The 70,195-nt window shown below is 38.8% G+C and overlaps 3 protein-coding genes, 1 long non-coding RNA gene and 3 pseudogenes across 7 annotated transcripts in view; 1 reads left to right on the forward strand and 6 right to left on the reverse strand.

Annotated features, from left to right (window-relative positions):
• LOC148723047 (uncharacterized) overlaps positions 1-1,450 on the reverse strand; it is a 15,907-nt pseudogene extending 14,457 nt beyond the window's left edge. Inside the window, exon 1 of the transcript XR_015991366.1 lies at positions 1,321-1,450. The product of XR_015991366.1 is annotated as an uncharacterized LOC148723047 (transcript). The remainder of the gene's footprint in view (positions 1-1,320) is intronic.
• Positions 1,451-9,187: 7,737 nt separating this feature from the next.
• On the forward strand, positions 9,188-11,898 carry LOC148723048 (uncharacterized). Of its 2 annotated transcripts, XR_015991369.1 has the most exons (3): positions 9,188-9,483; positions 10,429-10,488; positions 10,921-11,898. It is a non-coding gene; the product is annotated as an uncharacterized LOC148723048 (long non-coding RNA). The 2 variants fall into 2 exon arrangements; XR_015991368.1 differs by lacking the exon at positions 9,188-9,483 and having other exon boundaries at positions 9,501-10,488.
• A 6,272-nt stretch (positions 11,899-18,170) lies between these two features.
• Positions 18,171-21,052, reverse strand: LOC148723049 (uncharacterized). Its single transcript, XM_088734392.1, has 2 exons — positions 19,718-21,052; positions 18,171-19,553 (listed from the first exon to the last, which is right to left on the reverse strand). The coding sequence occupies exons 1-2, from the start codon at positions 21,050-21,052 to the stop codon at positions 18,171-18,173; spliced, it is 2,718 nt and encodes a 905-aa protein (XP_088590518.1).
• A 3,401-nt stretch (positions 21,053-24,453) lies between these two features.
• On the reverse strand, positions 24,454-31,011 carry LOC148723050 (uncharacterized; annotated as a pseudogene). The gene is made up of 11 exons (XR_015992057.1): positions 30,875-31,011; positions 30,232-30,355; positions 29,525-29,665; positions 28,715-28,826; positions 28,493-28,576; positions 28,017-28,197; positions 27,784-27,873; positions 26,775-26,846; positions 26,406-26,538; positions 25,984-26,169; positions 24,454-25,554 (listed from the first exon to the last, which is right to left on the reverse strand). The product of XR_015992057.1 is annotated as an uncharacterized LOC148723050 (transcript).
• A 2,267-nt stretch (positions 31,012-33,278) lies between these two features.
• LOC148723051 (uncharacterized) lies at positions 33,279-35,455 on the reverse strand. Its single transcript, XM_088732145.1, has 2 exons — positions 35,286-35,455; positions 33,279-35,189 (listed from the first exon to the last, which is right to left on the reverse strand). The coding sequence occupies exons 1-2, from the start codon at positions 35,403-35,405 to the stop codon at positions 34,896-34,898; spliced, it is 414 nt and encodes a 137-aa protein (XP_088588271.1). The 5' UTR covers positions 35,406-35,455; the 3' UTR covers positions 33,279-34,895.
• A 2,644-nt stretch (positions 35,456-38,099) lies between these two features.
• Positions 38,100-40,577, reverse strand: LOC148723052 (uncharacterized; annotated as a pseudogene).
• Positions 40,578-41,516: 939 nt separating this feature from the next.
• Positions 41,517-49,610, reverse strand: LOC111319250 (uncharacterized). Its single transcript, XM_022922058.2, has 7 exons — positions 49,468-49,610; positions 46,767-47,213; positions 45,696-45,734; positions 44,640-44,798; positions 44,144-44,314; positions 42,957-43,450; positions 41,517-42,483 (listed from the first exon to the last, which is right to left on the reverse strand). The coding sequence occupies exons 1-7, from the start codon at positions 49,553-49,555 to the stop codon at positions 42,304-42,306; spliced, it is 1,578 nt and encodes a 525-aa protein (XP_022777793.2). The 5' UTR covers positions 49,556-49,610; the 3' UTR covers positions 41,517-42,303.
• Between the last annotated feature and the right edge of the window lie 20,585 nt (positions 49,611-70,195).

Raw genomic sequence — 70,195 nt, forward strand, 5'->3', positions numbered from 1 at the left:
TACTACACAAAACAAACGAAAAACCGGTTTTAGTTGGCTGTTTCACCATGTAAAACTAACACATTTTTATTTGAAGGGGCCAGGACTGTTTTTTTTTTTTTTTTGTTTTTTTTGTTGGTGTTGGTTGGTTTGTTTCTGCTTATATTTTTATTTTGCCGGAAAATTTCAGGGTAGTGCAAAGGAAATAAACAGGTATAACTTATGGTAATGAAACTTATGCCATAGGTAAAGTTATTCTTCAAATGTCGGATAGGAGGAGTACCTTACTGACGATAAACACTAAAATTTTGCCCCCATGGTGTCTAGCATTTTGAGTTTTCTATCTCAACACTTAAAAACAATGTCAACCTTAGAGAGAAAAGACAGTCAAAATAAAGAAATGCTTGGCAGTTTTATGCATCAATTTATCATTTTGGTAGAGCTGAAATTTTGTTGTTGTTTGGGTGGAGCATTTTCTACAAGCTTTTGTTGCAAACCCATATGAAAGAATTGTTTTTTACAGGAAAGATGGATAGACTATGATACTCAAAGAGTTTCCCATAATAGCCACCCTTCTTTTTTTTTTTTTTTTTTTCGTTTCTTATCCGCTTAAATCAAAGTAATCTTGAAAACACTTGGGCTGTAATAACCAAGAATGAAACCATATACTGATGAAATGTTAATGTCATAGCACAGGCGCTACTCGCTCGTTTATTGGTTCTCTCAGCCAGCTATTCAATTCGCTTTAATTTATATCACTTTATCAAGCAATTTATCTAATCACAGGTGTATAATTCAGGTTTTATACGCGCTACAAACTTCAATTAAAAGAAATCCACTGTTACTTTCATTTGAAGAGAGGCTGGTAACTCGGCTATGGTTCTTTAGTATCATGGGACATTTACATTTTATCATCATAAATATGGAAAATGCCAAATCAATTTTTTTAAGAACTCGATCATATGATTTACCATAAAGTCTCACACTTTTAAATACTTTGAACATTATCGCCTAATTTACTGTATGTTGGTTCTATAAGAGGCGAGAAAGTTAAACGTTTTCCTCTAGGTTTTTACTAGCTGATTTGTAGAGCCATCATCAATCGTTGATTCACACCTTTTTCAAAAATTTTTGCCAATCGATCCATTGACCCTGCTCGCTTTTTCTTGCCAAATGTATACAAACCAAATGTACTTTCAAAGGAAAGCATCGAAACAGTCGGAGCATAATTCCCCCAAGAAAAAATCATGCACACTGTACATATTTTATCATGCCTTCAGCTTCTATTTTACAACGCTGGATTCAAAGTATGATTAAATACTTAGAGAGAAATGTGCTTACCATTGGTGGCTTGGTCTCCAGTGGTAATAGTAACATCAAAAGCAATCAGCAATAAAGTGCAAACAAGGGTCCTCATAATATCCCGTAGATTGAAAATTAAAGCAGATAGGGTCCAAAATGCTTAGTGAGGTTGAAATCGAAATTTTATGAAGTGTTTTAGGAACAGAGCTGACGAAAGTTTTTTCGGTTTGTTTGTTTGCTTGTTTTTATTCCGATGTAATAATACTTACTGGATTTATTTTTAGGAACTATGCGATTCATAGTTTTAAAACGACACTTACAACACAAAAATAAATGAAAAACCATCTTACATAACTGGTTGCTTTACCCTGTCAAACTAAGATAATTTTTTTTTTGAAGGCGCCAGGACTGTTACTATTATTATTATTACTACTATAATTTTTTTCTGTGCACATTTTAGCATGATGCGTAAGAATCAAATAGGTATAAGTTATGGTAATGAACTTTATGCCATAGAAAAATTTCTTCTTTAAAGTTCAGATAGGAGGAGTACCACACTGACCATAAACACTAAAATTTTATCAACGCAGTGCAGTGTCTAGTATTTGTGCTCTCTGTCTTAATACTTAAAAACAGTCTCCAATAGAGAGGGATAAGACGCTTTAAATGAAGAAATAATTGGCACGTTTATGCTTCAATGTACTATTTTGGCGTGGCTGAAATTTTGTTTTTCTTTGGGTAAAGTAATTTGCGCAAGATTTAGTCTGCATACCCATCTAGACGATGGATAGGCTATAACACTCAAAGAACTTCCCTAACGAACTTATTTCTTTTTTTAAGTCCTGTATCCTTTTAAAATCAAATAAAGGTCTTAGATACGTTTAAACTGTAATAACAAGAAATGGGGCTATTTCAAAGGTAAATGAAACAGCACAGGAGTTCCTCGCCCGTTTATTGGTTCCCTCGCTTTGATTGATATTGGTCTTTTGTCTAAAGCACTTTACAGGGGCGATAGATAGGCTATGATACTCAGAGAAGTTCCCGAAGCAGGATTTTTTTAAAGTTTCGTATCCATTTAAATCGATCTGGTCTTGAATACGTTTACGTCGTAATAACCAAGGATGGAGCCATATTAAGCGTAAATGAAACAGCACAAGCTTTGTAATTACTCGCCCGTTTATTGCAATTGGTTCCCTGAGCCACTTATTGAATTTACTTTGATTGATGTAACTATATAGAGCACTTTATCGAATCACGCGTTTAAAGGTGTGTTTATATTCATCAAAGAAAGCTAATACAAGCTTCAGTTACGAGAAATCCACAAATAATTTCGTTTGTAAAGAGGGTGGGTTGCTAGGTATATATTATGGAGCGTCTGCATTTCATGATCATAAATATGGACAAGTAACAAGTTATTTTTTTAGGAACTCGATCATATGATAAACCATGATCTCTCTCGCACTTGAATAATTTTAATATCATCACCTAATTTACTCTGCGCTGGTTTTAAACGTATTAGTAGCGAGAATGAGAGACACTTTTTTCTTGCCAAGTGCATAAAAACCTTTCATAGGAAAGCACTGAGACTGTCGGAGCGGAATCCTGGTGAGAAAGATACCCTTACACTGTACATGTTGTCTGGCCTTCAGTCTATATTTAACAACGATAAATTCAAAGTTTGATAAAGTACTTAGGAAGAGATGTGCCTACCATCAGTGACTCGATTTTCAGTGGTAGTAGTAACACCAAAAGCAAACAGCAAAAAAGTGGAAACAGCGGTCCTCATAATATCCCGTAGATTCCAATTCATTGCACTGAGGTGTGGTCGAAAATGATCAGTGAGGTTGAAATCGAAATGTTATAAGGTGTTTAAGGAACAGAGGTGACCGAAGTTTGTTTATTATTTTTTGGTTGTTTGTCTGTTTTTTTGTTTGTTTATTTGTTTTATCCGATGTTGTAATACCACCTAGATTTACTTTTAGGTATTATGCAATAACACTGTCAACACAAAACAAACGAAAACCCGCCGTCAATCGGTTCCTTCAGTTGTTACCACGTTATACTGGGTTATTCAACTTTTAAGCCGCCACATTGTTTTTCTCTTCTTTTTTTCCATTTAACTTGGTGAAAATTGTAGTTTGAAGCGAAGGAATCAACGGTCATGGTAATTAGAGTATGCTCGTGGAATAGTTTCAAAGTCCGGATAGGAGTACCTCACTGATTATAAACACTGATCTTTGGCCCTCATGGTGTCCAGAAATTTGTGTTTTCTATCATCACTTTGAAAACAAAGGTCTCCAATGGATAAAGATAATAAAGTACAAATACAAATTAAGAATTAATGCAGCAGTGGGGTAATTTGGCTGGAAACATGCTGTTCAGACGATTCCCCTGAAGCTTTGTTTGAATTTCGTGTTCATTTAAACCAACGTGATCTGCTTGAATACGTTTAAAGGCTCTAATAAAGAAGAAAGAAACTCTATATGAAACGTAAATGAAACAGCACAGGCGTTACTCACCCGTTTATTGATTCCCTCAGCCATTTATTTAATTCGCTTTGATTGATGATACTGTTTATAGCACCTTATCTAATCGTGTGTGTGTAAGTAAGGTTAATTCGTTGAGAAACTAGCTATAAACTTAAGTTAAAAGAAATCCACAAGGACTTTAATTTATAAAGAGGCTGAGTAACTTATGTTTATTTAGCACCATAGGACGTTAACAAAACATGATAATTAATATAGAAACTTCCAAATAAAGTTTTTGGAGTAGTCAACCGTGATTTACCACAGTGTCGCACGCTCTTGAATAATTTCAACATTATTGCCTAATCTATTTTGATACGCATTTCTTCAATCATGCAATCAGCTCGATTCCAGACCTGCTTTACCCAAATCAAGAACATTTTCAGCTTGGGAAATATTTCATCAAATCGGTGGCTACGTACGTAACAGTTGTGGTGACTGATTAATGTTCGGAGAAGGCTTTCTATTGGACGATGGCGATGACATTGACACTTGCCAGAACGACAAAACCAGCGGGATGAATCCGGTTTTTCGGTTTTTTTGTTCTCTTTTTTGCTTTTGTTTTTTTGTTTGTTTTTGTTGTGTGTGTGTGTGTGTGTGTGTGTGTGTGTGTGTGTGTGTGTGTGTGTGTGTGTGTGTGTGTGTGTGTGTTGCAGCTTCCTTTTTAGCAAACTGAAGCACGTGGTTCACAAAATTAATTCTAGGAAGTCTTGTCACCAAAACATAGAAACTTCCAGGCGTCAACTCTGTTCCCTAAAAACCTTATAAAATTTCGATTTCAACAACAGCAAACAGTGTGGACCAAACCAGCTTTAAGTTGGAATCTACGCGGTATCATGCATGAGGGCTGCTATTTGCACTATATTTCTTATCCCTTTTGGTGTTATTAAAATAACTGAAGAGCAAGTTACCAGCGGTAAGCACATCGCTCCTGGACTACCTAATCGTACTTTGAAGTTCCAATCTCGAATATGACTAACAACGTCGACGTCAAACCATGTCTTCGTGGTAAAAAAAAAAACAAAACAAAACAAAACAAAACAAAACAAAAAAAAACAACGAAAAAGAAAAAAAAATGTATATAAGCTAAACGCGATCGAACTTGCACTGTCACTAGACATATATCTATCAAGTGGGGATCCACTCCTACTACTTCATGGCTTTCCTTACGTTAGGTTTGCATTAATGGCTTTTCCAACCCGTATTTTGGATCTATTTATGTGGGTGAGCTCTTGGTACGTGAATGCAAGTAATTTCATGTTCTAGATCTACTGTAGAGGCAAGGTCGACTGTAATTTACATTACTGCTTTTATAGGTTGTTCCTCACCTTTACTTGGTACGATTCCAAACAAAGATATCATAGCGTCATCAGCACAGAATCCTGATTCATTTCCTCGTCATGCACGGTTAAGCAAAAGCAAAGCGTGGGCTCCTGATAAATATGACAGAGCTCCATGGATACAAGTGAATTTACAGCATTCAAGAAATATCACTGCGATTGCTACTCAAGGCGTTTCTGGCTCTTTTGTATGGGTATTTATGTGTAAGGTGAGGTGCAATAACTGCTTATAATTTGTGAAAAGTAAGTTTACAGTTCAAAATGCACCCGTGTCGCATTTTCTCATAGGTAACACCCGGTATTTCTCAATTGAGAATGTGGGTAGTACCCTAGTGAAATGATCGTCTGGGCCGTCTGAGCCGTCTGATGCCGCTTATTTGAGCCATTGTCTGGAGCAGCCAATGAAATCGCTTTACGGAATAATCCGCGTTCGCCCGCGAGTAACAAATTCCACAACGTGCCTTCTGGTAAGCTATCATAGAGATAGTGGTTGTTCTTTGCGAGGAAATACAAAGGCGAAACGCACTCGTATCTCAGATAAACAGAGAGGTATTTTAGAGCGGTTTTTCGAAGGAGGGATGGTTGGAACGAAAACCATGTACAAGGAGATGGTTTTAAAAGCGTCAACGGACACTAGTTTGACGAAGGCACAAGTCGAGGTAAGCTTATTAAATCATTTTGTTAACCTCAGCTGTACCTTTATACCAGGTTGTGCCTCATTTTATCTCAATAATTCTACAAATCAAACAAAAATAGCAATTCATATAGATTGTAGATGCATTTATATGTCAATAATAGCCTAACCCTTAAAGTTAATTGGATGTTATTTAGATCGTGATCAGGTACAGCTTCTATAATGGCAGACAGTTAACTCTGCTTTAATTACTCAAGCTAAAGATCATTCACGTTCATCATACATGTGTATTTACATTTCAAGGTAATCCATTGACTTCCGAAACTGAAGGTTTTTATTTGAAAACATTATAAACATAAGATCATATGCAAAGACAACATCCAATAAATTAACTCTGAAGTTTTATTGAGATCTGATAACTACATTGACCGTCACCGAAATTATGCACCAATTAATTAAAATTTAGATAGCTCTGAAACACGATATGACTTTTATTTTCTGTGTTATTCACGTTGCCATTCTTGTATCATAATAATATTTTGTAACTGATACCATAATTTAATTTGGCGACAGCTGGTATTGTTTGTAAAATATTTTTCGTCTTTTCCAATAAACTTGTGTGTCTCTTCCCCTGCCTCGATTAGGCTCTTCTATATGCGGGTGGAAGCTAACATGAGATTATAATTTTTGTAATTAATGAATAAAGTTTTTTGTTTGTTTTGTTTTGTTTGTTTGACTACAACTGTACAAATTGAAGAGAGTTGTATTATTATTATTAGTATTTTTATTGTTGAAACCCACAAGCTCATTTTGTCAGAGCAAGGTTCGGTTAGTCCTAGGTTAGGATGAAGTAGGGGGTGTCTGTTGTAGGTCTAATAATAATAATAATAATAATAATGATAATAATGATACAGGAGTTTCAATAAAAGGCGGTTACCGGCGGTCTACTGCTGCCTGTAGGACCTTTTACTGCCGTCTGTTTGGATTTCATTAGTGAAAATAAAGAGTGATTTTAGTGATCACAACCACCTATTAAACCTTCAGTGGCCACTTATAAGTAATGTTATTGAAACCCCTGGTGCTAACACCTTTATTTAGACACAATAGTGTTTAGAGCTGAACAGCTGCCTGTGGGGTCATGTATAAATCCAAATAAACTGTAAATGAGGTAAATTCAAATGATTATGGTTTCTGAGGAGAGGGGAAAACCGGAGTACCCAGAGAAAAACCTCTCGGAGCAGAGTAGAGAACCAACTAATTCAATCCACTTATGACGCAGTGTCTGGGAATCATAACCAGAACACATTAGTGGAAGGCAAGCGCTCTCACCACTACGCCAACCCTGCTCCCTCTTTCTGTTGTCTAAAGGATATTAAATACCATTTTCAAGCATGTACGAATACTGTAACTAATAGCAAGGCATTATTGCAGTATTTCTCAACAGTTCTGATGGAAACCTCTTCCTCCTCTCCTCTTCCTTTTTCCTCATGATAACACTTTTATGGTCTTTGATCAAAATTGATATAATTAAAAATAGTTTATGCATGTCTATTCAGTTGTCATCAGTGGATAATTATTACTAATTTTAGCATAATGTGTAATATAACAATTACACTAAATGATTTTTGCAGAAGTGGATCGGGAATCAGAAAAGAAAAAGGCCACAAGTATCATCTTCTTTTGCAGATGTCACATTAAAAAGAATCAAAGGTGTCAAAGGACCAAACTCTTACAATTTATTTTGTGCTGAATTATTTAAAACAGGTACTTGTATTAGAAGGAAAATATATTTGATTTACACATACTCAGCCATTCCCGATATTGTCATTATTTTTCATTTCACTCTTTTTTTATCCATACTTACTACATGGTATAGGTGCAGTCAGTTGTGGCTTAATGTATGCTATAAGTAGGAATTAGCATTAAATACAGCTGTAGGTATGGCCGTGGGTTCAAATACTTTTTCAAGCAGGGATATAGACGATATTGTTAACAGACGAGAATTGACAGTTCACAGACAGGTTTATAATAATCCATTATTACAGATTTTTTTAAAACCCTAGAAAGTTTTCCAGCCTGGAAAATCAAGTGCACAGCTGCCTATTTCCCCCTGGCTTCCAGCTATTATCTACATTCCTTGTCAAGCCCGAGTTTTTGGTTTCACGTTTGTTTTTATGTACACTATACTCACATGTAAATTGATAGCAACACTGCAAGGATCACAAATTTCTCAAATGAATTCAAAGTTTATTGTTTCATGTAATGGTTATGAGTTGTTGTAAGTGTACAATGTTTGTGCAGGAGGTCGAGGGTTAGAGCCCCGGCTGGACCAACACTCAGGGTCTTAAAATAGTTGAGAAGAATATGCTACCTTTCTATAACATAAAGAAATGTTTAGATATTCTAGTTTTCTCAGATAGGGACAATGAAATGGAGGTCCTGTCTCCTGCAGGGTTAAGGGCAGGAGACGTTAATTTCCCACGCACGAGATTACTGTGTGGTGGATGTCCTCCCTTGGGGTGGGATGGGTGGTAAACAGTACCTCCGTTGATACCAGTGTTTACAACACAGAAAGGGCTATCCTGTATGTCTACTCTACTCTCTTCCAGATAGGAGGGGGTCTCAGGACAAATACTTGTATACATACATACCAAGTACAAGTTGATCCAGTGCTGCCTGACAAATGACTAAAACCTGTATAATGGGTTGTAAGTAATGTCAGTTGCATACAGCCCATTATGTTGTATAATGCTTAATGTCATGATTAAATATTGTTACTGCTTGACATCATAGCTATTAATAGGATCAATAGTTTTGATTTGTGCTATTGTAGCCTATAAAAATAATTTTACTCACTCAGACATTCTTTTCACAACTGCTCTAGCTTACATGTAAGTTTTGGAAAGGAATCGGGCCTTTCATTCATACCTTGACATTTTTCAAGTGGACAAACTTACGCTTTGTTGCAGATTACAATACAACATAACTATTTTGAATCATAAATATGTTGATAGCATTGTTGGGAAATGACTGATCTTTAATGTAGTAATCAGTAAGTCTTATGTGGCTGTAAGGTGATCTTGACTGACATCACTGCATGTGATTAGTGCACATGGTTATATATGTTCTTTTACTGAGTTGCAGATGAATGTAAAGGTCTTACCTACCAACAGAAGAATAAGAAAGCATCTAAAAAGTGGAGAGAAAGAAGTGACCTGGAGAATAAAAAGTTTGTGGATTCTGCGAAAGTTTATAAAGAATTAAATGTCAAAGTATCAGAACTCACGGAAGAGTAGAAAAGAAAACTAATTGATAGACACAGAAAGAAATTTTTGGAAGAGGTACGATTAATACAGCTGTGTGTGTTCACCCTGATAGAGTTACGTTGTCTACCTCCAAAAAACATTAATAATACTAACAGTAATTATGAATTATTCATATCGAGCATTTCCTTAGGGGATTTAAAAGAAATGTTTTTAGGCTAGACCTATATCTTAATAATTAAGACTGAAAATAATATAACCTTTTTTTGATTGGCTTATTTCATTGAATGTATAGATCCTGGTTCTTGAAGATTTGTGTTTTCAGACATCGACATTATATCTGGATGTCAGTGGTGAAGTGTACAACCTTGGATCTAGGGCTGGAACAGCATTTCTTGCAACTAATCAAGAGATAAGCATAAAACTTCGAGAATATTTTGGTAAGAAAGACAATATTTGCTTTCAAACAGTGAAATTTTATGTGACAGGTTCACCATAATTATTTACTTTAAGTAAGGTTAAGAATATGGAATCGAGTGAACTGTTTTGCATTTTAAACCAAAGATGGCATTTGCAACCAATATCCTATTTGTGGGTTGTGGCCATATAAGAGATGTAAGGTTCTTAATCAACCCTTGATCAACCCTTTTCCTCCCCAGTCCTGCCTGTCTCTTGTTTTATGGTATCATCGTGTATAAGTTTTAGTGTTTGATTGCCCTCGCCTGAGTAACAGGCAATACATTAAGATTTTAATAAAGCGGTTACCCTATATGAGTTATCCTTACAAACAGAGTGCTGCAGATGTTTCATTCACTGATTAAGGTCTGCCATTTTTTGGGAAAACTGGAGCATAAAACATCCTTTTTGTGGTTGTTGGTGGACTTCGTGAAGTGCCCATTAATGGAGCTAAGAACTATGAAAATAAACTGCACAATTTGGCAGTTTATTTCAAGGAAGGGAGCATGTCTTCAAGAGCTGAGTCAAAGATGATGTTAATAAGTAAGATCAAGATGCTGACACTGCTGTGATCTTAGCAAACAGGATAATGTCTTCATTGAGTCGCCTATAACAATTTTGCCATCTACCTTAGAGTCTGATACAAGGTATTTCAGTGAGGGGTTGCATCTCATGGGACTATAGTACAACATCCTATTTGACAGGGACTCGTTTTGATACCAAGAATAATTTATTTTCAAGTACTCCAGAGTTTTTAAACATTACTGTGGTAGGTTTTGTAACTTTTTCAAAATTAAGGTACATGTATGTAAGTTGAACCACATACAGGTGTATGGGCCTTTAATAGAATCCTCATGTGAAACTTACATGTAGCTGCCATTCATATCTTGTTTACATATTAAGTCTTTTGTTTACTTTCTGTTTTATAGGTGCAAATAATCAGCAATTTACTATTGCTCATGTGCAAGACCTTTTCAACAAGAAATCCAGTAAGTGTTTAAAAAACTGCAGAATTTGTCATTAAAAAACTACGTTTTGTATGTAACTAATAGTTTGAGTTACAAATAGAATGTACTAAAGGAATGTAAATTTAAGTTAAATACTTGTATAAGTTATTTCAGAAATATAGTTTTTCTGGTTTAGTTAAGAACAGAATTAATTACAGTTCGATGTGCCTTTCTGTAGCCACCCAACAAACATTTTTGCAAGTTAGCCACCGATCAAGGTATGCGACTTTCATTCACAGATGTGCCTCATGGAACAACTAAATGAAGGCATGCCCGTCAATCAAATTGACACACCCTGATTGGCTAGCTTGTAAAAATGTTTGTTGGTGGCCACAGTAAGGCACGTTGCACTGTAAAACTAGAACTGAACTCTTAGACATTTTATGACCTTCAGCAAGTTATGATTATTTTTAGGTGATGCTTGTGGTAAATCTAGCAAAGTTCCATATTTGAAAAGTGGATTCGAGGTCCATGGTCTCCCAGAAGGCATTCCCTTCAAGAAGCCATACAACTATGGGCGGATTCAGCTCAAATAGATAATGTTGCGTGCAGACAACATTAATTTTACCATTACATCCACTTCAGCATGTACATCTACTTCAGGGTCTACATGTACTTTAGCATCTACATCTACTCCAGCATCTACATCTACCCCAGCACCTACATCCATTTCAGCATAGATCTACATCCACTTCAGCACCTACATTTACTTCAGTATCCATGTCTACATCTACATCTGCCAGTACTTCAACATCTACATCTACTCGATCAATAATCACCGACAGTGCACCTGCAACATGCTCTGTTGATATCGACTATTCCAGTGCAGCTGACATTCAACATGTTTTGACAAAAATATGTGGCATAGAAGCAGCTAAACATGCACTGGGTGGGGGAAGGATTGAAGAAGAGGAAGTGGAGGTAGTAGATTTGTGCCTTTCAGCTCCAGAAAGGCTGACCCTGTATGCTTCCTGTACTCACCTCTTTACAACAGATGCCTGGTTATCTGTTGGTGTGAGGATGAAGCATTCTGATGAGGCAACAAGCTTGGTCTTACCCATCTACACAACAGCTGATCAGCAATTCTGGCTTTTATACACCACCTCAAAGCCAACAAGAATTGTGAAATCAGTCAGTACCACTAAGATAAGAGGTCACTGGCTTGATCTTAGGCGTGATGGCTCTTTTGATGTTTAAAATAATGATCAAGTACTGGGAAAGAATATTATTCGCACTGCCCATGGCCCTCTTTACTCTGAGTGTTGTGTAAATTTGGATTCTGGGGAGCCATTTTGTTTACCAGGGGCCATTCGATCTGTTATTTTAGTTACACTTAGTCAACAAGGATTGTGTACTGTGTAAAAAGGGCTCAATTAAGGACCAAAACAGTAACGGTAATTACTTCTTTGAAGACATAGCTTTTTCTAGGATGTTATGAATAATTTGTTGTTTTTCTGCTGAGGCCAACTCAAAACCAAAATTCACTACTAATTTTTTACTTAGATATGCAAACATTTGTAAGTAGCCAGCAGAATTGTCATGAGTGAAAGTTGTCTAAAGTTCCATCATCTACCTTAGTTGAGCTCTGAAGGAAGTCTTAGACTAATAATTTACTGTAAGTAAATCTACGGTATTTTTTACAGACACAGATTTAATTGAGAAGGTGTAGTCTGATCGTCCGGGTGAGTGTAGTCCTGAGAAGGACTGTTGTCGGTGGCAGTGACTGACGTTTCGACAACCTGTGCGGAAGTCATCATCAGAGTCAAGTGAGTGATTGTTGTCAGTAGAATGTTCTTATTCCAGTTCGAACTCTTATTCCACGAACTGGAATAAGAACATTCTACTGACAACAATCACTCACTTGACTCTGATGATGACTTCCGCACAGGTTGTCGAAACGTCAGTCACTGCCACCGACAACAGTCCTTCTCAGGACTACACTCACCCGGACGATCAGACTACACCTTCTCATGTTACCCCCGGGTTCAAACCATTTACTGCACAGATTTAATTAATTAAAATTAATTAAATTAATTTGCTGAACATTTCACTGATAAATTTACTTTAAAAATCCCCGCTCTGGTTCGAAATCAGGCCAGATTGCTGTATCGAGGTTAGGTGAATTTAGTTCCATAGAAGTATAACCAAAGTCCGACTGTTCATTCAGATCATGCTGCATTAGACCAATCAATGGAAATGAAATCATCGATCAATTTAGCTACATTACAATAAAACGTTAAATGGTATAATCTAAGTGAAGAGAATGACCCAATATTGATTCTAGAACCTAAGTGATAATAATTAGCCTAAGAGAATACAATCTTGATTGAAATGCCAAGACCAAGAGTATTATGCTCGAGCCAGAAAGTACTTTTTTAATGAAAGTCATCTAACCCTTTAAGCATATTTTTTAATGTTACCTCTATAGTTCAATTTCAAGCAATTGCTTTTTCTTTTGCTTTTATTTGCTTTTTCTTTAAATGCCTTAAAGGTTATCTTGATTTTAATGTTTTGTCATGTGTACATTTTAAGACGTCGAAATATAAAATCAGAAATAGTGAAGCTACACTGGGGAAAGGCCTTTTTAGAACTAATGTTTTTAAGTTTTCTTTTTTTAATCATATTGTAGACCTGTGGAATTGTCTTCCACTACACATTAGAATGATTGAATCTTTCTCATCATTTAAGAACAGTATTAATGAATTTGATCAAAACAAATTTAATGGAAGTAAGGATAGATTGAGATCTTGTGAATTTTTTTTTAATAATCGTTAATTTATCTTTAATTTGTATATTGTGTTAAGACCTGTATAATTAAAACTGAGTATATTAAAAAAATAAATTAAATTGTCACTGCGGACTTGTCACGTATAGGATTAAAACAACACATCATTTATCTTTAATGCTCTCCACTGAACAAGTTTCATCTCAGTATATTAAGTGTACTTCACCAGGACCCAACTTATATAGTTTCTATTTTTGTAAAACGTACCCATAGTAAAGTCGCTTTGAATTTGGTGATTCGTTCCAAATTATTTCACAACTATAAAGTATCGTCGGTTAGTTAATACAAATCACCTTTGAGGGAAAATTTCCTCGGTTTCTTCTCATCACTTTTTTTCTGATAGTAAATATTTGCTGTTTTTTAAAAAAAAGTTGAATTGTACTGTGCGTTCGGAGAAAGGAGAAAAAGGCAAATCACTGATGGACACTAATAGCTTTGACCTTTGTTTGAGCTTAACAATCAACTCTGATTTTGCAGTCACGAAGCTAACCACACTTGCTTTTTAGATTATTTTTAGTAGCATTAAATATTTATTTCTTTTTTGGATAGATTGCGAAGATTGTGTGATAACTGTCAATCATACAGTTGTTCATGACTTTTGATGAGGTGTTTTACGTCGCGCCGATTTTTGAGCTTCTCGCTTGTTTTCAAAGATGGAACACTTGGCAGGTCTGAATTGGACATCCTTTTAAAATTCAGCTGTGAGATTTTGGATGCCTCGCTCAGAGATCGTATGGCGACAACCATCATCCAACATGTATCGTTAATAACTGCAATTTATTACACGACTCGGGCAGTCATAGGGCCAATAACTAAAATCAACCAATCAAAATGCTCTATTGCCTGTCCAACATTCTCTCAGTATTGGACCGGGCACTGTCCCGAATGGTCCCGAATGATACCGCACTTGTGTCCGTTTGAACTTCAGTCGTGTAATAAATCTCTCATTAACCAAGCTTGCTCGGGACCGTACTAGAAGAATATCGGCCCTCGGTCTTTTATGTACGGACCTCGCTGCGCTCGGTCTGTACTGTGAAGACCTCGGACCGATATTCTCCCAGTACGGCCCTCGCGCTTGGTTAATAAGATTATGTATTATGTCATCAATACGCCAGTCTGATACTGAGTCTTCGTTGCAAACACAGGACATAACTTTAGAGAGCGTCACTAGTAACTTGGCGATCATGAATAAATAAAATACCTCTATGACAAAGGACGAGAAAGACGTGCTTCTCAGCTTACCAGTCTCGCACCAGTTTTCAATTCTGATTGATTTGTGGCGAGGTTGCATTGCAAAAGAGGTGGGGAAGGTACCTGGGTTTGGCTGTTTCATGTCCAATAGGGTGGGTGAAGAGCAAAGAAAATGACTAATAAAACAGTGTTGAGTGAACCGCCGGCTACCCCCAAATTTCATATATTTAGAAAATAACAACAGAAAAACGGGGGTTGATTTTGCGAGGCTCCAGTAATTAACTGTACACTCCGCACTAAGAGGCCGGTAAATGACCCCAATTTTCAGAAAATTAGAAAATAGCAAAAAACGGGGTCGTTCTCGCGAAGTTTCCAATGATTACCTATACCCCCCACTAACACACTGGTTAATGACCCCAATTTTCAGGTATCTACAAAATAACGAAAAGCAGGGTCGAGTTCAGGAGTTTCCAGTCAGTATCCATACACTCCGCACTAACACAGCGGTTATGGACCCCAACTTCAGATATCTAGAGACTAACAACAAAAAACGGGGTCGATTTCGGGAGTTGCCAGTGCCCATACACCCCGCACTAACACACTGGTTTAGTGACCCCAATAGCCCATTTGCGAATTACCCTTGGCCTCATTTTCAAAACGAGTCCTCGTGCTAATCCTTTCATATGATAATAAGAATGGTTGAGCACGAGGACTCGTTTTGAAAATGAGGCCAAGGGTAATTCGCAAATAGGCTATTTTCAGAAATCTAGAAAATAGCAACAAAAAACGGGGTCCATTTCTGGAGTTGCCGTGATTACCCATGCAGCCCCAACTAACATACTGGCTTAGTGACCCCAACTTTTCAGATATCTAGAAAACAGCAACAAAAAACGGGGTCCATTACAGGAGTTGCCAGTGATTACCCAGACACCACACTGGTTTAGTGACCCCAATTTTTAGATATTTAGAAAATAGCAACTAAAACGGGGCCCATTACAAGAGTTTCCAGTCATTATCCATACACTCCGCACTAACACACCGGTTAAGGACCCCAACTTCGTTATCTAGAAACTAACAACAAAAAACGGGGTCGATCAGTCGGGAGTTACCAGTGATTACCTATACACCCCGCTCTAACACGCTGGTTTAGTGACCCCAACTTTCAGATATCTAGAAAATAGCAACAAAAAACGGGATCGATTTCGCGAGTTTCCTGAGTGATAACCTATACACTCCGCTTTAATGCTCCGGGTCCAATGTTTAGATTTCTCAGTAGAAAATAACAGCAGAAAACAGGGTCGATTTCGGGAGTTTCCAATAATTACCCATACACCTTGCACTATTACACCGGTTAATGACCTCAATTTTCAGATATCTAGAGAATAACAACAAACAACGGGATCGATTTCGGGACTTGCCAGTGATTACACATACACCCTGCACTAATACACTGCTTAATGACCCCAATTTTCAGATATTTAGAAAATAACAACAAAAAACGGGATCGATTTCGTGGCACCTCGCCCTATCACACCGGTTAATGAGTTTCCAATGCTTACCTTTTCATTTCACATGGAGACTTCTGTTACTTACAATTTGTATAGATTTGAAATAACAATAAAGAATGGGGTTCATCTCTCACGTTTCTGGTGACTAGCGATACACCCCACATAACTGACATCGCTTAATAACCCCGAATTTTCAGATATGACTTAAAATTATGACTTCGCTAGTTTTCAGCGCATATCTTAACAGAGGGTCTGAATGGGGGGTCCACTTTTTGGTTAATATTCAGTCGTTTTGTCTGTAGTCGGTAGTATTTTTCGCCCTTTGTCGCTAGTCGGTTAAGCAGCACGACGGGTTGACCGGTCCAGTTTGTAACTTCTCGGATAATGTGGACTAAAATGTGCAAAAAGGGCCAAAAAGTACTCCATTTTCAAATATTTGGAAAATGATTGAAAGTGATAACCTATATACCCCGCACTAGGAGATGGTTTAACGACACCGATTTTTAATTCTTTGGAAAACTATCGTCAGGGACTCGATATTGTTTGTTCAACCACAGAAACTGGGTCATTAGGCCACTTGGGTAGAAAGGGACTACCCGCAGGTCAAAAAGAACGTTATCCTAGCTTCTTGAACCATCTTAGACAGAAGGGTCACTTATCGGTATCTAATCTACTTGGGCTATCCATGTACGTTCGATTTCTCAAAAAAGTTTGAGGGATGTCAGTGTTGATTCTGTAGAGTCCAGGCAGATAGATTGATGTTTGGAATTACAGCTTTATTGTAATTACAGCTAGTAACACGCTAGGGCTGTGAATTTATCAATTAGTATGAAAGCGCAAATGGAGAAAAGAATCTTACACGCATATTTGCAAATGTATATGCACTACTGATAGTAACTGTTTTACTTGAATGTATAAAAATTTTAGAATTACATTGATTTATTGAAATAGTGCAAGGTTGTGATGTCCTTTGCAACACTATTCTCACCAAAAAGTAACAGAAAAAAGTGCATAAGTTTGGAAGCGCGGTGGCCTCATAATTAGTGCGCTCGCCGCTCCGGATTGAGTGGTCCGGGTTCAATCCCTGGCCGGGGACATTGTGTTGTGTTCTTTGGCAAGACACTACTCTCACAGTGCCTCTTTTCACCCAGGTGAATAAATGGGTGACAGCGAGTTTAATGCTGGGGGTAACCCTGCGATGGACTTGCATCCCATCCAAGGGGGAGTAGAAATGCTCTTAGACAATTCTTGCTACAGAAACCGGAGTTGACGCCTGCCTCAATGAGCCACTTGGCTTGAATCAGGCTTTACTTAATGCATAACTTTAAAACGGTCATTATTACTTTAATCATTGGTCAAAGTCCTCATCATTCCACCCCCTTATAGGTGTGCTATGACACTCTATGTAGCAGCCAACACAAGCGAAGCAAAATTTCGACGACAACTATGAGTTTCGCAAATGAAGACACACTATGAAGCGAGGATATATTTTACGGACAAGCCTTGAATCGTTTTATTTAACGTAGTCGTGGTATTCAAGTACTTATCGTAAACTGAAATATGAATTTATAAGGAAGAAGCTAAGCTAAATGCGAATAGACAAACCAACATTCCAAACATTCCGATATAAAGGCAAGATGCAAAGCTAGCTAAAAACTCAAATAAACTCACAAAAAAACTATATATAAGCTCAAGGAAAGGAACATTAGCACTTACATAACAGTCCCGCTTGTAAGAATTGAACCAAAACGAACTTCAATATAAGTTAGGTATTCGGAAGCGAAACGGGAAATCCAAACAGACACTTACTCTAACACAGAAAATTGTAGTCTTACGGCAAACGACAACAACCAAACGATAAACAAAAAAAACTTCAACTACTCTTCTCTAAAAGTCGCACACGTCAACATTGAAAAAGAGTCCGCGTGATTTGCTTACCAGATTACTTCGTAACCTCAAAGCACGCGCACGCAAGTCGCGCGCGCACAAGTTTGTTAACGCCTTCTTAACAGCAGGCAAAAAGCGTGGCAGCCGTTACATGTCTCCCCTGAAATGTCCACATTTCACTAATATACAAAGCTAATGAAGGTCATTAAGCACGACTAAATGTCCGCAGAGTAATGAGGATGAAATAAGGTTAATGACTACTTGTATTCGTGGCTCCTCGTTGGGGATGAATCTCAGGTCTCACTTGCTTCTTGTAACAGTACAAGTTTCTGTACGGGGCGTTCCAGGTATCTGCACGGTTTAACACGTCTACCCCTTTTATCCAGTGTGCGATCTGCGACAGCAAGTTTGACAGTGCGTACATGGCCATCGGCGCTCTGGTGAACTTCGGTCACTCGAGCAAGCTGCCATAGATTGCGAGGAAGATTCTCATCATCCTTTATGAAGACGATGTCACCAACACGCGTGTTTCGTCTGGGCTTGTTCCATTTCTGCCTTTGTTGCAGGTTAAACAAGTACTCTTTTTTCCATCTGATCCAAAATTCATTCGCCAAGTGCTGTACTCGCCGGCAGCGTTTTCTGCAATACTTATCAGGGGCTTGGAACACACCAGGTGGTGGTAGAAGTACTTTCGTTTTCATCGTTAGTAGATGGTTGGGCGTCAACGGATTCAGGGAGGTTGGATCGTTAAGGGAGTCAATCGTAAGCGGGCGGCTGTTTACTATTGCCTCCGCTTCGCAAATGAAGGTTTGAAGCGCTTCATTGTTAAGTTGGGAACCGTTGGTTTGTAATAGAGACGACAGGACGTTGCGCACTGAGCGAATCTGTCGCTCCCATACACCACCCATGTGACTGGCTGACGGAACGTTCATCTTGAAGACAAACCAATCGCAATCGTGGCGCCGTAGCACGCCTCGAATCTTATCATTGTCCAATTCTTCCAAAGCTACTTTTAATTCTCTTCTGGCACCCATGAAATTCGTACCCTGGTCGCTGCGTAACTGCCGAATAGGACCTCTCCTGGAGACAAACCTTCGGAAGGTGTTGATAAAGGAATCGGTCTCCAAAGTAGCGGACACCTCGACGTGTACTGCTCTAGAAGCCATACAGGTGAATAGCACTCCGTAGCGTTTAAGATCCTTGCGACCCTCTCTGATCACGAAGGGCCCAAAATAATCAACTGCGCAGTTGGTGAATGGGGGCGCTGGCTCCAATCGATCATGCGGTAGTTCAGCCATACGTTGCTCCTGTAATTTACCACGTAATTTACGGCACGTAACACATCTACGTATTGCAGACGATACGGTTGAAATAGCTCCTATGACCCAGTAACCGCTTGCTCTAATCTCATTAATCGTGATCCCTCTGCCTTGATGTTTTGCTTTATGATGAAAGTGCCTGATAATGATTTCAGTGACGTGACTGGTTTTCGGCAGAATTGCTGGGTGAATGCATTGCCCCGGGATATCAGATAGGTTGAGTCGTCCACCAACTCTAATAATGCCGTTTGAATCCTTGTATGGATCCAGTTTACCAATAGGACCTGATGGTGAGATGTCGGGGTTGAATTCTTGTTGTACAGCCTTCAGGATAACGACTTCTGCTTCATACAGTTCCTGAATTGACACAGGCTGGAAACTCCTTCCGCTTGGCAACTTCTGGTGATCTTAGAATCATTTCTTTTCTGAATTCTACTTCGTAATAGACGTGTATACCGACAGCATATGGCGATCGCCTTCTTAGCGCGGTGCCAATCCGAAAAGTATGTTAAGCGGTCTACCATGGTCGGCCAGGATGGTGTGACAGCAGTAGCGAGAGAGACAACTTTCTTGACCTCTGGACCACCACTTAGAAGCTCAGCGTCGCCGACTGATTGGTTTAACGTAACACCCCACTCAGTCTCTGGCTTCCAAAGAAAATCTGGTCCTTGAATCCACTTCGACTGGGCGAGCTTTCGTGCTCTTAGCCCTCTGGACGCTTCATCTGCAGGGTTGGTCTTCGTATCCACATACCTCCATTGTGATATCGACGTTTTATCTTGGATTTCTTGGACTCTGTTGGCTACAAATACGTGGAAACGTCTGACGCTGTTAGTGATGTAGCCGAGGACCACTCTGCTGTCTGTCCAGAATACTTCATCTGTTATCTCGATGTCCAGCTTCCCCTTTAACTGCTCGCTGACTCGTGCCGATAGGACAGCTGCTGTGAGCTCTAGCCTCGGGACGGTTACTGCTTTCAAAGGCGTGACTCGAGCCTTTCCTAGTACGAAAGCGCAGCAAATTTTGCCTTTCTCATTTACCAGTCTCAAATAACTGCACTGCCCGTAGCCCTTGAAACTCGCGTCCGAGAAGTGATGGATCTCTGCCTTGACGACTCTTCCGAAATCTATAGGCTTGTAACAGCGTGGAATAGCGAAATTTTGCAATTCTTCTAATTCGGCCTTCCTTATGAACCATTTCGATCGTACATCATTGGGAACTGGATCGTCCCATCCAGCATTATTTCTGCAAAGCTCCTGTAGAATGGTCTTCCCTTCTAGTAGGACTGGAGCAACGAAACCGAGCGGGCCGTAAATCGAACTGATTGTGGAAAGGATTCCGCGTCTTGTGCAAGGTCTGTCTCTAAGGGAGATGGTAAAATTGAAAGTATCCGACTCTATACACCACTGCACTCCTAAGGCGCGTTCAATGGGTAGGTGTTCGCGACTGAAATCCAGGTCTTTGATGCCCTCTGCTCTATCGGATACTGGGATCTGTTGGATAACTTCCTTTCTGTTGGACGTGAACTTATGTAGGTTAAAGCCACCTCGTTTACACATTTCTGTGATATCCTTCACCAATTCGACTGACTCTTCCTCTGATGCCACAGACTTCAATCCATCGTCCACGTAAAAGTCGCGTCGGAGAAAATCTGCTGCCGCGGAACCGACAGCTGCTTCATTGTCATCAGCTGTAGCCTTGAGGGCAAAGTTGGAGCAACCTGGTGATGATGTAACTCCGAATAGATGGACAGTCATTCGGTACTCTTGAGGCTCTCTAGATGTATCGCCGTTTTCCCACCAGAGGAAACGCAGAAGGTCTCTGTCTTCTTCTGGTACTCTAACTTGATAAAACATCGCTTCTATATCGCACATGAGTGCAATAGACTCTCAAAGAAGTCTGCAGAAAACGCCAGTCAAACTGTTCGTGAGGTCAGGTCCTTGCAAGAGTTGACTGTTGAGGGATTGTCCTTGATACTGTGCTGAGCAGTCGAAAGCGACCCTGATTTTATTGGGCTTCTTAGGGTGGTACACAATATGGTGAGGAATGTACCAGATGGACTTGCCGCCTGTGTCTGTCACCTCCTGATCTGACACCCTTTCAGCATAACCATTGTCCATAACCTTGTTCATGAAATCCACGTAGTGTTGGCGATATGTTTCGCTGGATTCAAGTCGTTTCTTGAGGGGCTTGAGTCGGTTCCAAGCCATTGCGCGGTTGTTTGGTAAGAGCAGATTTCTGTCCTTCATGGGTAGTGGTATCTCGTAATGACCGTCTTGAAGGCTGATGCCATGCTTAACGATCTCCAGAAACTTAAGATCTTCCTGGGAAAACTTCTTAACATGGTGGTATTGTTCGGAAAAATCTAGTTCGAACATTCTCCGGACTTCAAAGGGGTTGATGACTTCCTTCGTTTGGTTATTGACTATAAACTTTCCATCGCGTCTCGTGTTACCAACTTCACAAGTGACGATCCTATGACAGAAAGAAGCGTCGTCTTCGTTGTCTAGAGAGGAAGGACTCACTGGACCAATAATTCCCCATCCTAGTTTAGTTCTTACCGCGTATGGGTCATTGTCGTTCCAAGGATGACCTCTTGGGGCTTGAGGGCATTTGGACAGTTATAACCTATTAAAAGGCTGACTTCGACGTCATGCTGTACAGGAGGTATCTCATCCTTTATCTTCGTTAGGTGTCGCCATTTACTTGCGATTTCAGGGGTCGGTATTTGGTTTCTCCTGGCTGGGATTGATTCTCTCGAGTGCGCCTTCGGAAGTTTTATCACGGTTTGTCTGTCAAGCCTTTGAACAACCAGCCCCTCGACTTTCTGTGCAGGTATGCTTTCCTTACCGTGCATGGTGTTAAGCTTGAGGGACACTTCGGTTCCTTCTAGTCCAAGCTCCTTAAGAGTGGAATTTGTCACGAACGTGGAGTCGCTTCCGTCGTCGAGTAGCACGTAGACGCTCACTTCAACGTGTGGGCGATCCCTATGGTGAACCATAACTGGCAAAATCATAGAGGTGGTGGTTTCGACGTCAGGCGAACTTGTTGAGCCACACACACTCTCGTCCACGCTCGTTGACCCGTTGCCGGGAGTAATAAAAGCAACTCCAGCGGCGATCGGGAGGTTCTTACCTTGCGAGTCAGAATTCCCTTGTTTACTGTTTCTTGGAGGGCGCTTAGCGGTTAGAATGGAATTGTGAAGGAGAGTTGGGTGAGGTTTGCCACACTCTTCACAGGTAAGACAGAATTGACAGCTGCTGGACAGGTGACCCGATTTCAGGCAGCCAAAACAAAGCCCCTTGGTTTTCACAAATTCTCTTCTCTCCTCTACTCTTTTTTTCTTGAACTCCCGACATTTAGTGAGGGGGTGTGTCCCTTTGCATAGCGGGCACTGTTCCTGTATGATGCTGATGGCAAAGCTGTCTGCCTTGTTTCTTCCTTTGCCTCTATAATCCTTCGTAGTTTCGAGGCCCTTTCTTTCCCTTTTCAAGACGTCTGGCGAGAAGACTGGGTCGTTTGCCAAATCGGATTCTTCCTTGACGAACTGAACGAATTCGGCAAAAGAAACGTTCGAGCCGGATTTCTTTCGAGTATCGTATGCGTGACTACACCACTTAACGCCGCAATACGATGGTAATTTAGCGCTGACTTGAGTTAACGTTGATGTAGAGTCAAGTTCGCCAGTAGATCCTACGATCCTTACGGCCTCGTGACAGCGAAAGAGAAAGTCGGAAAGAGCTTGTAATCCGGCACTATCTCCGTCCTTAATCTGTGGCCAATTAAGTAGTCGTGATTTGTAGGCGTCCGCCACGTGCACTGGGTTGCCAAATCGCTGATCCAAAAGTTTTCGCGCTTCGGTGTATGGGCTGTCAGAATTCAAGGGTAGAAATCCCCTTACAATCTCATTTGCCCTTCCTACGGTGTACTTTTCGAGGAAGTAAAGACGATCTTTATTCGATGAGACGTTTTCTGAAATAATGGAGTCAAACGCCGTCGTAAACGCCGGGTAGTCGAAAACATTTCCTGAGAAAACAGGCGGTTCTTTGGCTGGCAGAATGTTTCGTTTTTGCTGTTCTACTAGCAGGGAACTAAGTTCTGTTTGTTTGGTCTTCAACCATATTAATTGCCTTAATGATTCCTGAGAGGGTGTTTCGTAATAAAATGACTGAGAACTGACTGGATCAGTTTCTTGTTTAATCGCGAAATTTTCTCGTTGCTGTGCTTGCACTGGCACCATGGTGAGCAAATTATCGGGATTATCTTGAGCGTGGGTTGGCGTGACTTTTGGTTTTGTTTCTGCGGTTTCACGTCCGTGGTGGAGCGTAGAGATTGGAATAAATGAAGACACCGATGGATTTAGTGGCTCTTGTTTTATCGGAATTTCCTTTCGTTCATCGATCAGAGCCCCATTAATTGCCTTTTCTTCGGCTTCGGCGATAGCGATTTTCTTCGTTAATTGCATTCCTCTTATTTCACTGTCACGCTCTAAGAACCTCATTTCCGTTTTCAGCCTTGCGGTTTTTGCGGCGGCCTCTAACTTGAGCGAACGACCCGTACTCGCTCTCGAGTTTGCTGACCTTTTACTGATGGAGGTCTTCATTCGCCTGGAATTTCCCGATTTTATCGAGCCCGCTTGTGATTGACTTGATTTCGGTGTTCCCGATTGCTGTAGCGAGTGAATTCGTTCTACAAGCTTTAATCTCATTTCGAAATAATTTCTGTCACGAATGTCGTACCAAAGATAAGAGGCCTTTCTATCTTCTTCGTTATCGATCAATTCGTCGTATGCTCCTTGAGCGTCGTTAAGGGCATCTTTTAGCTTGTCTAAGCGATCTCTTTCCTTTTCGAGGGCCTTCAAATTCTTGTCTTCGTCTAGCAACTTACGGACCTTTTCTATATGCGTTGAAAGAACCGAGTAAGCATCTTGGCGTGCTTTACCACGAATTTCCGCCCAATATGACTTCCCTTTCTCTGTTAACTTCTTTTCGCGCCCTTGTGGTTTACCGTCTTCCGTATCCGAGTTTGGGACGTGTCCAACGCCGGGTGAATCATCCCACTGTTGAGAGCTAGTTTCTGCCTTTTCGATTTGAATTTGTTGTTCCACGTTTTCAAGGGATGAGCTCGACATTTGAAGATCTTTGGATCGACAATTTCGTAACGGTGTTATTTTACTGTAGCGGCCGACACAAGCGAAGCAAAATTTCGACGACAACTATGAGTTTCGCAAATGAAGACACACTATGAAGCGAGGATATATTTTACGGACAAGCCTTGAATCGTTTTATTTAACGTAGTCGTGGTATCCAAGTACTTATCGTAAACTGAAATATGAATTTATAAGGAAGAAGCTAAGCTAAAATTATGCGAATAGACAAACCATCATTCCAAACATTCCAATATAAAGGCAAGATACAAAGCTAGCTAAAAACTCAAACAAACTCACAAAAAAACTATATATAAGCTCAAGGAAAGGAACATTAGCACTTACATAACAGTCCCGCTTGTAAGAATTGAACCAAAACGAACTTTAATATAAGTTAGGTATTCGGAAGCGGAACGGGAAATCCAAACAGACACTTACTCTAACACAGAAAACTGTAGTCTTACGGCAAACGACAACAACCAAACGATAAACAAAAAAAAACTTCAACTACTCTTCTCTAAAAATCGCACACGTCAACATTAAAAAAGAGTCCGCGTGATTTGCTTACGAGATTACTTCGTAACCTCAAAGCACGCGCACGCAAGTCGCGCGCGCACAAGTTTGTTAACGTCTTCTTAACAGCAGGCAAAAAGCGTGGCAGCCGTTACACTCTAAGTCCTCAAAGAGACTAAGGTCATAACGATTTTCAACGTCGATTGGCGTTTCTATTTCAACTTCTCTGAAATGTAAGTAGGTTTCCTCAGGCTCTTCAAAAGTAAGAAAGGTAACCGCGTCTCCATACATACATCTCAGTAACTTTAGGTTCTTTTTGTAGACATCAACTTTCTGTTGAAGGAGTGACCGCAAACCTCCACTCACATTTTCCCCATCCAAGTGAGAAGTGATGACATTTATTTGCTCAGCAATAAACGTGAAAAATCGAAGCATTTCTTCTTTCACCAGGGTCTGTTCCTCCTTACATCTGCCTTCCAAAGACAGCAAGTGTACCAACTTTTTCTTTATATCAGCTGGCACATTGTCGGTATCATTTGAAAAATGAAGTTCACAGTATAGGTCACCGCCTGGATCTTTAATGTCCTCAAACGTGACTACCTCATCTCCCATCAGTCTATTCAATGTGGCAAGGCCCTGATTCATTGAATTGACCACTTTGAATCTGATTGGCCGATTTTATCGCAATGGCTTGGCCATCTGAAACGAAAGACTTAATTAATAACCTGAAAGTTCTTGTATTTCAAAACGCAACCTTGGAAGCCACCACATTTAGAATGATCTAATACATTTTGTATATCCCCTAATCTCTTAAGTCGTGCTTTGTAATGAAGCTGAAAGACGACAATCATTACTTGGCACTCCACTAAGTATTTAGCTCATGGATAGGAATCTACTGTTAACCTACACAACTTGACAACTGTGTCTGTTCATGCAAATCAATGAAAATGGAAAGCGTTGTGGAGGTCGTAATTACAGTTGAGTTGGAGGAATTCTTCGTTTTATGTGTTATAAATATCTAAGTACTCAAACACTCAACTCTCTTGTCAGAGAATAATATCCTGACCTGGTGAAACCAGCTCAATGAAGTTTGAGACTGCATCTTACATAAAAAAAAAAAGTAAAGACCTGCATGTTTTGTTTTTAACTCCAAGAGAAAGATTCTTACTTATGCCATCTTGTGTAATCTCATTACTTCAATGTCCGCTTCTTTTTACTCAATCGCTGCTGTGTAGTTCGAAAGGTAGCATCATTTTCTTGCCAGCGTAGTCTGATGCCATGCATTATCTCCAACCCCAAGGGGTGTTCTCATTCCTAAAAAAGAAAAAACGGTGCTCAGACTCAGTGCAATATTAGAAAGTTCAGCATGCAAACAACTTAACATAGGTTGTTAAATAAAACAATCAGCTGTTGAGGTAGGCCAGTTCTTGGAACCTTCCAGTCTACTCTGATGTCTAAACATTGTTTTTACTCCATAAACAGCTGTGACCAGTTTTTTGAACCACTTTCTAGTCTTTCCTTCATTAAAGCTACACAAAAACTGAAAATACCTTGACATTTTTCTCAGCAGCATGTCTACTTGGGAAGGTTCTTGTTCTTTCATAGCATATGCAATCTGGGATTTTAGTTTAGAAGCTGTCACCAAAAGCTCAACATAGGTTTCATCCCACAGAAGAGACAAATCTAGAAGAAATATTTACAATGTACTAGTAAATACTAACATACTAGAGACGGATGCTATTCTACAGCAACAATTTACTATTAATGGCACTATCATTTAATACTAGTACTTACAGCGTACACATATATGAAGTCAAATCCCTTGATAAGGTCACTGGGAGTTCAGTGCCTGATCCTAACAACCCTTACATTCATTTGTACTTTTGCAATTGACAACCTTTATTTACAGTATAACCTACCTTTTTCTCTTGGGACTATCTCTGCCATTTCATTGTCCATCCACTGCCTTACTGTGTCCAAGTCACACCCATCTGAAAAATAAATACCAAAACACTGCTCACAAAATGCAGTTACTTTATTGCATTCAGATGCATTCAAGTTGGCACTCCAATAGATTCAATGAGAGTAATGTGGCCCCTATTGTCTGTATGTACATGTAGTAATCCACTATAATGTGAACACAATAATTATTATTTTTGCTTGTGGAGAATATCTCCCTATGTTTGATTCCAATTGCTTACACTTTAGCTTTTTAAAGTAATATGAAACTGATAGATCTGTAAAGCAATTGTGGTTTTAATTTTCACTTTCTATCTCCTGAAGACAGAAAACTTAATTTTGTCATAATTAACATTAACAATCAAAAAATCATATTATATTCTAATCACACTGAAACGATTATAAAATATTTTGTAACTAATCTAAATAATCACAAAACACAGAATAGGAGCAGGCATCTCGTTTATTGATGCAGCGAGTGTAAAGCGTTACAAAAACAGCATTACAGTTTTACAAACTCAGAGGAAATTACAACAGTAAATAAGATAAAAAACTAGGGTTGAAAGAGATGCCTCGAATGGCTCTTGCATATACTTAATGAACCTTAAATAGTGTACTAGCCCCCTGAGACACTTTACAAGCACGCTTAAAACACTCCAGCAGTATTAAATTTATGCAACCTAATATACATACCCTTGTGAAACCAACAAAATGTTACAAAATATGTTTTCAAATTGTAATGTGTACTCCAAGAAAGTCAGCAGCTTAATAGTCAATTTCTAACTTCATCAGTTGACTCTCTTTTGACAGCATGTTACTAGCATTTAAAGTGCTCTGTTGTTTAATAATACTGTTTAGTTTCTTTTTGTTTTCAATTGAAGAAATTGCTATTTTCATGGGCCACACTGGCAAAGCAATCCCCATTAGCATACATTGAGCCCTGGCAACAAATAAAAATGTACCATATACCTGGTAATGCAATAATAAGTTTTCTTATTTCTTCACAAACTGTAGACAGCAAAGTTGATGGCTTCTTTAGTCTTGCTATCATAGTTGGAACTGCAAGAAAAATTATTTTACAATTTGGGACAGTGGAAATGGGTATTATTTATATAAAAACTAAGGAGGAGAAGAAAAATATACACACAGTCACATTATCGACAAGAGAGAAATAATTTTGAGAAGGAATTTGTTATTCATACCAAATCTGTAAAACAAGTGTTCACCATAATGCAATGAAGCATCAGTGAGAACATCAACTCTTTTATCAACAGACATTTCTTTAGTGATGGTAGAGAACTGACGCAGGTAAGACCAAAATCTTTCAACACCTTCACCATCTGTCAATCCAATATTGGGTGTTCGCATCGGACTAAACTGGACCTGGAGTTAACCATAAATCTATCAATAATTAGCAAATGTCCGGTGGCTACTGACAATGACTATTGAACTAAAATAATTATGTAGTACTACATACATGCACAATGTATTATCATTATTATTATTATTATTATGCATTACTGTAGTTGTTTTGACTCACAAAATTACTCTGGTAATTTTTAAATACAAGGACGAAGTATGGTGAAAGTTGGAGAGAATTTCTTAATCACGCAATTCACAAAATAACATCAAGGAAACCATATCACCCACTTCCCGAACCATCTTAATCTGGAGTTACCTGACAAGAGGCTTTGTGTCCGTAACAATGAAATATTGGTACGGCAAGGCTTACACCAGATAACAACTCCTCTTGGGCACTATTCTAAACAGACAGAAATAGTACAAATTAGGTTGGGACGTATTTGTCATGCATTCAGACTGGCATGAACAAGAAGTGGATAGGGGTGAGGGGGTGTAACAATGTTAAAAAAAAAAAAAAACATATCCACATGGTACTGACCTTCAAGTGACTTGACAATATGCATGCAATGTCATACATAAGAACAACCTTCAGGGAATCTGTTGTGATATTTTCCCTCAGTTTCTTAAGCTCATGAACAGAGTATGATATCCTACGAAAAGAGAAAAAATTGATTGCCATATATAGCAAATTTAAAAACCCACTTAAAGTGTGATACGCCTGGAGGAATTAATAGTTTTGTGTTATGTAAGCTTATTTAAGTGGAAAAAAAAATGATAAAAAGCCAAAAGTCACATAATGGTGCAAAAGTGTTGAACGTCGCCACAATACACTTCAAATCAGTAATAACATATACATATATGTTTTGGTAGGGGAAGGCAAAAATTGAGAATTCCACCCAGGTGAAGTTATACCAATACTGCTTTTTCCAGTTATTCCCTTTCAGAATTTACTCATCAGATGGCATGAAAGAAGTATTATATGAAAAAATAGGAGTTTAATTACTGCCTGCCATGAATACAAGCACATTGTAATTTCAGCAGATCACTTAAATCTTCAATTATAATATTTGCATAAGTTCTTTTACATCCAAACCTATGAAATAGATTGTAGAAATGTGAGCCTGTTCCACACGGTTTTATTGTAAAGTATATATTTCACATTCTAAATTATTTTCAAACTCTTGAAAAATTCTATTTTTTAGTGAATAATCCTAGTATGAAAAAATCAACAAGCATATATTCATATTCTTTTCACATGGATTTTGTGACCCAAATGCTGAAAGTTTGGAAAATATTAGCATATTTTAAATGCACCAAAACCTTAAAAAGATATGAATTCACCTCTCACCTTTCACCGTGTTTAATGTTTATTCTTTGGGAAATCATGCCTTCAGACTCTACCAAATACACCTTTCTCATCAAAAAGTCGATTCTTCCCTTTACTTCTAAGGGCAGGGAGGAATTCACCTGCATGGAATCTATTACAATCCTTGGATATAACACATAAGTTATGTATCAATGCTATTATACCCAATATCTGTTTTGACACAACTGGCATAATGATACCTATAAATGGAGTTCTTACAAAAGATCAAAATCTAAAATAATAACAGTTACCATTACTAACAATAATTTATGCTTTGAGCCACTTTTAAATTAACACTGATACTATTAAGGCATTCATCTCAACTGAAAGATTTTAGATACTATTTCATTAAAGCAGTAATCTTTCTATGTATAGCGTGGTTGAAATGAGGCCTTGTGCAAACTCTCAACTAGGGGCACTCTCCTCTCTGTACTCTAGCAGATTTTTTTCACTTTGAATTATTTTATTTAACTCTAAGCCTTTCCAATCAATCCAGACTAGTAGGATTATGTCAAAGAATTCCCATACTGACTCCCCGATACATGAAGATCACTCTAGAGGACAAATTCCAAAATAAACCTGATCCAAAGATTTTTGTCCACAGTGTGGGTAATTGTCAACAAAATTATCTACATCATCCTGGTCACAAAACAGTGGATCCCCATGTATTGATGAAATTGTATTTCAACCTTTTGCTTTCTTTCTTGCCAGACCAAAGCAGGCATCAATACTTTCAATGAGCACACCGTTTTTCTGGGGTAAGATGTAAAAAGGTAATAATTAGATTTTTTAATCACATTGTCTGAATATCTTCTGAATAAAATTGTCCTTTACTGGATGTGCTTGAGGGATACAACAACTCCTCACACTCACTCATGGCCCAGTGTGCCACATGGCACATGGGGCTTCAGCATTAAAGGGTTCTCCTGACTGCTGACAATCCTGTGCCCTTTGTAGAGCTCAGCCTGGGAAACACAAACAGTTTAAGGAGGTACTCTTTGACATGTTCTGAAAATCGCCCAGTCTTCTTGTTTTTCTTCAATGCCCAACCAGGCTCAGCAGTAGGGTACTCCCTGCACTCTTTTTGACTCAATTCGTCAAGGTTCTTTTTTAGATGGAATGTACGAAGGACGTCTGTCGGTGCATGCTTTAACCCATTTACGCTTAATGCTGTCATACGTAGAATCCTTTTGGGTGTGAAAAATTTGCTTGCCAGAGTCCTGGTGGTTTTGCAACGCTGTGGTCGTTTTGAATAACTTGATGCAACCTGGTTGAGGGCAACTGAATTCACAAGGTTCACTTTTGTTCTCCTTGGATTTGCTATTTTTTTACAAGAAGCCAGATGACACACGTGGAGATGTGAACGCCTCAATGACCTCCAATCGGGTGCTTCCCTGGCCGGTTCTTCTCTTCATTAGCTTATCGTAACGAACGAACTTTCCTTCTCCAACATCGAAGGCTTTCCACATCCTAATTCCGTCCGCGCAAAACTTGAAGTTTGAAAACACCAGTACTCCGTTCCAGTTGTGATTATGCAGATCCTATGCGCTAGTGTCCACCTTTACAACTGATGCACGGCAACCTCTAACTTCGGAATAAGAGTTTATTTCTTTCTTGATATCTTTTGCCTTCTCGACATCATTTCCTGCAGTGACGTACTGGCGTATATGACTTTTCAAAGGAGAAATATGGCGATCGCATATATCCTTGCCACTGTTTGATTCACTGAAGTCGTACCGCCTTGTAGTTACACCTGTACGTTGACTAATACCAGGAATATATGTATATGTGCACGATCCTTCGCAGTAAAGCACTATTTAAGCAACAGTGAAAATCAGACCTGAAAAAATTCAGGCCTGTACGGGATTCGAACCACTGACCTCTCTTGCTTAATGACGTAAACGCGGCATTGGTTCCGAAGTTAAATAACTGTAGATCTCAGTCACCTCAGCTAACCGTTTTCCAATTGCAAAAAAGGTGATAAAGATATGACAATTAGAAAACTTAATCTTCATGATTGTGTAAGATTAAAATATATACCTTCTCGTAATATCCTGTGAATAAATGTTTTTAAATGTGTAAAGTCAAGCGATTAGCGATTAGCGACAAACTGAATAATACAAAATATGTTAAGGGAGAAATATGTCTTCTTTCTTTGGTTTTCACTGCAGTTTAAAAACTTGATTAATCTTTCCAAGTCGACGAAAACGACTTCTTATGTAGTAACTTTAGATAATCGACGTTTTATCAGTAGTTTAGAAAGAAGAAGACTAAAGGAACATGGTATCGGTAATCGTTTACCTGAAGTAAACGATTACTGATACTGGATACTTATGATGCACGATCAGGCCTGTACGGGATTCGAACCACTGACCTTTGCGATACTAGGCCCCGTACAGGCCTGATTATAATGAGGTCTGATTTTCGCTATTGCATAAATAGCGCTCTCTACTGCGAGGGTCGTGTATCATACGTATCTATAACCGCAGTTCAAAATATATGAACTTCATATATTCATCGTATATGATTTATCATCACGGGTTTATTACGAATCAACTTAACGGCCTGCTCCCAGTTGACTTGTTAGCTCAATTGGTAGAGTGCTGCACTAGTATCGCAGAGGTCAGTGGTTCGAATCCCGTACAGGCCTGATCGTGAACCTGAATCATTTTCGCCATTGCATAAATAGCGCTCTCTACTGCGAGGATCGTACATCATACGTATCTATAACCGCAGTTCAAAATATATGAATTTCATATATTCATCGTATCTGATTCTGGATACTCTCGCAGCTTTGACATGATTTCGTGTGCTGATGCTCACAGTGATGATCTTCAGGGTCAGACAACGCAAATATCCGGCTTAATGATCAGCACACTGACTTTCTTCAGTCACGTGGATCTGGAAGTTTCTCTTAAGGTAGCTTTTACCAGCTTTCAAACGAAATCTTGAACCCAGGCTGAAATTTTACTTTTAAAAAGGCATGCTAATGTTACCACTCATTTTTTCTTATCAACTATTTAAGATAAAGCCTCTCATATATGCTCAATTTCTTTAAGAGGCTAGGCGTTTGTTAAAATAGAGCAAATACATGCTTTAAAAAGATGGTTTCGACAAACCTTAAAGAAGAAATAAAAAGTCAAAAAATTAAATCGGCCTAGGAGGCTGGGCGGTTTGAGTGTTAAAGGTGCACTGAAAAATAGCATTACATAGAAACAAAATGGGAAGATACGGGCCTCTCGGGGACAAAACTTAAATTAATCTAAGCTTACCTAGCTTTCCTAGCCTGTTTACTACGTCTTTGAGTGTATCGAATGCTTGCGATCCCTCTGTAGCGATGTTTTCAAGTCCTGCCATAGACTTCTTTTGTGATGCTGCACAAATCTATTCAATAATGACAATTTGTTATGTTTTTCTCCTCGTGTTCATAATTCTCTGCTTTTCTCATTTAGAGCTTTTGCTCTTTGAAATCCACACCTTCATCTGCCTTAAGTAATTTTTAGTTAAGCAAGCCGAAGAAGTAGTTAAACTGAGAAACATGATTCAATGAATATAATGATATGTTGATGATATCTAAGTGAGATAACACAATAAAAAAACCCCAAAAGTTCTCTTTCTTTTTTCGCTTTTCTTCTTTTTTTGAATCATGATTGTTTTCCTGACAGTACTGCTGATATAAGTCCACAATCCTTGAACCACGACCAAAGGGACGACGACGACGTCAAGTAATCGCAAAGGGTCTGGAACGAGGACGTCGTTTTTAGCGGAAAAATTAAACTTAAGCAGTGAAGTTGCTCAAGGACGACGACGCCTGAAATTTTGTTTATTCTCGCTTCTTCAGTATAAGAAATTACATCGTTCATAGACGTCCAAAACCTTCTTCTCACTCATGGATCAAATTTCTACATATATATCGAAAGTTGGAGTAGGTTATTCAATTCTTGAACATCAACAATCCAAGGAACCAAGGAATTATTAAGCTTTAGCTTTATTTACAGTAATTTACGCATCGCAAAAGTTTAAAATATTTAATTTTACGCAAGTTGCTTGAGATTTAAATTCAGTTCTAAGTGTTGCTGATATAAACAAACCTATTTTGCACAAGGTTTGTCTGATTTTCAACTGCTTTAGCCTGATATGTTCTACCTTTGATGCTCCTTCCTTTGGCGAGCAAACGACGTAAGTCTGTCAATTTAATCAATGCAAGCTAGCGATCGGCACAGATAGCAGTCGTCGCGCTTCACCCAAGAATACTATTTTTTCCCGGGTGATTTTGTCGGAATAATTTTTATGGCTGTAAATCTATATGAAACATTTTGAAAATAGATTCGGAAAACCTGACAGGTATTCAAGCTCATGTTAACACACCGTTCTGAAGAATTCTTTGTTGTTAAAGCGTCTCGATTGAAGAACAACAACACGCAAAATTTTAAGTAGCAATAATCCGGCAGTTCCATACACAGCTTTTGACGGAACACAGAGGTGTATTAAACTGCCATTTAAAACTTTTCATTCAATGAAAATGATAAACAGCACTCTCTCATAAAATATACTCAAATAAATTTAAACCTTACGTGGTCGCTTTCACCGCTTGACTTCACATCTGTTAAGCGGAGGAAGGAATATGAGTTGGTGGGTTTTCGAATTTTATTTGTTTAGAAAACTGAACAGGGTTGTTTAAATGAAACGAAGAAGCGAATACAAACTCCAACCGGTCATAGACTGTCTAAAAACTGACCATAAACGCGCACCTTTAGATAAGAAAAACTGCTTTGAAGTTCGGAAGTTCACGACGACGTGAAACAGGTCCTTCTGAAGTCGCCGACGACAAGACGACGACGGAATTCTTGGTTCGCGCTTGCGCAATGACGTTCTTCCTACTTCCGATCGTCGTCCTCCGTTCGTCGTCGTGGTTGCGTAAGCTCCGTATTAACTGTCCTAACCACGTTTGGAATCTCCATCTTCTCTCCATTCGACAATTTTAGCGTTTTTGTTCCGTACACAACATCTTTACGAAATTTGGTCTGCTGATAGAATATAGAAAATGGTCTACTTTGCTTGGATCCAGTCTTGCTCGTGTAATGCTCTCCATCTCTGCCACTGGCTTACCAACCCCCACCTTAGCGGCGGGCCTTCTTGCCTCATCTATAGCCCAAATGCTTAATTCAAGAATAAGCAGCTGAAGTTGTGCTTTAGTGTAATCGTTTACAAATACTGACAGGGTTTGCCTTTTAGTAAACCAACTGTTGGCCTCTTCGTACAATTTAGTCAGGCGCGATATTTCGCCAACATCAGTATCTGCGCTCTTTTGCCTCTCTTTTTTCTCCATGTAATTCATCAACTCTGAAAGTAGTTAACTGGCTTGCCCTGGAGCAAGGCAATCCAGAGCCACTTCAACGATCTCTTTCCCCTTCTGTCTGTAATATCTCTGTGCGCTTGGTGAAGCTTCTTTCCAAGTAATACTCAACTGACGAACCACTGGATCTACTCTACCACGAGCACATGGAGCTGAGCGGATAAACTCATTCAACGCTTTCAGCCAAGATTTGACACATGGAGTAGAACACCATTCGTATGAAATGTCTTCTTCTGGCAATGACCCACTTAGAGGACTACCAGTGCTCACTTCATGTTCATTACACTCACCCTAGAAAAATGAACAGCGATGCAGATGATTGATATCTGTGAACTAATATTTCGTTTATGTTGTGTTAAATCAATGCATGAGTGAAAATAAACTTACCGCACACTCATCCACAAGTTGATTTTCTCTAATGTTTATGAAATCGTCCAATTTATTGGTAGGGTTTGAATCCAAAGGAGCTGCCTGTTCCTGAAGACGTAATAATGATAATTCAGTCATTTACATTACTGCTACTAGACGAACCTCGAGGTCAACCCCATTCGGAAATAGAAGAATCAGGATAGAAAGAAAAGAAAATAGTGAAAAAAAAAAATGATTTCAAAAGAGGTATTCAAAATTTCATTGAAATAAGGTGAATGTTATTCATATTAGATGGCTGTAGATGTGCGTGGAGAATTTTAAACCGTAATTTCGTTGTTATAAAAGGATAACCAATAGCCAAATACCGTTCAACGGATTCTAGGAGAAGCGTCCCTGAAAGGAAACTCACCACATGGTTTTTAAGATCGCCATGAGAAGGATTCTCGACATCCCCTGTGTGTTTGGATGTCACCTGGTAAATGTCAAAAATATTAATAATATTACAAATAGAGAACGAAGGAAAGAAAGAAAACAAATAAATGAATAAATAAGGGGAAAAAAGAAAGAAAGAAAGAATTGAAGTAACGAACGAATTGACGAACGCACATACAGGAGAATGAATGAAGGAAAAAAAAATATGTGAATCAGCGATCAAGTGGGCGAGTAAAGAATTCAAGAAATGAAAGAATGAGTGGATTGGTGAGATGGATCCCAGCTGATGGATCCCAGCTGATCCTGATCTGAGCTATATATATAAATTCATAATGTAATACTTTTTAAGCTGTAACTGCCTGATTTTCTTGTAAAACTTAAGGGTAAGACACCATGGGATCGAACTAGTAACCACGGCGATTTTAGTTGTTTCCTCATAATTCAGACTGCTGCAAAATAAAAGAAAAAAAAAAGAATCGGGAGACCAACTAAACCACTTTTGAGGTTGATATATACTCACCTGAGGTATTTGTGTTTCTCTTTTCCCTCTTTCTTCTAAATGTAATGTTCTACACGTAATGCATATACCTAGTTTTTAAAAAACAGAATGAGACAGTATTGGAAAAAAAAGAAAGAAGAAAGAGGGAAGCTGAGAAAACCACATAGTTGATAAATATCTGATCCAATGGGCACGAGAACTCCCCAGTAAACTTAAATCTCTTTTGAAATGTCCAACGAAATCCCTCTTTCAGGCTTAGCTCTGCTTCGGCCGTGAAGGGGATGATGGCATTTTGAAACTGGTCTACTCGAATTCCAGATAGTACCAAAAAATTTCTCTGAGCGGGAGACAGATTGTGAGCGTTTCACCATCTTCATCAAATAACCCAGCTCTCAAAAGTATGAGCTGCCATTCACCTTTGATGTTTGCTTGAGATGTTTTCAGCCGTTGGAGGTGACTGGTTATATCTCTCCTGCAACTACGGAGTGGCACGTACTCTTTGATGTTACGATAGTGCTTCGAATTGCCACATGGTATGGACGAGTGTTTTGAAAACGAGCAAGTTAGACTTGCAGCCATAGAAGAAAATGTTAGGCCAGCATACGACCCTGTCTTCTACAATATAGGTTAACAACTTCGTGTAAGAATTCAAATGTTTTTGCAGCTGTACTGAACTTTCGCGCTTTCCCGCCAAAGCAATTTACATAGTGGAAAATCGCAGACCGCTTGATTTGCGAGCTCGAAACAAAGATGGCGGTAAGGAAATGAACACATGAACACATGTTTGTAAGTCGTAGTTTCAATCGCTTTATAAGACGAATGAAGATGCTCGAAAAATATATTTTCCGTCCTTCAAGCGAAAGAAATAGCAGTTTTTAAATGAAAGTTACTTGTGATCGTTCTAATGGCGGGAAAATATTCACGAGACAGGTTGTGGCTGTTCTCCAGCTACACGCTGAAATAACATCATTTCGTCGAAAAAAGAAGACTTTTTACAGGGATTACAGCGGAAAAAGTAGTCCCTTTTTGCCTTTCTCAGCTATAGAGGTATGATTTTTAAGTGACATGTTGTGCTTTTGAGCGATCACTTAAGTATCCCGTTCCGTATATTTTTTGGCTCTTTTTGTTAAAACGATTGTGTTGGCCCATAGTTTGTCATAGTTCTGAGGCTGAAGTGTACATAATTTGACAATACCCAGATTTTTGAAAGCGTACAAAAAAACTCTAGTTCATTCTCTTAACAGAACCTACATTAGATTCATTGTAAGGTTTGCGAGAAATTTGAGATATAATTTTAAAAGTGAAATATTTTTCTAGCTTCTAGAAAAGCGCTGAACTGCCCTTCGGTTAGTACACGGTCACCAGAGGTAAAAAGCCTCAATCTTTCTGGTTTATACGTGTAGTGGAAGTTAAATCATTCATCTCGGCCGCCGGCTACTCATTTATCACTCACGTCGTAAATTACTTGTGACCAAGTCATCTAAACTTCAGGAATTTTCGGCCTTCTATAACAGTAAAAATTGTCTCCCGAGGGGTTCCCCCCTCGTATACACAAAGGAAAGGAGCTTGGACTCCAATCATAACATATTTGAAAAAAGTGTACTCAAGTATACTTACACACAGAATATTAGCCAATTCTGTGATCTAGCCTGTAGCACCCTCTGCATGGTTTTGCTTGGTTTTCTCATGGAAAGCCTCTTAAAAAACACTGATCTCATAAAGAACACCACTGTAATAATAAAACTACTCACAAAATTAGGCTGCAAAGGTAGTGTCATTTCCAAAATCAATTCTGAAAACTCCTTTATAGACACTTGACTGTGCAGGAAAAACTTTTCAGCAAGGTCCATTAATTTAAAATGGAAGCCCACAGACGGTCTCTCAGGTGAACCTGGCCAGAACTAACTACGCACCAAAGTAACCGCTTGACTTTTACAGTCACAGACGGCGACTTCCTTGAGGTGCTGGTTACCTATATGTAGAAACAAAATAGCAAAGGATGCACATATATACACAAAAACATTGAAGTTAAAATGGTAAATCATTGAACGGATAGTACAGAACCAACACTGTGCAAAAATATTTGTCTTCAAAACCTCTGACAATTGCAAACGTTTTGAAACCTTGCTTAACTTTGCATTCGAAAGCCAACATTGCGCAAGCTTTGACTTTGTGTCCAACTTACCGAAGGCATCTACTAGTTTGAACCATTTGTGGATTCTTGAAGAGCAAGAATGGCCGGATTCAATCACACCATGATTAGGAAACAATGGAATGAATCTGTTATCCTTTAAAGAAATTGAAACAGGACAGTCAGTTGATAAATTTGTCCTTGTTTTTTAAATACATGTAATACTGCGTACGTGTCATCAATGCAAAACTTTGCTAATAGAGATTACAAAACAGTGTGTTAATCTAAATACAAACGTTAAAACGGATATGACAAATATACACTAGTGTTTAATTCAACGTCATCAGACCTTAGCAATCATATGACAAAATTATGAAAGAGTAATAAAATTAAGCATGTTTTCGAAGTGTTACGCTTTACTCAATATTTCGACTTTATGTGAAGAAAAGCTTCCTTCTTGTGTGAAACTGAACACCAAGAGCAAAGTGCATTGAACTTCAAAAAAGGTTTCCTTCAGTACGCCCTTGCGCGAAACGCCGATTTCGAACTTATCCCTCTACAAAGCCGTTATCGCTGGTCAGTAATACTTATTTTTTCGGGGCCAAAAGTTTCTAAAGAAACTGTGGTGCTGCGTCGGTGGGGGTAACAAGATAATTGGTTATATAAACTAAGTTGATATTGTAAATTGGCCACCGTAACGAGTGAAAAAGCTGACGTTTCAAGCGTTAGCCCTTCGTCAGAGCGAATGGAGGAATTGTAAGTTGTATGTGGTTTATATGCAGAAACCGGAGCTACGCCATTGGTGGGAACAGGGCAACGAGAAAAGCACGAATAAACTAGCGGAATGAAAAGCGTTCGTTGATATCTGTGGGATTAAGAGTGCCGATTTCAAAGATTGACTTTTGTTCAAGAGTTCTGCGGCTTTCCGTGTTGCCTAAATGTAAGGAAACACCGCAGACTGCCATATGTTGTTTAGAATGATTAGGTAAATGAAAGTGTCTAGCGACTGGTTTAGATGCGTCCTTGTCATTTCTTTCCACGTCGCGAAGGTGTTCTCGGAATCGGTCACCTAGTCGTCTTCCTGTTTCGCCGATGTATAACTTTTTGCAATAAGTGCAAGTTTTGCAATAGATAACATTGGCGGAGGAGCACTTGAAGTGATCGGTGATCTTAATGGATCGCTTGGGTCCCGATATTTTCTGAGTGATGTGAATGAAGGGAAAAGGTTTGCATCGTGCGCGAGCGCATTTAAAAGTGCCGGGTTGGTCATTAGTTTGGAATGAACTTCTGACCAAAAAGATTGCCAATGTTTTTGTCGCGTTTGAATGAAATAAGGGGACGTTGCGAAAAGATAGTGCCAGTCTCTGGATCGTTTTAAAGTAATTTGAAGTTTTTTAAGAATAATGGATTTAACTGAGTGGTTGTGAGGGTGAAATGTGAGAGTGAATGGAGTGCGGTCGGAATTTTCCTTCTGTGACGTTTGTAGTGCTGACTGTCGATCAATAAGTTGGGCGCGGTGATGACCCGCTTGAACGACAGAAACAGGGTAACCAAGTTTTTCGAAAAACTGGTCCATTGACTCTGATTTGTGGGAAAAATCAGAGTCATCAGTACATAAACGACGAAGTCTTAAAAACTGAGAGAAGGGGATGGAATTCTTAACATGAGATGGATGCGAAGATGAATACAGCAAGTAACTATGTGAGTCTGTAGGTTTGTAATACACACTAGTGGATAAACCGTTGCCTTCAATTGAAACTTTGATATCTAAAAAGGATAAAGAATTGTCGGAAATCTCCCAGGTATATTTTAGAGCCGGGTGAAAAGAATTGACTGCGGTTATGAATTAAGTAAGTTCCTCTCTGGAAGAGAAGGTAGCACCGATACGGTCGTCGATGTAGCGACCGTAGAGTTCAGATTTGGGGCCAGTGTATTGGCAAAAAAATTGGTGTTCAACAAAGCCTAGGACAAGATCATGATTGGCATGGCTGGGTCCCATTTTGGTACCCATAACTACGCCCTTCGTTTGTTTGAAAAAGTTGTCCCCGAATGAAAAACAATTAAGTGTGAGTACTAGTTGAACTAAGCGAAGTAGGGTTTCAGACATTAGGAGGGACAGTGTAAAGAGGTGTAGTGTCCATGATGAAAATAAGTTTGTTTTGTCCAAGAAAATTAAAGTTGCGAAACATTTGAAGAGCGTGTTGGCTTTCTTTGATATACGAGGTAACGTTTTGAGGATAGGAGCCATAATTTTGTCTAAATAGCTGGAAATGAGTTCGGTAGGGCAACTACAAGCCAAGACAATGGGCCGACCTGGGTTGTTAGGTTGTGAATTTTAGGTAAAAAGTAAATACAAGAAGTTTTAGGAGTGGGTATGATGAGATTTTTGGCAATGGCCGGCAATTCTTGTTTAGCTATGAGTTCGTTAATCGTATTTTCGACGATGTTTTGAGTAATGGAAGTAAGATCTTTTTGAACCTTTTGATAAAAAGAGGTGTCAGAGAGTTGCCGCAAAGCTTCTTTTTGGTAGAGGTCGGTCCGCCAAAAAACTACTGCGCCGCCCTTGTCGGACGCTTTAATAACAGTGTATTTACATTTTTTCAAGTATTTTTAGTGCCGACCACTCTTCAGAGGAATGATTGGTACTACGATTGAAATGAAGTTTGTGAATATCGTGGCGACATTTTTTGATGAAAAAGTCTAACGATGCGAACTGGTCCTCTTGGGGAGTCCATTTTGACTTTCGACTCTGAAGTGTTTCGAAAGTTTCATCCACACAACCACTCAGTTAGATCCATTATTCTTAAAAACTTCAAATTACTTTAAAACGATCCAGAGACTAGCACTATCTTCTCGCAACCTCCACTTATTTTATTCAAACGCGACAAAAACATTGACAATCATTTTGGTCAGAAATTCATTCCAAGCTAATGACCAACCCGGCACTTTTAAATGCGCTCGCGCACGATGCAAACCTTTTCCCTTCATTCACATCGCTCAGAAAATATCGGGACCCAAGCGATCCATTAAGATCCCCGATCAATTCAAGTGCACCTTCCGCCAATGTTATGTATTGCATAACTTGCACTTATTGCAAAAAGTTATACATCGGCGAAACAGGAAGACGACTAGGTGACCGATTCCGAGAACACCTTCGCGACGTGGAAATAAATGACAAGGACGCATCTAAACCAGTCGCTAGACACTTTCATTTACCTAATCATTCTAAACAACATATGGCAGTCTGCTGTCTTTCCTTACATTTAGAGAACACGGAAAGCCGCAAAACTCTTGAACAAAAGTCAATCTTTCAAATCGGCACTCTTAGTCCCACAGGCATCAATGGACGCTTTTCATTCCACTAATTTATTCCTGTTTTTCTCGTTACCATGTTCCCACCAATGGCGTAGCTCCGGTTTCTGCATATAAAACCACATGCAACCCACAATATTCCTCCATTCGCTATGACGCAGGGCTAACCCTCGTAACGTCAGCTTTTTTATTCGTTACGGTGGCCAATTTACAATTTCAAGTTAGTTGATAGAACTTATTTTTTCGGCTTTTCCAAGTTACTTAAAGTGAATCATCCTCTTATTATGGTACACAACTGTTGGTGTTGTTACAATCACCATGAAACCAATAGATTCCATCAAAATAGACTGGTATTTGTAATGATAAAACAATTGATCATTGACAACTGTTTCCACAACAACGATATGTAATCATTATAATCATTTTCTTTACGTTTTGAGTTAACTTTTTTTATGTATATACACCGAATCGAAATATGGCATCCAATTCGAATTCCAATTGTTCGTTCTGGACTTACTAGCCTCTCGCACATGTGATAATCCTTTTGTGTTTGGACGTGAAGACGAGGCTAGTCAGTCTAAAATAATGGTAATTCAAATTGGACGCCATATTTCGATACGGTGAATCATCAATTCATTTCTAGGATTGGAAACGAGCCGAGTTCACCAATGCTCCCCTTCCTTTGTTTCCTCCAGATTCTGCTCTAATATCTTCACATTTGCTGTCTTGACATGATCGATTTGGGCGTATACTGTCTGGGTCTGTTCTTTGACAAACTTGGCGCTGTTTTCTCGGGAGAGGACCAGATCTGCGTACACAAGACCGCGGTAGGGAGGGGGCATCTAGATCAAACATAGGAAATTAATAATATCTTATAGTCAATTCGCGAAACCAGTAACACTGTATAACGATATCAACCAAATTGGCTATACAAAACAAAACAAAACAATTAACAAAACAAAACAAAGCAAAACAAATACAAAACAAAAAACAAAACAAAACAAACAAATCAAAACAAAACAAACAAATCAAAACAAATACAAAAAAAAAAAGACAAAAAGAAAAAAAGGGAAGAATACGGACCGCAAAAGTTTACAAACGAATATGATAATATGATAAGCTTACAGGATCAGTCTTGCCCTGTTACGATTTCGCCTAAACTTTTGTTTTAGCCGTGATTTGTTTTTGATTTTATACATTTGTTTGTCTGCTAGTTTAGATATACATGTGCAGTTTTGAGAAGACCCTTTAGTTACCTCATAAAAACAAGTCCAGATAGACAAATGTGGTCTGAATTTGTGAAATGTATTATTACCTGTGGCGGTTTCTTCTTCTTGACTGTCTTGTCAACAGCTGTGTACAAGTACTCAGTGTTCCCACCAGTCTGAAGTGTCTCGCTCTCCGTAGCAGTGTCTCGCTCCCCTAAGCTGGCTGTGCCTTTTCTGTCTTTGTGAACAACAGCATAAACATGATCCTTGCTTTCTTCTTTTTCACTGCATAATATGGGTGGCTGCTTTATTCCTCTCTCGCCACTGACCAACGCTGTGTTGTCTCGTGCTTGTTCCTGAAAATCTGAATGCCCTCCACCCACTGACATTGACTTAGCCTTATCAATGTTATCAACCTGACATTCTTTTTGGCAGTCGCTAGCTGTTTCGTAGGTGGCCAACTCAGATTCCGTTCGTGAAAGGGTCAGGTGTACGGTAAGCTCAGCGGAGCTCTGTGTTTGATGAACAAGTACAGGATCATCGATCGATTGCCGTTCGGATGTCGAAGGCATCTCCTTGGAGCAAGTTACACGATCTTTGTCTGAACATGGTCTACATCAGGGAGAAAATGAAAGGTAAGTCAGATCTTACATATTAAATTGCAAGTATTTCTTTCATCTTTACCCTTATAGAGCTCAGCACATTTTTGTCCCCAACTGTTCTAATCTATATATTTCTTTCATGCCGTTAACTGTTTAATTACTCCTCCTCCTTCTTTTGTTTCGTACAAGGTCAGACCAAAAACTCTTGCATTTTTTGGTGACTTCATAAAATCAGAGAGAATAAAAACCCCAACCCTTCTTCCGCTGTGTTTTTCTTTCTTTTTCCTCTTTTATTTATTCAGCAAAAAAAACTAATTCACAATATAAATACAAGACTACTCACAGTCATGTTAGTTCCGCGAAAAGTCCGGAATATGTTGTTCACCATAAAATGTCACCATTTTCGATGTCGTTGGAATTCATTACACCAAAAAAAGAAAAGAAAAGTGAACTGAAAGGAATCATGAGAAAGCAACTTTTTCATAATGCAGCATTTCTGAAGTGTACTTACCGCATGTAAGAGAAAAAAAAAGCTCGCACCATCAATTCAGATCTTATAAAGGATAGTGCTGTTAAGTGAGCAATTAAGTACTGGGTAATAAGAGATGATATTCGCCAGGACAAAACATTTAAACCTGTGGCCACAAAAGCGAAAAAAATCAAAAAATCAAAATGGAGTGTCGGACACCTACATTTTATATCTTGCTTCCGATGTCGCCGAAAAAACAATAATCCGAACACTGCCATAAGGCCTAGAATGAAAATGGCAAGTAGCACTATCACAATAACCACCACGTTGGGCTTGGTAACATCGACATCTTTTCCCAGTGGAGATTCATTGTTTGTATTCCAGGACGTTATCCCTTTTAAAAATTAAAAACAATTAAACCCTTTAATGAAATTATTAAATATAGCTATCGTATCGTTATTAGAAAGATAAAAAAAAGTGATAAAAAAGTGGAATTGCAGTACAATATTGTTTAATGTTAAAAACTTTTTTCGAAAACTCTGTCCATTGGAATGCTATTGGGATGAATTATCGAGTATACACAAAATGCTTTAATAATAATGATTCAATGAATGCTGATAATTTTTCCATGATTGAAGGCACTAGACATATAAGACGTGAACAAACATCACACGAAACTGATACTCCATAGATATTTTATAGATGATAGACCTACTTACACGATGAAGTTACACCTTTTGTGGAAACATAAAACGTGGATCGGTTTTGTGCTGTCGGTGATGTTTCTTTAGAATATGGAAATGTATGAGTTATCAGCGTAGGTTTGGGCATCTCCTTAATCCCTGAAGTTTCTAATACTTGGGATCCAGTGGTGGATCCTGCAGTAAAAGGCGTAAAGAAGAGTAAAAGTATTAATCCACCCACTATTTAGCATTCTCTAATTATCAACTTATTTCTTCCTATTTTCCATATAGTTACCTGTTACAAGATGAATCGTATATTTTACTCACCGGCTTTGTCGCTGAGGAAACGAAAAGAGATTATTGCCAAAAGAATTGTCAATTAGCGTCAGTTGGGATTACTTTGTCATTGAAACAAGGCTCTTTATATCTTTCCTGTATTCAAAGTGCACCTAGCCCTAAATTTTTTTTTCCCTTTAAAAAAATCTTCATGCTTTGGTGAGTATCTTTTCGAAAAAAAATTTGGATTTGGTCAAATCCTTGAATTTTTTTGCCCCGTTGAGGCACGGAAAATCGCATTAAAATCACCGCCATTTTGACTCACGACCGCGATTCAAGGATCAAGAGTCTGGCGATTAATGTGACGTCACTTCGAGAACCCAGCAATCTATATTTCGCGCCATTTTGCCCAGTTCACTGGTTATGTTTGGTAGGTTAGATCGATATGGGTCGCAAATATGCCGCAGAATGAATCTAGTGCTAGAAAGGCTTTCGCAGGTCGAAGACTGGCTAAGAATTCCTTGAGCGTCTTCTCGAAGTGACGTCACAATTCTACTCTGCCCAGATCCCCATTTACGCTGTCGAGGTTCATTCGGATCTCGACTTCAACAGGGCATAAAAAAAAATAAGAGTTTAACCAAATCCAACAATTTTTTCGAAGAAATACTAACCAAAGCAGGAAGATTTTTTTAAGGGAAAAAAAATAATTAGGGGTCAGATGCACTTTAAGTAATTTTGTTAATTATGTTATTTTTTGACTGATCATGACTTGCTCTCTTAGGCCCATTTTTGAATGGCTGTTACTCAAATCGTTACCTCGTGCAGAAGTAATCGTAGACGTTACAGTCCTCTTCCCTAAGGAACAAAAGAAAAATATCTCTGTGAATACTTATTTACCACAAGGTTGTCCAGCCCTGAGAAAAGTCATAACAGCAAACTTGTAAAATTACAACATTTTTTTTTAACGTGTGTTTGTTATCACCAATCAGCTGCTGATGCGTAATTCGCCTTTCGCACCACTCGACCAGGTTGAGGATGAATGGTATAGCGTTCGCCATTTTCAACCCAAGGTCGAATTATGTCCGGTAACAAGAATGCAGTATTCGTTTAGCTTGCAGAAAGCGACATTCGAAATTTGGAGGTGGAAGAAAACCAACTACGAAAAGAAAAACCAAAAATTACTGGACTTTGTTAATGGCTTTTTTCCCGGCTAAGGACGAAAATTAACAACTGAAAAAAAACTTCCACAGGTTGATTTTGGCCGTCTACCTGAGCATATTTCTTTTGTAGATAGCTGAGAATGAAATGTTGTGAATCGAAAGCTACGCCCATTTTTGGTTTCTATAATTATTCAACACATTTTTTCACCTTGAAGCTTATCGCCCAAACACTTTGCAACTGTTTTCTGCAGACTGGACTCATTATTTAGGTCGACTTCACTTGTTTGTAAAGGCCTATTCTGTTTACACAATAAAATGGTTATACATGATTGCTTGTAGCTTGTGGAACTTATTTTCTCGTTTTCGACTGGATATCACCCGTTCTACGACCTTGCTCTTATCCAATGCCTAATTTGTTTGATGTTTGTTTTGATTTGTTTTTAACACTTTTGTTTTGGTTCGGTCATACCGTTGTTTTTTTTTTTTTTGTTTTTGTTTTTTTTGCTTTTTTTTTGGTTGTTGTTTTTTATCTAGGATCCATATCCTTAAGGGTAGCCCCACACACATCATCGAGTGTAGTGCGGCAGAATGTTAGATAGTACAAAAATATGTCTTATAGTCGCGATACGAGGAAAAGAAATTGACTTCGCACGTGTCTGGGTGCTTTCAAAGGCTTATTATTAAATGTTTGCTTTCTTCATACTTTAGGTTGAGAATGAGGACGTACTATTAGGTCTATTAACGTAACATCCATTAGTCCCCTCGCATATGTATCCTGATATTTTCGTTTCTTCTGTGCAGCTTATATCATTGTAGCGCCCATAATCGTTTCGATAATCTTTGTACATTTGCACGCAGTTCTCTGGTTTTGAGTCATTGCTGGGTTGTTGTTTTGCCCATGGCCAAGTTCCACGAGATGCGTTCACTGTGCTGTTATCACTAACCCATCGCCACTTTCGGGATGATCTATCTTTCCTCAAGCCTATAAAGTATTCACCGGTTTGCCACTTTTTATCAGTAATGGCGTTCTTCAAAAATTCCCATTCATCGCAAGTTTCAATGGAAACAAGGTCACATCCGGCCTTTGTGCACCTTTCTCTACTTTGAATCCACGAGTAACCTGCTGCATTGCTCCGATAAAAAGCATAACTAGAACCATTCCTCTTCATGTGACCTAAGTGTAAAATTCAACATACATGTAATTCAATAGTGTATCTCCTAATCATTAGTCACTGCTGCTGTTTAGACCAGCTTTCCGACAAAGGAAAAAGCAGGAACGAAGTACACGGGTTCTATAGGTAGAAGATTACATAAAAAGCCTTTTTGCGTATTTTTTTTCATGGCTCTCTATTCATTGCCAACAGCTTCCTCAAAATTTTATTTTGATTAAGATATAAAATACAGGGTCGTAGCCGGGATAATTCCAGAGGTTCGCACAATTTTCCAAACCACCCCCCTCCCCCCTTCCCCCCTCATTCCTTCTCGGCCTTCAAGACTTAAACCTTTTTTTCAGGGGACTTGATTAAAGGCGAGGGTATGTTGCAAGCTTAGCGATTTTACTGTATACGAATAACAACTAACGCGCAATGTTTTTGTAACCCTATTCGGTTATTTGACTTTAGCACCTCAAAGACAATTGCTGAATATTTATAAGCCAACCGGTTTGTAGTATCTCAGAATTTTATTTAAAAATGAGTGATATTTTTTTTACCGCTCTGTGACACATGTAAAATCACCCACGTTGACGTAATTGCAGCCTAGTTAAGTTTCACTTAATTAATTCTCGCACTTCTTACAAATGTACACAAAATGATCAATCTATACATCTAGTGCTTTAAGAACTATAAACCCTAAGTCCAAGGCTATGTAAGAAGATAACTGTGGTCAGCTTTCATTGAAATCGTCGTTTTTCTTTAAACGCAAAGAGCCAATCTTCTATCTTTTGTACCGGCGAAGTCGGAAAAAACCTTATTAAAGTCTATTTCCTTGTGTTTATGAACATGCATTACTGATACCGAGGAAAATGTGGCATCTGACATACGCTCCGAGATGGCGTCTTAAGCCTCTTTATGTTGCTAAAGCTTCTTTCTGCAGCACACATAGTTTTGGTTATTTTTACTGCTAGATATAGCATGCGTGGTAACGAGGTGCATAGGGACTCGATCTTGAAGTCTCTAGGCGTTAGAACGTCCTTATGAGCCTTGAAAGAGCACTGAGGTAATGAAAAATGGCAGACGAGATTTTAAATACGACGAATAAATTAATATCAAATTTATTTTACGCTGAACGTCAGACTTGATCCACAGTGGAAAAACTGATGAAATGATCAACAAGTCAAACTTTGCACGATATATCCACGTGCCATTTTAATTTTTGCACATTTACCTAGAAATTCCTCCGCGACGAAGAATGTATATCTTAAATTGTATATTGTTTTCATCAAGTGAAGGTGTCACTAACTTCACTGTTTGCGCCTTCAATTCCTCTACTTCGCTTACGAGCAAAAGAAAAGACATTGTTGGTGAGCTAATTTTTCGGTCAGAAACGAAGGTCTAATACGACCATGACACGAGAATAGTTCAATTATGCAATATTGGTGCCGTGGCAAGTTCTTTTTGGGGTAATACTTGACATAATAAAAATATGTGAATGTTTGTTTGTCTGTTTGTTTGTTTGATTTTTTTTTATGAATGGACATCAGCCTGGTAAAGTTTTATTTTCATATATATGCGTGACTATAAATAACGTCCATCAAAACGAGTTTCAATTTTTTTCTTGAAAGCGGAAATAAAAAACTCATAATTCAAGCTCTCTGAACCCAGGGCAGTACTATATAAATAATATTTATATTCCTTTGTTGCAACTATCAATTTGTTAAGTTGATCCTAAGGCGACTTATGTCGCAGATGCTTAAAAACCAAGAGTTTTACTATCGCTTATCTGAAAGCAAAAATTAACAGTGGTGGTCTAAAGTCAAGTGCCATACTTAAAAATGACCAAAAAAAAAAAAAAAATGAGGAAAAGAAAGGATATGAAACAAAAAACAAACCAAAAGGAGACAAGATAGAAAAATTCTAAAGTCATATTATACTTTATACTATGCCTTAGTTTATTCTTATTCATTTTCATTATAAGACACTGTAAGCATGTTGTGGATGCTATTGGCGCCTTTGAGAACCTACCTGTCTATTACAATCTTTGCTCTCATATCATCGAATTGATTAACTGTAAATTCAAGATGAATGAAGTAGATCATTGCATATGGCCTGTTAATTGTAATGTGTGGAAAACTTTCACAGCCAAGGAGAACCCCAATTTACTAGTATAGAGAATGCAATTTTTTCTTACAGCATGTTTTTTATCGTCAGCAATAAGGCAGATACGGCTTAAAAAGATTATGAAGTATGAAGCTAATAATTATAACTAACCATTTGGCGTATCAACATCAGCATTTATGTATATGGTTACACTTAGCACAAGTATAGCAGAAAATACCACAGAATTGGATTTTTCCATTCCAAAAGCAGATGTTTCCCGCAATACGCACAACTATCAAAAGCGAAATTTTTAGACAACTGCGGTATCATGTGGATATCAGACGCTTCAGTTCTACCCTGACATGCGGTCTGTGCCAAGACGAGGCTGTCACCACTAAACAGATGTACGAGCATCGAGCACGTATGAATGTCGCAAATGCAAACTAACGTTGAGAAAGTGAAAACAATAAGGTCCATGTTAGCCTCTAGTGACATTATTCTTGACCGGCATGATCCCTTCAAACCTTGTTCAGCTCAATATCTCACTGCAATCATGGAGTTTTCTTGTCCCCTGATGACCTGTTTACTACAGACACAGCACGACGCGGAATATTGGCGAAAGCATAGTGAATACAAAAACCAAAGTTATAAGTACCCTGCAATGCCCCAATTCCAAAGAAAGGGTATTTATTTCTTGATGTATTTAACCGAACCTCTCATTTTTATCCTTTAGTTTCATAGTTTTAGCGAATCTATTAGGAAACATATGTAAACGCTTAGAATTGTTGTAGACCATTTTGAAGGATTGATATTTCGAGTATTTTAGGTTTACCTTTTGTTTTATTAAGTCTCGCCTTTTGCGTCTACGATGTTATTTTGATGAATCCATAGTTTTGTTCATTTATTTTTAGTGTGTGCTTGAACTTGGCCCAGTTCTTACCTTGCTAGACATTTTAATCCCTTGCTATGGTTGAGGATAACTAGATTGCTAGGTGGTCATGTTTGGGTTGGTAAAACTGACCTTGAGTTTTTACCCACACTGAATATCCTGTTTTGGAAATTCCCACGATCAGCTAACCCAAACATGTCTGTGATTTCTGTATTTAATACTGGGGCACTCCTTGCTGAAAGCAGTAGAAATAAGCAGTCGAGAAAGAGAGAGAAAATTAGCTGTAGTAGAAGCAGCAGTATAGGAGAATAAAGAAGAAAATTACAGAGTCTCAGTACCTCTTGTTAATTCGCCAAGCGAGTGGTAAAACCCCCGCAACAGAATTAACACGTCTTGAAAAGGAAAAAAAAATTCTTACGAAAGACATTTCAAAACCGTTTAAAATGTGATCCTGCTTACCCTCGATAACGGCCTTCTTATTTCGCGTTTCTCCTGCATTGTAGATTCAAAGAAAAGTTTTCAGCCTTGATCTTAAAATTAATTACATGCATATGCAATTCCACCTTGTCGAAAGTCGTTTGAGTTTGCTTCTGTGAGGCTTGGTGGTTGAAGCCAAAGCAAAACAAACCAAATTAGTTCTCTGCAAAATCTTCCACCGGTTTATTTTTATTATGATTTCTGAAGTGGCGACGCATGATTTACTTTGCAATGTATATTTTTGGCCCATCTGATTATTATTTGTTGAATCAACGACTGAGTGTTGTTATCATAATGATATGATGAGAAACACGCTCAAGCTGGATTGACGGCCTCAAAGGAAGCTCAGTTCTATTATAGGCAGTTGTGGTTGACCCAAGGAATCCTTTGATTTGCATCAGTTTCTTTCATTTTATAAAAATCAATGCATTCTAAGCGTAATCTACGTTTTTCCTCTTAGAGAGCTTATAGCAATTGGATTTTGCATTCAAGAAAACAGTTCTTTGGTTCTTTTCTCTCCTTTATTCCACAACTACCTGTAGAACTTCATAAGCATAATTATATTCTTTTAATTAGTCTGAGTTGTTTCAGAGATTTCTGAGACTTCCTTAAGCATTTTCCGTTCGAGAAGGAAGTTTCGTGTTAAATAAAACTGAACGTTTCGTTTAAGCGTGGATTCGGACAAAATGTTTTCCATTTTGGCACGTAGTTAATGCAGATGCTACTGTTAGAAATAGATGGAGATTATTACTACAGCCAAGCTTGTTAAATAACATTTTTTCAGTTATCCATTCCGTTTCGTTTGTTTGTTTTCTTTTGTTGAATAAGTGTCCAAGGATTGAGTCAATGGTGGTCTTAAGCTGAAAAACATTGAATTCGCATATCAATCAAGATTGTCTTTCATCGCCCCTTCCTAATATCAAGATAAACGACTCAAAGAGGTCCTCAGAAGCCAAACGATTGCAGTAAACTCGGCTGAAACAATCTCTTCCGAGCAAGTATATTGTTACCAGTTATTGGCGTGAGTTATTTAAGATTGTAAAGCTTTGCCGAGGAAACTTCCAGATTCACTCTGGCGATAAATTTATTACTGCATTACTGTCCAAAACACATGCGCGTTTCCCTTGTTCTGACGGCTACGTGAATTACGATTAGTGCTTAAGTGCCTGATACCTATATTATAACGCGCTTCAAGATAAGCGCGTTATAATATAGGTATCATATAGGTATCGTTATAATATAGGTATAATATATCATCATAGGTATCGCGTTATAATATAGGTATAGGTATGTTTCTCTCACAATAAGTTTGAGCTTATTGTGAGAGAAATCTGATAGTGAGAATGGATAAGTCGTGTGCGGAAACATATTATGGGAACAGCCCTACTGGCAGGCATAATACTTCAGTAAAATAAAGGTTCTAGATCTGGTCTTCCAGATAAGTCTGATTACCGATGACAGAGAATGGATTTTACTTGAAAAAATTCGAATTCATCCAACGTAATTAATTGGTTAACTCTATAAACAGAATCGAATGCTTCTTCTAGCCTCTACTTCATAACCGGTATGTATGAGAGAAAGAAAAAAACAGGACACATTCCGATACCTGGGTTTAATTTTCGACTGTATAACGCAGATGGCCCAATCGAGCAGATATCTCAATAGCACTCCAGCGCATGGGCTATGCCTATAAAAATTATTCCCTTTGATTTTACTGCCAGATCTTTAGAGCTGGAATTATAATCAACTTGAAAGGAGATGATACTCGGAGTATGTGATTGTCCAAAAGAACTGGCTAGGCGTGGAACTCAGTAACTACGAAAATTATTTCAAGAAAAATTTAGTAGGCAAAGGGAAACAGGCAATGTTCAAGACAGAATATACAAGCATGTTCTCCCTCAAAATAGAAGCTATTGTGTATATTATCATTTAAACAATTCGCAAGGCGCGTGAAAAAGATGTATACAGACAGCTTGCTGTGTGTCACGTGGGATGTTTTCTTTTGAGTGGTCTCTGGTTTGGACTTTATGAATAAATATGGTTCCCTTCTTCAGTCTCATCGCCAATTAAATTAAAACGAAGACTTATCCTACTGGAGGTAATGTTGATATTGTCGGATATCACCAAGTTTTAGCTGGGGAAATATTTCAATTGGTTACGTGATGCGTTTAAAGATGTCGCCCACGAGCAAAAATATTTTATGGATCAAAAATGTAGATATACTTCTGTATTTCTGTGGAGTATTATTTTGTGAAAACACGATAACCCTGAAACAAAAACTATTTCAGCCTGCTCCAGTATCTACAAAGAAAACATAGTTTCCCATGTTTCTAGGACTTAAATATCAAATTTCTCTTCAAATTCCTCGTCCACCTAAAGTTGTTTGATGCACATGTGCGTATAATTTCATAATCCGCGGTAGGAGCTAGAGTTAAACTAACTTTCTTGAATGCTCTGATGGTGTCTTGATTTGCCAGGTTTCAGTAGCTCAACACTTTTCTAGCAAGCCACGCATACATGGGCGTAATTAGCCCACAACTGTTGTTATTTGTTTCTTGTTGAAATACGCCGATTGGGGAAAAAACCGGAGGTCGCATGGAAACGAGGCTTAAGGGCCCTTCGGTCTTCGCGTCTCCTGGCGGAAAATACAAACTCTATAAACAATCACTCTCGAAAAAGTTTTAAGATGGAGCAATTAAATAGTGAAAATATCAAATCGACACCCGAAAATATACCGGGAGCCTCGTTCAAAGATTCAGAAATCTGTAAGTTACCTGTAAACCAGTTAAGATTCTGGTTAAAATGTAGGGGAGTAAACCAAGGCAGTAACAAAAAAGTCCTTTACAAAAGGTAAGCATAACTATAAGGTGAATGTTTTCTTAACTTAAGCTTAATAAACTGATTTCAAACATAGGACAAAATTTATTTCTTTCGTGATCCACAGAGTGAAGAACCTTTATGCTATACCTGAACTAAGAGATAAAGTTTATGATCCAGACCCACACAAAGTTTATGAACCCCGTCCATTGAAATTGAGAAAGTTAGACCCTGAGGCTGCTGAAAAATTCAGAGAACACTGTCAGAGTTAACCAAAGTGTTCCCTTTGGAAAGATGATTCCTAATGCATCTGATATTATACTTGTGAATTCTCTAATTGGAACTGTTGCTAAAAGATCTTTCCAACACATATGAATGAAAGATTTTACCATCACATCTGCTTCCTCTACATCTACATACAGTAGTACATATACTTCTGCTCTCCAACCAAATCCATGTATAACAAACACAACAGTGTCTCAAATCAATTTAACAAACACAGCCAACAATACAGACATGGTAGTTGATATGACTACCAATCAGTTTCAAGATCAGTTTTTCAGCTTTGGTGAGAGTACCTCTGTCCTGCAACCAAAACCATGGACTTCCAGTCCTTCATGACCAACCAGTTTATTCATTTTTTCTGCATACTGAAAAATGGGGAGTTCCTCATTTTCAATTCATCTTTTATGGCTTTTGTTTGCATACCCTGAGTGAACCTTAAAACATCTTTAATAGTTTTTGTAGGGGAAGTATTAGTTTTGTGTGCACAGGCCACTCTGTGACATTTGGATGCTGTTATTCTTCCAAATCTATGATCAAACCAGTTTTGGATGTTAGACTGTCCTTTGGTCTCAGCTTCAGTTTTTCAAATTTCCTTGTCTTCAATGAGCAGTTTTTTCTTGATTGCTAAACATCTGTCAGGTATTTGATCCAGGGTGAAGGGTTGATCTATCAAATGATTTGTGTTCAAGTTTAGATCAGTTACTGTATCTGTGTTTTTGACTGGGTTTGTTGGATTGGCTTGAGATAGGAATGTATTTGTGACACATGGGTTTGGTTGCAGAGCAGAGGTACTCTTACCAAGGCTGAAGAACTGAAACTGATTTGTAGTCATGTCAACTACGATGCCTGTATTGTTGGCTGGGTTTGTTAAATTGATTTGAGACACTGTTGTGTTTGTTATACATGGATTTAGTTGGAGAGCAGAAGTATATGTACTACTGTATGTAAATGTAGAAGAAGCAGATGTGATGGTAAAATCTTTCATTCATATGTGTTGGAAAGATCGTTTAGCAACAGTTCCACTTAGAGAATTCACAAGTTTAAAATCAGAAGCATTAGGAATCATCTTTCCAAAGGGAACACTTTGCTTAACTCTGACAGTGTTCTCTTTGAATTTTTCAGCAGCCTCGGGGTCTAATTTGTGTGGGTTACAAAAAAATGGTGTCACGATCCAACTTTTAAAAGCCTAGACCGCGTTCCAAACTAAAATGTGGCATTCCGATTTGGACAAATTCCGTGAAAACTGCCCAATCGTTCGGAAAGATTTTGCCATTCGCTTTAAATCAGCTAAATCGTAACGACGCAAATGGGCATTTTGTCAGAAATGGGCAGTCCAGACGAAGCATTTTTCCGATTCGTCAGACAAGAAGCATTTCGCCAGAAAAAAAAAATCAGAAATTCTTATCCCGATAAAGAGCCCAGAAGAGAATTCAGAAATTCTGATCCCCATAAAGAACCTTGAAAAGAATTCATAATTTCTGATCCCATTAAAGAACCCAGAAGATAATTCAGAAATTCTGATCCCCATAAAGAAGCATGGAAAGAGTTCAGAAATTCTGATCCCCATAAAAAACCTTGAAAAGAATTCAGAAATTTTGATCCTCATAAAGAACCCAGAAGAGAATTCAGAAATTCTGATCCCCACAAAGAACCTAGAAGGGAATTCAGAAATTCTGATCCCCATAAAGAACCCAGAAGGGAATTCAGAAATTCTGATCCCCATAAATAACCTTGAAAAGAATTCAGAAATTCTGATCCCAATAAAGAATCCAGAAGGGAATTGAGAAATTCTGATCCCCATAAAGAACCTTGAAAAGAATTCAGAAATTCTGATCCCCATAAAGAATCCAGAAGGGAATTGAGAAACTCTGATCCCCATAAAGAATCCAGAAGAGAATTCAGAAATTCTGATCCCCGCAAAGAACCTAGAAGGGAATTCAGAAATTCTGATCCCCATAAAGAAACCAGAAGGGAATTTAGAAATTCTGATCCCCATAAAGAGCCTTGAAAAGAATTCAGAAATTCTGATCGCCATAAAGAACCTTGAAACGAATTCAGAAATTCTGATCCCCATAAATTGGTGAATCCCCGTAAATTGATGATCTCATCCACCATGCCAAAAAAACTGAATAATAACGTAAAGATACTTTGCTAAGGTTTTTGCCTTCATCTTTTGGCAAAAACGACCGACCTAACATGATTATTTTACACAGAACAAGATGTGGACAGCAAAAGTGCTAGTCCAATAATAAAAGTGTTCTAACAAGTTGGAGGAAAGCCCCTGATTCTAGCTTAAGATTCGCCTTGCTACAATTTTTCTGTAATTTTTTCAAAAATAGACAACTTTTCATCATCTTTTGATGTCTGCTCAATGTAAATTGATGATCTGTCCATTTCAATTCCAGTCAGCAGACCATTCCCTACAAAAAGTCATAAAAACTCATGGTAAGCTTACTTGATACACATAGAACACTCATGCAAAACCAGCTGGCGGCCTGAACATGATAAAAGTACTTCATACAGTACTGCAACTTTATACAGCATCAAGCAAAAGTTAAATGCACAATTCTCGTGAGGGCTGCGATCTTTTTTTCTGGCCAAAAAACACAGCTCCTGGGGAGAGAAAGAGTGGCTGTGCAAGTTTTGGGTTATTCACGTGCCTAAAGTCACACTACAAAACTGTTTGAATCTTAGGCCGCAACATAGTTAATAGCTATGGCCGCAATTTAACGACGTTCACCGAGACGTCATCCCGTTTATTTCTACAAATCAGTAGAATCCACAGGTAATGCTTTCTAAAAAATAGACCAAACGGATAAAACCTGTTTTACCTGGAAGACACTCCTTCGGGTAAACGGATGAAGGAACAAACCAACACTTCGTCAACCGTTTCCAGATTCGTCCCGGTACAAGGGATAAAAAACTTTTTGGGCAAGAGTACCATATAGTCCCATACATTAATTATGCATTCAGTCTTTGTTCAATTAAAACAATAGCGATAACAATAGAACTCCGCAGAGAATAGTAGTCTTTGTTTTCAAAATTTGGATTTTTTTTTCTAAGTCTTTTTTGAAACAGGGTAAAACGAGAAATTTAAGGCATTTTCCAGAGGTTTTTAATTTTGAAATATAATTTAATGTTCAGTTTTGCTTTGAAAGCGTAAAATTGGCCGGAAAATAACGTCAAGTCTACGGTCAAGCTTTGAAGTTTGTCAATGCAAAGTTTAAATAAATGTTGTGTCTTACATGTTCTTGTGGTTTTGTTTGATTCTTTCATTATCCTTTCGTGTCCTAGTGATGAAAATTGTTCGTGAAGGCCGGTGCATACAGCGATGCAAAGAAACTGTTTTTAATCTAGTCTTTCTGGACTTCATAAAGTTGGGCGATTATGTTCGATAATGTTTCCAAAGGGATCGTTTCCGTAGTGCTAACGCCACATATATTCTTGTAGGTAGCTATCGAAAAGTCCTTGGGATGTTCCTGTTTGGGGCAAACCTCGCTTGATTCCCCACCATGTATCGATGGCCTGTGTGTGCGCACCGGTGAATTCCGGCGCATTGAAGCCATTCCATCGCAACCCCTTTTTGAACATCGCCACTCGTACCCGTCTCGGGATGAAGCACGTCGCGTCCAGCTAAGTTCCTTGCTGCACCCAGCTCGAGGACATTTTACCGACGTCGCAAGCAGGTTGTGACCCTTACACCATTGTATGTACCGGTCGTGATCCGATAATATTCGAGAAAGTCGAATAAACTCAGTCTCTCCATCTCCGAGTTGTTGTTCTTCCTTCTATCTTCTTGTTTCTTTGATGTTATCAGAAAGAGGTATGAATAAATTTTGTTTTCTGTGTGGTATTTGGCCAATCGTAGAGAAGAAGAAATGCATTCTTTAGTGCAAAGGGGCCCTTTGGTACATTATATCAATGCACATAATGTTATGAATTTTTTTTTACTGAAAGCTAAAAGAAAAAGTAGCTTTTGCGTAGCATAGTGGTAAGGCTATGGTTTGATAATGGTGTGATTGTAACGCGTTGTCTGAGAAGCGATGGTTCAAGGCTCAGCAGAACTGCCAAGAGGGTAAAAAGGAAGGAAAAGAAAAAAAAAAAAAACGAGGACTGAGAGGTTAGGAACAAAGGAGAGAAGGGAGAAGAACGTGAGAAAGGAATGGAGACGAAAAAGTCGCTTTCAATCAATTTCTCTTTTATTGAAGCAGTAAGTACTTATTAGTAATGTATACATATGATGCACGATCCTCGCAGTAGATAGCGCTATTTAAGCAATAGCGAAAATCAGACCTGAAAAAAATCAGGCCTGTACGGGATTCGAACCACTGACCTCTGCGATACTAGTGCAGCACCCTACCAATTGAGCTAACAAGCCAACTGGGAGCAGGCCGTTAAGTTGATTCGTAATAAACCCGTGAAAGTGATAATGAGATACAATGAAATATATGAAGTTCATATATTTTGTACTGCGGTATTAGATACATATGATACATATCGCAGAGGTCAGTGGCTCGAATCCCGTACAGGCCAGATTTTTTTCAGGTCTGATTTTCGCTATTGCTTAAAAAGCGCTATCTACTGCGAGGATCGTGCATCATATGTATCTAATACCGCAGTACAAAATATATGAACTTCATATATTTCGTTGTATCTTAGTAATGTATATATGCTAAACCCATGGGAATAAGTCATTGTCTTAAAAGCAATGGAGCGCATACATACTTAATGAAATTGAATCCATAATTAATGTATGGGGTTATATGGTACTCTTTCCGCTTTTTGAAAAAGAGTGAGCCTACTTGAACAAAAACGAATTCAAATTAAAAAAGAATATTACCTGAATCATCTTTTTGTCTGATCACTTTGGTATGTTGCAACTTATTCCTGTTAGGAATCCATACTCATGTGCAGTTGCAGTTTTACTTGAACCTCTACTTTTCAATGGAAGGCCATTCCGCAGGACTTTTGCACGGCCTCGATGCACCGTAACGCTCCACAGTTTCTTGACGTCAGAAGATCTCGGCATTGTAGACAACATATAATCGCACAACCCTCGAGCTATACTGAACACAGAGCTCCACCTTGTTCTTCAGTGTATAAAAATTAGCGCTATGGTATTTAAGGTGCGATATTTGGATAAATTGCACAACCCCGCCTTTATTTTGGAAAAAAATATCTCACTGGTCCCTGGGGTAAACAGAAAACAAGCACGGCAGTGTATTTGCTGTGCAACATGAGTCTCATGAGAGATTTGTGAAATCTATTCGATTTAAATCCACACTATTACTGAATAAAATAAAGCAAAAAACATCAGGCCCAACAAATTGTTCTGTATAAATTAGCTTGTTTGAATAAGCCAAATAAACTCGTCATGTCACTTCGGTGAAAAAAATTGATGACGTAATGCAGTCAGAAGTTTTGGAGTGAGCACATACGCGCATTATTTACGAGCGAACACGTGGTGTTCCACTGGACCAAAATAGCGCTATAAAATCGCCAAAAACGTTTCAAAATGGCCTGAGACGCTGGTAAGAACAAAGCATACAACGAGGCAATAAGGTAAGTCGGTAACCGCTCAATTCGCCTACGACCAAACTCGGCTACGCCAAGTCGCCTACGACTAAAGGTGAACCCGCCTGTGTAGGCGAGTTTGTTTCCTAAATTAGGCGATTTGTGAACTCAAAAATAAAAAAAATAAAAAATTAACATAGAGATGAACATAGATGTTTGTTTCACTCGCGCGGCACCTAGCAAAGAAGGTGAGACTTTTTCAACTTCAATAGGATATTGTCCAGAGAACCTTATGTTCTCTTGATATCATTTAATGTCCCTTGCACGGCACTTAGCAAAGACGGTGAGACTTTTTCAACTTCAATAGGATATTGTCCAGAGAGCCGATGAGCTTTGCGGTTATATTTATATATATCCAATTATTACGCTGGAATGCTCCTTTTCGACTATCAAAGTGCTCAATAGTTGGACTAGAGCAGTAGATAATATTATCAGCAACGAATTGGGTTATTTGGTCCAAGACATTTAATTGCTACTCAGAGTTTCATGCTCCATCAGGAGCAATCATCAGGCAACTCATCAGTTGCAATCATCAGTTGCCTGATGATTGCTCCTGATGGAGCATGAAACTCTGAGTAGCAATTAAATGTCTTGGACCAAATAAGCGAATGCATTGTTGATAATATTATATATACATATTTATATAACTAACTGCAGACAGTACCGTTTCGGCCTTCTGGGCCTCATCAGTGCAGTGCTGATGCTAGGATGGGGGAGAACCGATATGGCTACCCCGAACGATATAGCGGTTATAAATTAATGACAAGAAGGTCGTTTCACCATTACTCTGAGTTTCACGCAGCTTGCGCTGTGATCGTTTATCAGACGGTTTATTACCGGTGGAAAACATACCATGCTATAAAGTCAATTTATAAATAGAAATTATAGTTAAAATACTAGGAAGCAATTAAGAAGACAAAAAGGACTGTTTCTATTGGCTTCACAAGTGGAACTTGTTTTCATGGCGGCACTTGGAAATTAGTTCTGATTGTTTGTTTAATGAAGTGGATTTGTCCGCGGTGATAATGAGGACTTTTTCGGCAAGGCAGAGTTTGCATGTTCTTGAATTTCCTTTGTAAGATGCGGCTTTGTGGATTGTCGACGAAGGAATGGAGTAGGGAGGTTTGGTGCTCTTAAATTCCCAAATGTATTTGGATAGCTCGGTGCTGTTAGCGTAGGCTTTCTTTCGGAATGAGAGGGGATGCTGCGTGTATATTTGTTTAAAATAATTTTCTGTTAGGGTGATGTAGTTTTTGACCGTTTGGTCTTTCTTTGTGGTAACTTAAGCTTTGTAAATTAAGTAGGAAGCGAGACAGTTGCTCTGTAAGGGACAGGCCTATTTTACTCTGCAGTTGCACTTGCGGTCTTGGCTGGTCGACGGAGGGTTCAGGATTTTCTGATTTTGCCTCCTTATAATAGAATCCATGTTGTCCATACAACTGTAACTGACTTTGGTGGTGTTTTTGTTAAAGATTATGTGGTATTTGTGAGAGGTGAGGCAGTGCTTCTGAACAAGTGTAAGGAAAGTTTTACCAACGTTAGTTTGGACGTTACTGCTGAAGGGGGGATTGAACCAGTTTAGCTGTCTTATTCTTTTTGTTGTTGAGCGATCACGGAAACTAGAGGGTTAAGGTGTGGCTGGCTTGAAGTAGGAGAGGTGGGTGTTATATCCGCTTGATTTCAGGGCGTCTTTGTATGTGGGCTTGAATTTGTTGAATACAAATGAATAAAGGCTGATAGTTTCTAAAGAAACTGTTTGGGGCTGCATCGGTGGGGGTAACGAAATAATTTGGATATATCAACAAAGTTGAAATCGTAAATTGGCCACCGTAACGAATACAAAGGCTGACGTTTCGAGCGTTAGCCCTTCGACGAAGGGCTAACGCTCGAAACGTCAGCTTTTGTAATCGTTACGGTGGCCAACTTACCATTTCAACTTTACGTATGATGTACGATCCTTCGCAGTAGATAGCGCTATTTAAGCAATAGCGAAAATCAGACCTGAAAATAATCAGGCCTGTATGGGACTCGAACCACTGACCTCTGCGATACTAGTGTAGCGCTCTACGCCAACTGGGAGCAGGCCGTTAAGTGGATTCGTAATAAACCCGTGACGATAAATAAGATACAATTAATTCTCTTCTGCCCAAGGGTTTCGTCATTGAGAAGCAGTGACTGCTTCGCATATGTGATGATATGGCGGTCTTCGTCAGAAATGGTTACGTCCAGGAAATTGACCTTGGTGGTGTTTGCCTCGACTGTGATCTTTCAGTCGTTGTCACGGAAGATTGAACATATCTCTTTTTTAACCTTTCTATTACTCGTGGTTTCATGTTTAAGGCTGCAAGATCGTCGTCTCGATACAAGCCGGTGTTTTGACCATACCTCTTGGTGAGGAGAGACAAAAGGTAACATCCAACCAATTCGCATGTTTCAGCACCATCGAACGATCCCATTGTGACGTCAAATTAGAGATTTGCTGATTTCTTCTCTCAAGGGCAATTGTCGAGGAACAACAGTGATCGTTTTGCGTGCAGAATGGTCTCACGCTCGCTACTGGCTATTTGGCGGTACTCAGAGGCAAATTTGAGAGCTTTAGATAGCAACTTCTGACAAACATCAAAACATATGAACGAGAGTGAGCTCTTGTTTTTTAAGCTGTTAAACCACTTCAGCACACTTGCCGTGTTTTTCCATTGATTTATGCTGGTGCGGCTGATGATGGAGGGGTTAATGTCGTCCAGAGTTTGCTTGCTGATGACACCAATTTCGGACTTGGATGGATTTATTAGGCGACAGGTTGGGTGATCGTAAAAATTTGGTTTATGGTCTTTTCGCGTGACAAATGCTTCATTCGCAGCTAGTTTCTCAATGCAGTCATCTAACTTAAGTTGTTTAGCCATTTTGGCAGACTTTGCGTCAAGTTCTCTTACACGATTATCATGTGATTTCTTGTAGGTCTTGGTGACATTCTCTTTAACCGATTTGTCGTGGGAAGAGGGGTTCATGGAATAGAAATTTGTCGTCTTGTCGGCCGGGATAAGGTGGGTGTTTTGCCTTTTCATTTTGTTTTTTAATTCACAGCTCAGTTTACTCTGGAAGCTGGATCTAGTGTCCTTGAATTTGATGTCCTGTATGAAACAGGTCATATCTCCTTCGAAAGGTAGCAGTTTGCTGATTTGTGGAGGGGAGTTTATTGATTTGAAACCATATGATTCGTTCACTGCGAACTCTGTTTCGTCTAGGAAATACTTGGCTTTCCATTGCAGTCGACGTATGAAATGCTCAGTCTTTTCAATAAATGTCTTCAAGTATTCGTCCTTTTCCGACAGCGGGATGTTCTTCGTAGAATAGTCCAAATTAACCTTCTCCATATTGGTAGCAGCTGAGTAAGTCAGAGTGCTCAGCAAGTAGGAGCTAAATAACCTAGGAATGGGTGAAATCCTCATCAACTTGAAAGTGCTCCATAGCTGAACTAGAGCAATGAATTATAATCCAAAAGTTGGTTGTTCGGTCAATTATTAGCAACATCCCATTATACGTCCATAAAGAATCTAACCACCCACCATCCATACTGAGGAACGTCCCTGAATCCATTAACAAAAGGTTTTCCGAAATATCATCAGATAAAGAATGCTTCTACAGCGCTAAAGGCATCTATCAGGAGGCACTCGACAAAAGTGGCTACCACCATAAGCTCTCCTACACATCAAGCCAGCCATCCTACCCTCGTAATACGAGACAAAGAAACATCCTTTGCCTTAATCCGCCATTCAGCATGAACGTGGCAACAAACGTCGGCAAACACTTCCTTTCACTTATCGATAAGCATTTCTGTAAATCTAACCCCCTTCATAACATTTTTAACCGCAACACACTAAAACTAAGCTACAGCTGCAGGAACAACATCAAAACAATCATATCTAATCATAACAAAGCTTTAATTAGCAAATCAGCACGCACCAACGATGACAAGAAGAGCTGTAATCGCCGCAAACCCAACTTCTGCCCTATGAATGGAAACTGCAACGCAGAAAATGTCAACTACCAGGCTGAAGTCACAACTACAGCCACGAAGGAAACATATATCGGACTCTGTTACACTACCTTTAAACTAAGATACAGGAACCATATGTGGTCTTCTCGTAAGGAGTGGTATAGACACGCAACGGAAATGGGTAACTTCATATGGAGCCTAAAAGATAGGAAAGGTGCGTATGAAATCAAATGGCGCCAAGTTAAACAAGCTGCTCCTATACGCGTGTATATAAGAGATGTAATTTTTGTTTGTGGGAGAAGTTTTTCATTTCATGTAGACCAGAAATGTCGACTCTCAACAGCAGAAATGGGCCCACATCGGGTTGCAGACATACTAGGAAGTTTATCCTAATTTTTTTTTTTTTTTTAACGACGATCGCGCGCGCTTCACGCAACGATCTTGGCAACTGGTTTCGTGATAAACCTTGAAATGAATTGTCTTCACTAACTCCTTTATTTGCTTTATCTTTTCTCTTCTTTTTCTTCTTTTTTCTCTCTCTTTTCTTCTAAGCAACTGAAACAACAACCTACTGCACCGTCTTATATAGTTCCTAACAATCTTTCTAGAAGATTCTACAGATTTACAACACGACTATTTTCCGTAACATTACATCATAGAAGTTCCTAGAGTTTACGGTAAACAAGTCACGTTTCTATAAATAGACGTCACGTACCCATTTCGAAACTATTAGAGCTTTCCTAAATGAGTAATCAAGAATGTTCTGAAAATCATAGGATATTCGACAAACATGTCGAATATCATGTCTTCTGTTCAGCAGCTATCGCGTATTTCAACTACTTCTGATTGTAACCGTTATTTCTGACTGCCGCCTGATGATTGCTTTGCACGGAGCATAAAACTAAGAGTAGCGAATAAATGACCGAATAACCAACTATTGGATTATAATGCATTGCTCTAGTTCAGCTACCGAGCACTTTCAAGTTGATGAGGATTTCATCCCATTCCTTGACTATATATATTTTATATATATATAACTGCAGACAGTGCACACTGTTTCGACTTATGTGGGTCTCATCAGTGCAGTGCAGACACTGGGCCAAGCTCTGGAATAAACCATTGCCTGGGCAATGGTATATATATATATATATGTAAATGTAAAAATTTAAAAAACCTTATCTTTGAATCGCATAGTGCTCTACAATCATATGGAGCTTTGTAAACGATTATTTAGGAAACTAAAAATTAAAACTTGATACTACAGATCTGTTTCGAAAGGAAAAGTCCTCTCTCGTCAGGTGGATAAGGCGCTAGTTGACTAACGGACTTTTTAAGTGGGTGGTTTGAGCAGCCTTATCAGATATTTAGATGAGTGCCGGCACGCACTCGCCAGTTCGTTCCTTTTGTTTAGGGTACCCGCCCCTGTTCTGCATATGATAAAGAATTTTTCAGCTATGCAAAGATTGCATCTCTTCGTGGTATTTGAGTACGGCCTGGCACGAGCTATTATTTTCCAGGTCACGGAAAACTCCGTTTCAGCATCCTTTAGGGACCAGATATATTTGCTCAACTCTGTTGCTTTCCTTTTGTTCTCGTGTCTAAATGAAGCTGTATGATTTCTAAATCTTGTTTTAAATTGGTTCGCAGTAAGGCCGACGTACGTTTGGGTTCCCAAGGGACTTTCAACTCTGGCCTGCTAGACCACATTTTGAATTAGGCAATTGCCACGTAACGGGCAAGAGTGTTTGTCTCTACAATTACATGATTTTTCTTGCGATTGGGAATTATTTGCGAGGGCGGACTTATTGTGGGCGTCGATTTTTCTTTCTAAATTTGGCATGCACGGATAGCTTACTTTCAAAGTGTTCCTATTAAAAAATCTTTCTTAGTGAGTGCCCTGGCAGAAAGGATTCTTTTACGATGCCTAAAAAGTTTTTTCCCACGTTAGTGGCAACGTTCTTACTAAAAGGTGGGTTATACCAAGTTATATTTCGGTGTCTTCCTCTCCCTTCTGTACTCCTCTGGTCTTTAGTTGTTGTGTCAAATTTTAATTGATGATTATAGCCACTTGCTTCTAACGCTTGCTGGTACATGGGTGCTGCTTTGTCGAAGGATACTCTGTCCGATGAAATTTCGCTAAGCCTTTTATTGATCGCCAGGGGAATGTTATTTAGGATGGAAGGTGGGTGATTACTATCACGGTGCACATACAGGGGTGTGTTGTTAGGCTTTGAATATGGCTCATAAGATCCTTCGTTTAGGTTCAAAGTAACATCGAGAAAGTTGACCACTTTTTTGTTTGCTTCGATAGTTATTTTCAAGCCGTTGGTGCTGAACACTTTGCAAATATCTTTTTTAATTTGTACCATGTACCAGCAAGCGTTAGAAGCAAGTGGCTATAATCATCAATTAAAATTTGACACAACAACTAAAGACCTGGGCCGGGTTGTTCAAAGGTGGGTTAAGTTAACCCAGGGTTACCGTGAAATTTAATTGCAGATCTGAAAGCTTTAAAATTAAATTCACTTTGATTCTATTTGTTTACAATTTGGTGATTTGAATGCTCTAAGAAGAACTGGGAAAATTATTTTAAAACGGCTTTTGAACAGATAAATATAGAAACCTAGATTAAAATTTAACCCTGGGTTAGCGCTAATCGGTCTTCGAACAACTGGGCCCAGAGGATTACAGAAGGGAGAGGAAGACACCGAAATATAACTTTGTATAACCCACCTTTTAGTAAGAACGTTGCCACTAACGTGGGAAAAAACTTTTTAGGCATCGTAAAAGAATCCTTTCCGCCAGGGCACTCACTAAGAAATATTTTTAATAGGAACACTTTGAAAGTAAGCTATTCGTGCATGCCAAATTTAGAAAGAAAAATCGACGCCCACAATAAGTCCGCCCTCGCAAATAATTCCCAATCGCAAGAAAAATCATGCAATTGTAGAGACAAACACTCTTGCCCGTTACGTGGCAATTGCTTAATTCAAAATGTGGTCTAGCAGGCCAGAGTTGAAAGTCCCTTGGGAACCCAAACGTACGTCGGCCTTACTGCGAACCAATTTAAAACAAGATTTAGAAATCATACAGCTTCATTTAGACACGAGAACAAAAGGAAAGCAACAGAGTTGAGCAAATATATCTGGTCCCTAAAGGATGCTGAAACGGAGTTTTCCGTGACCTGGAAAATAATAGCTCGTGCCAGGCCGTACTCAAATACCACGAAGAGATGCAATCTTTGCATAGCTGAAAAATTCTTTATCATATGCAGAACAGGGGCGGGTACCCTAAACAAAAGGAACGAACTGGCGAGTGCGTGCCGGCACTCATCTAAACATCTGATAAGGCTGCTCAAACCACCTACTTAAAAGGTCCGTTAGTCAACTAGTGCCTTATCCACCTGACGAGAGAGGACTTTTCCTTTCGAAACAGATCTGTAGTATCAAGTTTTAATTTTTATTTTCCTAAATAATCGTTTACAAAGCTCCATATGATTGTAGAGCATTCTGCGATTCAAAGATAAGGTTTTTTAAATTTTTACATTTATATATATATATATATATATATATATATATATATATATATTATGAGAGGAAAAAAAGGACGTAACTACATTTCCCGACAAGCCTGTTTCGTGAATCGCTTCACTCTTCAGGGGTTTAAACCCCTGAAGAGTGAAGCGATTCACGAAACAGGCTTGTCGGGAAATGTAGTTACGTCCTTTTTTTCCTCTCATAATATTTATTCTGCTCTGCTTCAACGTATTGAGCACTGTTCCACGCGAAAATCGACTTGCAGACTTCCTATATATATATATATATATATGATCTAGGAATGGGGCGCCCCAGCTTGTTGTAAGCCGGGGCGGTCGCTAAAATACTCCAGTTAATTGTGAAGTTAGTGTTGCTGTCTTTTACTGTCCAGATATACTTTATAGTTCCGTGCTGCTTGAATAGTTTCTGTTTCGAAAAGAAAGTTTGTGCTGCGTGTAGCGTTGTTTAAATGTTCTTTCCGTTAGTCCAAGGTAACTCTTTCCGGTTGTGTCATTTTCAGTTGTTACGTTGGCGTTAAAGACGACGCTTGAAATGAGGCAGTTGTTTCTCAGAGTGCAGTGTTTTGTTTTGTTTTGTTTTTTTTTGCTCCAGTTACAGTTGTTTTCTGTAGGGGTGTCTTGCTTATCTCAAGGATTTTCCTGTTGCGTCTCTTAATTATGGTTTGCAGGTTGTCAGTGCAGCTATAGGTAACTTTTATCCTGTTGAAAATCTTGTTGTACCGGTGATTTCTTAGAAAATGCCTGCTGACGAGGTTCAGGAATTCTCTGCCGATGTTTGTTTGTACATTCATGCTGTAGGGCGGATTAAATCAAATTATGTTTCTTTGTCTGCTCTTGCGGTTGTGAGTTTCAGGTTTCTTGCGTTCGGTGTAGGTTACCTTTTCGCCGTGTTCGCATTGTTTGAGTACACTTTCGTAGTATGGCTTGGTTTTTTGAAGAGTTCTTTGCTTGAGGAGATGTGAGAGATTCGTCGACCGTTTGTTGCAGGTATGTGTTTTATTATTGTTGGCGGGTGGCTGGAATTGGTGTTGGTGTAAAGGGTTTCGTTGTTGAGCTTTCTGTATGGATAGTGGCTTCCGTCTACGGAAGGCCGTCGTCACGGTAAAGGCCAATGTTAATTTCTGGTATAATCGCAAGCTGTGATAGGAGTTAGCAGCCGACTAGTTCACATGTCTCCGCTCCATCATAACTTCCCATTGTAACGTCCAAAAGTCCGTTGGAATTTTTCTTCTTCCATGTGGTCTCATTGCTAAATGCTAGTGATTCCTTAGCAAGTAGAACGAAAGCGATCATCTCGGGGATGTTCATGTAGTCAGACGCGAGGTCGAGGGCACGTCCGAGTAGATCTTCCGTTATTAAGGGTTAGAACTCTACAACATCGAACCTGATGAAAACAGATTCGTATTTATTTGGCAAGTTCTTGAACCACTGCAGCACGGTGGATGTGTTCTTCCATTGATTAACACCTGTTGCATTTGCAAGTTTCTGGTTAATATTTTCGAGAATTTTCTTGCTAATTATTCCAATTTCCTGTTTTAATGGGTCGATCAAAGGACAATTTGGTCGGTTTAAGAAATTGTCTTTATGGTCTTTTGTGTTTCGAACGCGTCCCTCTGGGCGGTAAATTCGACCCGGTAGTCAATACCTAGTTTCTTCGTGATTGTTTTGGCTGCGGCGTCAATTTTTCTGAGTTGCTTGTTGTCAGCTTTCTTGTATGTTTTAGTAATGTTGTCGTTCAGGAGTTGGTTATACTTCGTGGCCTCTAGCTTGTAAAAATTGGTAGATTTGTCCGCTTTAACGAATAAGTGATTTACGGTTTTAATCGACTTGATATCTTCATTCAATTCTTTCTCAAACTGGCATATTACAATCTTGAATCGGACGCTTTGGATTAATCGTTGCATGCCGTCCTCGTAATCGCGCAGCTCTTCGATGACCGACGGGTAGTTGTTTGTCTTGAAGCCGGAAGTTTCTTTCTCTCCTGCTTGTTCTGGGCTCAAAAACTGGAATGCTTTCCATCTCATGCGACGCAAACATTTGTCGGTCTTTTCAATTAGTTGCTTTGTGAATTCCCTTCTTGATGCCAAAGGAATGTTCTTCGTTGAGTAGTGGAACGCGACACGTTCCATATCCGAATCCTCGGTCACACAGTGCTCAACAAAATAGGAACTATACAAGCGAAATAGGCAACGTAGGATCCAGGACAGTGCTCGACCATGAAGGAGCGATTGCAGTAGCAAATGGGCTACTCAAGTTACGCACATATGGATATTAATACAACCTGTTTCGTAGACCAACAAAAGTTGATCCACTCATCAGTCAAATTCCATACACACTGAGGCATCGTGACGGTTAACTCTAACTCAGCAACGTGATCACATGACATTGTTTAAAAAATTCAAATCTTGGAAACAATGAAAACGGTGCGTGCGCCAATAATACCGTTAAGAATATTTGAGATTATATTATCGCCGATGTCTACAATTGGATATTATTTTACTTCGCTTATCATGTGGATAAGACAAGATAAAATGCTTCTCAGTGAGGCATAAATTCTAACGTTTTGTGGCATTGGAATATGCTCTAGCCCTAGTAATAATTTTCCATGAAATCGAATAGTCTTCCCTCTTCTACTTAAGTTTCCACAGGTATACGCGCTCAGCTTCGTGTCAATTCGCCGTCTCTCGTGGTTTAATGACATTCTGTGGTTGCGCCATCTAGTCTTAAAATCTTTTGCCCACCGTTTAACAGAAACTTCCAGTCCAACCTTGGCAGAAAATTCATTAACCTTATTGTCTAGTGCTTTCCAGTCACCCACAAAGTGAGGAAAATTTTCAATACGAACACCATTAAACTGAGCTACTCGTGAACGCTCAATATGAAACAGATCACCGACGGGCATACCAAATCCACAATCAAGAACGCAAAAATGTCCGGAGAAAGCCGCCCCCCAAAATTGTGTATGGTAATTTAACTGCCAGCATATAAATATAACGGTCATTGGTTGATGTTGCCTGATGAGTGTCGTCAACCTTAGACCATGCGAAACAGGACTGTCGCAGCAATAAAACGATGAATCACTCCTGAAGTCCTGAACTGGTTTAATTTAATATATATATATATATATATATATATATATATATATATATATATATATATAGTAGCAAATGGACTACTCAAGTGACGCACATATGGATTTTAATACAGCCTGTTTCGTAGACCAACAAAAGTTGATCCACTCATCAGTTAAACTCCATACGCACTGAGGCATCGTGACGGTTAACTCTAACTCAGCAACGTGATC

The sequence above is a fragment of the Stylophora pistillata genome, chromosome 9, assembly GCF_964205215.1.
Source record: "Stylophora pistillata chromosome 9, jaStyPist1.2, whole genome shotgun sequence".
NCBI lineage: Eukaryota > Metazoa > Cnidaria > Anthozoa > Scleractinia > Pocilloporidae > Stylophora > Stylophora pistillata.

What these genes read in the sequence shown, in the direction of transcription:
- LOC148723049 (XM_088734392.1), bottom strand. Translation starts at nt 21,052, where the DNA reads ATGTTTTATCAAGTTAGAGTACCAGAAGAAGACAGAGACCTTCTGCGT. An exon ending in CACCATCCTGGCCGACCATG is followed by an intron (nt 19,554 to 19,717) that starts GTAGACCGCTTA and finishes GTGTCAATTCAG; the next exon opens with GAACTGTATGAAGCAGAAGT.
- LOC148723051 (XM_088732145.1), bottom strand. Translation starts at nt 35,405, where the DNA reads ATGACTGAATTATCATTATTACGTCTTCAGGAACAGGCAGCTCCTTTG. An exon ending in AACTTGTGGATGAGTGTGCG is followed by an intron (nt 35,190 to 35,285) that starts GTAAGTTTATTT and finishes TCATTTTTCTAG; the next exon opens with GGTGAGTGTAATGAACATGA.
- LOC111319250 (XM_022922058.2), bottom strand. Translation starts at nt 49,555, where the DNA reads ATGGAAAAATCCAATTCTGTGGTATTTTCTGCTATACTTGTGCTAAGT. An exon ending in TACGATTACTTCTGCACGAG is followed by an intron (nt 44,799 to 45,695) that starts GTAACGATTTGA and finishes CTTTTACTGCAG; the next exon opens with GATCCACCACTGGATCCCAA. An exon ending in AGAAGAAGAAACCGCCACAG is followed by an intron (nt 42,484 to 42,956) that starts GTAATAATACAT and finishes TGTTTGATCTAG; the next exon opens with ATGCCCCCTCCCTACCGCGG.